This window comes from Chenopodium album, chromosome 5 (genome assembly GCF_948465745.1).
Source record: "Chenopodium album chromosome 5, dcCheAlbu1.1, whole genome shotgun sequence".
NCBI lineage: Eukaryota > Viridiplantae > Streptophyta > Magnoliopsida > Caryophyllales > Amaranthaceae > Chenopodium > Chenopodium album.
The window spans coordinates 72,304,016-72,376,104 of NC_137838.1; the positions used below are offsets into that span (position 1 = coordinate 72,304,016).

The window sequence follows — 72,089 nt, forward strand, 5'->3', positions numbered from 1 at the left end:
TAAGTTTTTGTTATGTTAATTTATTTCTTTAATTTTTTCATTTATGAAGTATTAATGTGTTTAGTACAATTTTACTTAATTTTTCATTTATAATTATTGACATGCTAATTTTTGTTTATAATTAGCTGTTACAAATCAATGAATATTTAGCTAATGCCTTGTAGTATTGAATAATTTTATAGTTAACTTATATATGTTGGTCATAATATATAGTTCTTTTCAAGTCCTTATTATTTCATTAATTCTTGTACTTCTATTATTTATGTTTTTAGATAATTTTTCTCTTGGGGATTTTGTTTCATTTGCTCATCTAGTTTTTAGATTATTATTTATGGGTGTTTCTAAATTTAAGTGTATTTTTTGGGTTTGTGGTTTTATTTAATTTTTTGACAATTAAATTTATTATATAGGCTTCTTGGTATCAACATATCATTGTATTATGACAAGTATGTATTATTACCTTCTCTAACAAATTTATATTAAACTAACTTTTTTTAATGTAGAGTGATGTGATTAAATGATTTTATTCTCTAATGTAATTAGTTATTTGTTTTATATATATAGGTACATGGTGATATGATGATGAACAACATGGTGTATATCGAGGAGGAAGAATAGTGCTGTGATTATTGTGACAATATTGTTGGACAATTAGATACATATAAAATTAGGTTTTATAATGTCTTTATATAGCTTTATATATTAGTAAATATTTAGTTAACTATTTAGATAAATATTTTGGGTATGGAATTGTTTGCAAAGTCAAATATCAATGTAAAATTACTTAATGTTTATATATATACATATTTCTAGAGGATAAATAAAATGGTTGTTATATAATTTTGTTTACATTATTTGTTCTTTGTAGTTTTATTAATTTTTTTATTTACTATGAGCATTTAATAATAATAATGCAACGGTTCTATAGAAAGTAATGGGTGTTGCACTAGAACTAAAAGACCATTGCATTAGATCTGTTGCAACGGTCCGTAGGATTGCTAATTAAAGAACCGTTGCATTAGGTTTTATTAATCGTTGCTTTAGGCCTTGATGCAACGGTCCATGGTTGATTGCATAGGACCATTGTATCAGGTAAAATGAACCGTTGCATTAGGCCTAATGCAATGGCCGCAAATGCTACGGTCCTTTAACCGTTGCAATAGTACTATAGCAACGGTTTTTTGCCCTATTGTAACAGTTTTTAGGGGTTGCATTTGCTCGTTTATGAAGTAGTGCTGCGATTATTTTTTTTTTGAAAATTACCACCTACTCATGTATAAAAGATAAAAAAATTACCACCTTAGTTGTCCCCAAATACCTTATGATGTCATGTGGGCCCCACTTTTTACCTCCCCTCTTATTTTCCCTCCCTTTTCTCATTTCTCACTCGATTTTTATCTCCTTTAAGATGGGAATTTTTGATGTTTTATAAAAGAATATGTGGTAATTTTCAAAAATAATAATAGCAGGTGGTAATTGCTAAAATGGAAAGAATAGTAGGTGGTAATTGTTAAAATTTCCTTTTTATTTTACAATTTTTTATTCTTCCACAAACCCCACTACTTCCATATTTATTACTTTCTCGAATTTATCCTAAATTGTCGTGAATGGAGAAATGGAGAAAGTATTTAAAAACGCAGGGAGTATCCTTTATTGGTTGAATGATATTTCTACTAGTTAGATGATATCCTCTATTGACTATATGATATCATGGTTGGATAATATCCTCTATTGGCTTTATATGATATCATTTATCATTGTGTTTATGATATCCTTAATTGGCTGGATGACATCCTCTATTAGCTATATGATATCATGGTTGGATGATATCCTTTATTGGCTATATGATATCATCCAACCATGATATATCATATAGCTGATAAAGGATATCATCCAGTTATTAGAGGATATCATCCGATTAGTAGAGGATATCATCCAGTTATTAGAGGATATCATCCAGTAATTAGAGGATATCATCCAGCCAATATACCATATCATCCAACTAATTGGGGATATCGAAATCCGCATTTTCGTCAATCCGGACTGACGAATTATTTCGTCATTCTAGACTGACGCAACACCTTCTCAAAATAAATTAAGAAGTCAAGGAGGGATTTATGTCGATGTGATTTATTTTTTTAACCTCAACTTATTATTTCAATTTAGCCAATTGAGTTGAAAGTATACATATTGTGCTAATTGATGTTGTTTAGGTTTAATTGCTTTTATTTAGCTGTATATTACTCATCACGATCAGGTTTGCTTATGGCATGACACAACCGGCCAATAGAAAAAAAACGTACAACATGGCAAGCATGGGCGGGTCTTTGCTTTTGGGTGGTGTAGACGCCCATTTGTGTCTCCCCAAAACCAAACCCGGTGATGAGTACTTTTCATGTCGAATCATAATCGAATGAAGTGAAAGTGTGGAAAGTCTAGTGTTGCGGATAGTTTTAATTTCTTTCTCTTCTCTCTGTTTTTGAAAACCTATTTTAAGAAAATAGCCAATCCAGTTTGTTTGGTCCATAATATGGGTCTAATAACAGTGTAGTTGGATGGGGTTGAAAAGAGCTTTCCAATGATATATTATAAGCTCAATTCCGATGAATATTGAGGAAGTTATGGCCAAATTACTAAACTGGGTCCGGTTTAAGCCTTATATGCGGCCCAATGAATTAGGGGAGGGCCTAATATAGATTTATCATTCCTAATGCAATTAGGAATGATTTTAGTCTTCTAGATTCTTCTAGAAGGTTCTTTTCATTCCTAATTCAATTAGCATTGATAATTTGACTTTTGTTGACTTTTTAGAGTTTTAATCTGAATAAAAGAGTGTTTTTAAGGAAAATACGATTTTATCCTCCTATATGGTTAAATTTTATCTGAATTTAGAAAACGCGTAAAAAGATTGATTAGCGCCTGTGGGGAATAAATTTTAAGTTTTAAATCCCACTAGCTTGAACCCCACTGTGATCATACACTAAAGTACGGTGGCGTCCAAAAGGGAAGAAGATAGAGCAAAAGAGTCGCCAACAAGTTTTTTTAGGAACTTGTAAACCGTTCACGGGGTGAAGGTTACACCCCTTAACAATCCAAGAGATCGTCAACTCCATAAGGTCTAGAACCAAATAAGGGTTCGAGGATGAAGGTACAAATCCAACCTAAAAGAGATTGAACCTGCCCTAATAATAGGCCTCTACTTTATTCTGATCGTATTCATGTGCGCTTTCTGATTAACATGCAATCAATAGGGTTCCCCTAAACCTGTTTAATCTATGTTGGTTGAATTTAATGCACAAATAAATCTATTATTGGCGATCACTTGAAATTATAATCAAATTAACCCTAAACAAGATTATTAATTATCTTATTAAGCGTGATTACAAGTATCAAAATTCCCTTTAAACATGCATAAAAGGTGTGATCAAGCAATAACAATAAATAATCAAGCAACATAATAATAATCAATATCATGAATAATAATTACAATAATCATAATAATAATAATAAAATAATCATCATCAAGATAATAATAATCATAAAAATAATAATCATAATAAATCATAACAATTATAATCATTATAATCGTAATCATGTTCATGTTAATATTAAAGCATAATAAAAATAGCAAGATCCTAGACATGATACTAACAAGATTGATAACAAACCCTAGCATGTCACTAAGCAATAAAAATCAAATCTTTAACCCTAACATGATACTAACAATCATAAATATTAGGAAGAACATAGGAAGCATCGTAACAATCATATTTAATATTAAAATTACCCTAGACATGATACTAGGAATATCATAATAACAATATAAACATGATTTCTACATCATAATAAATCAATAAATCAATTAAAGCACTTACTTTGATGCCTCGTACCTCTTTCTAACAACAAAATACACACGTTAATAACTTCAAGGAAAATAATCAAAACAATTAAATTAAATAATTGAAATAGAGATTTGGGACCAAACCCTCAGAAATTAAACCTTTCACGTCTAGGGCGAAGGCAACTTCGAATATGGCTAGGTGTTTTTAGATCTTGTGAATGAGGAATTTTGTATGAAAAAGCAAGGTTTAGAGAAAGAAAGAAAGAAAGAATTAAGAAGAATTAAAGATTGCGAATGAAAACTGATTGTTGATGAATATTCGTGAGAATTGGTGAATGAAAACGGAGTTTTTACGACGTTATTTATAGAGAAAATCAGCCAAAAAGATAAAAATATCAAAACAGAGTCTTGGCGCACAAAAAACAGAGTTGGCGCAAACCTTGGCTAACTGGCGCAAACCCTGGCTAACTGGCGCCAGGCGCCAAAGCCTAGGGTTAGGCGCCAAGCCTGGTTTTAACGCGTTTTCGAAAATCAGATAAGTTTGCCGTACTAGAGGATAAAATCATATAATTCCCTCGAAAATGCTATTTGATTTTGATTAAAACTCTGAAAAGTCAACAAAAGTCAATTTATCAATGCTAATTGAATTAGGAATGAAAAGAACTTTCTAGAAGATTCTAGAAGACTAAAACCATTCCTAATCGCATTAGGAATGATAAATCATATTAGGCCCTCCTCTAGATCATTGGGCCATATATAAGGCACAAACCGGGCCCAGTTTAGTAAATTGGCCATAACTTCCTCAATATTCATCGGAATTGGGCTTATAATATATCGTTGGAAAGCTCTTGTCGAGCCCCATCCAACTACACTACTATTGGACCCATATCATGGACCAACCAAACTGGGTTGGCTGTTTTCTAAAATAAGTTTTCAAAAAACAGAGAGAAGAGAGAAAAGAAATTAAAACTTATCCGCAACACTAGACTTTCCACACTTTCACTTCATTCGATTATGATTCGACGTGAAAGGTACTCATCACTAGGTTTGGTTTTGGGGAGACACAAATGGGTGTCTACAGCGCCTAACGCCAGCATTAGCGCCTGGCGCTAGCTTCGTTTTTTCGCGTCAGAACTCTGGTTTATTTTTCTATCTTTTTGGCTGATTTTCTCTATAAATAGCCTCCTAAAAACTCCGTTTTCAATCATCTACAATCTCTAATCATCAATTCCCATCAATTCTTTAATTCTCTTCTCTTTTTCTCTCTTTTCTAGCCCGCCCTTTATACAAAATTCCGCATTCACAAGACCTAAAAACACCTAGCATAATTCGAAGTTGCCTTCGCCCTAGACGTGAAAGGTTTTAATTTCTGAGGGTTTGGTCACAAATCTCTCTTTCAATTATTTAATTTAATTGTTTGATTATATTTTCCTTGAAGTTACTAACGCGTGAATTTTGTTATTAGAAAGAGATACGAGACATCCAAGTAAGTGCTTTAATTGTTTTATTGATATTATGATATAGAAATCATGTCTAGGATGTTTTGTTGCTTCCTATTATCATGTTTAGGGTAACAACTATAATTTCTAATATCAAATATGACAATTATGATTCCTGTGATGCTTCCTACTTTTCTTCCTAATACGCATGTTAGTATCATGTTAGGGATAAATATTTTATCTTTAATGTTTAGTGACATTCTAGGGTTTGTTATTAATTTTGTTAGTATCATGCCTAGGATATTGCTATTAATATTATGCTTTAACATGATTATTATAATTATGATTATTTTTATGATTCATGATTATGATTATAATTATTATTTTGATGATTATTATGCTGCTTGATATATTTATTGTTATTGCTTGATCACACCTTTTATGCATGTTTAAAGGGAATTGGTACTTGTAATCACGCTTAATAAGATAATTAATAATCTTGTTTAGGGTTAATATGATTATAATTCAAGTGATCGCCAATAATAGTTTTGTTTGTGCATTAATGTTCAACCAACATAGATTAAACAGGTTTAGGGTTAAATCTAATGTTTGCATGTTAGTCAGAAAGCGCACATGAATACGATCAGAATAAAGTAGAGGCCTATTATTAGGGCAGGTTCAATCTCTTTTAGGTTGGATTTGTACCTTCATCCCCGAATTACCAGTCATGGTTCCAGACCTATTGGAGTTGACGATCTCTTGGATCGTTAAGGGGTGTAACCTTCACCTCGTGAACGGTTTACAAGTTCCTAAAACTTGTTGGCGACTCTTTTGCTCTATCTTCTTTCCCTTTGGACGCCACCATACTTTAGTGTATGATCACAGTGGGGTTCAAGTTTGTGGTAATGCTTAAAATATTCCCTATAGTTTTTGGCGACTCCACTGGGGAAGATTTCTATTTTAATTCCTGAAATTTATTTCGGCAATGATTTAGAATGAGTGGATGAGACTCGAAAAGTTCTAAGTATTTCATGTGCATAATTTTGATTAACATTATTGGCATATCCTTAAAAAAGATCTCATTGGAAAGACCATCCGTAATGAGTTAAAACATAGGATTTTTACACGTAGGAAACTTGAGAAATATCTTTCACAACTAGAATCGAAATAATGCTGCGCGAAACTGGAAAATTTTATCGAGCAAAGAAAGCTGCTGAGGCATGTAGGAACTAGCGTCAACGAACAAAGACTAGCGCCAACAATTTGACGTTAGCGTCAGGCGACAACTTCTGTCGCCTGGCGCTAAATCCAAAAGGTGGCGCTGGACTCTGTTTGCTGGCGCCAAGTTCTTCCAATACCGAGCCAGAAATATGTGTTCTAATTTCGACCAGTTTTTAGCACTGTTTGCTCGATCCTACTTCCTGATTGAGTTTTTCAATTCTCACTTTTCTGAAACCCAAATGTGTTCTACATATGGACATAACCCTCTGTAAATTCATGCTCCATCTACCTGATTGAACGCTCTGAGCAACAAAGGGTACATCCGAGAATGTTGAATTCACCAAACCATGGAAGCGAGTTTTTCTTAACTCGCGGTGTCCCATCCACTCGCGCCAACCCTTCACGGTTAGGCTTCCACGCGGTGCATTCGGACAATTAACCATGGACCCTTTTCGACTAACCCATATCCTGATTTTTAGAGAACTAGAGCCATGGTTAGGTTGCAAACTCATAGCCAGAGTTCTAGGAAAAACTACGAGTCGTACAACCTATGGATCTGTAGCCTCGAGTTTTATCTTTAATTTGGCGTTAGTTTCATCCCAATCAGAGTCACAGATCAAAATTTATGACTAAAATACCACAGTCTGTCCAGTTTAATGCATATACACGAGGTCTTAACTTAGTCTTTGTTCGAGTCTAGTCACATGGCCATGACACGAGTCTTAACATGTCACATACACTCACTAGTCTTAGCACACACTTTGTACATACTCTTTTCACACCATGACTATGTCTTAGGTTCATGCATGAGTCGGTTATTTCCGTCATTTGAGTTGGGGGTACATTCTATTCCTAATTTTTTATATCTCTTCATCTACATCATCTTTCCATTCTCTACATGCTTTCCCCATATCACAACCTTCATTCTTCCTACCTTCTTCCATCCATGCATGTTGAATCGAATTTGAGTCATGTGATTGACAAAAAAAAAGGGTAATGATGAAACAAATGCACAAGGCAATCTTCTCACCAAGATTTCATGCATTCTTCTTCTTTTTTTTCAAATCTTTCCCCAATAAAGTCTAGCATAGGCACCTTTCACTTTCCTTAGATTTATTTTGTAGGATTTTTTCCTTTTAAATAAAATGAGCATTTATTTCCTTGCATATGATCATAGCATTGCCAAAAAAAAAAAAAAAAAAAAAAATAAATCATGTCAAACTAAGCACAAGGTATACCAATGATTTAAGGCACCATCATATTACCTTTCACCCTTCAAATATGCAATCCTTTTTTGATAAACCACTTTGAGCCTCGTCTAATGATAGACCTTTCATTTTTCAACTCATATCTACCTAATCTTGGGATGGGATGGTGTGCAACTTATGCAATTTTCAATTTCATAAAAAGCTTGAGTTACTTCAAAAGATTAAAATAGCAATAAATAAATAATAATAATAATGAAAGTGTACAAAAGGGTAAGTGTTCCAATGTCTTTGGTATGAAAATGTCTTCGATATGAACACGTCTCAGGTTGTGTCTCTTATCGAGTGCTCGGTACCGTGCCTGGGAAACATGAATGCCAAGTGAGTGATAGACCGCATGATCAGGATTTCCCACACTTATAAAAATGAAATAAATGCTGAACAAAATAAAGAGCTCAAAAGTGAGAAATCTCAAGCATAATAATACAAGGATCCAAATGCAAGGTTGCACACCTTGGGGGGTTATCTAGGGTCTTAAGCCTTTATCCTTTTCTTCTATAACCTTTAGCCTAACAACGTTACAACCCTTAAAAAGACCTTTTTGAGGTATACACATACTTGTGCGAGGTTCGTCTAGAGCTACGTTCGGCCTGATTCCTATCGGATACGTAGGCAACCTCACATCGAGGTGCGGCCGTAATAAACATGCATTCATATTCAAATTCACACACTTACACCATGATCATATCAAGGGATCTCCTATGATCATCCCTATTTACTTAGAGCCAGACTTAGGGGCTTGATCCCTACATCATTAGCTTACCTTAGCCTAAGAGTCATCATCATTTGACTCTTTTCAATATATTTTCCACACACTTAGCGCTTGTGGCCTAACTTTAGAATCACTTTCACACACATCAAAGATACATGACCAAATATACTTCCCTTAGGAACCCTTTGTCATGAAATCTTAACATAACGCTGAAGCATGCCTTGTCATATCAACATCACTCATCAATCATAATCATCATTGCATCACAAAGTATGAAGTACTTAGCCTCCGCGCCTAAGTTACCCAAATACTTTCATCATTGAGTCAATCATTGAGATAGCCTAAAATGGATTAATCGTTGCACCTTGAGAGATAGTATCAAACAACATTTGACTAAACTCATTCAACATGCATTCGAAAACTTCAATTCTTTTTTCGCGTCTTTCTTTTTCGGGAGAAAGCTCGGTACCCTCCACAAAAATGACGGAATTTTTTTTGTTAAAGGTTAAATTTTTTGCTTTTTTGGCATTTTCGAGTCGCACGATCACATTACAATGCACACACGAGTCATGTACACGTTGAGTCATGTCGCGTCATATCACCTTTATTTGAGTCTAACACATGTGTCAAACACTTTGAGTCAGTCAATCACAATAAGTCAAGTTTATACCTTGAGTCATGTCAAGTTATTGAGTCAACACTAATTCTTAGGTCAACCCTAAAGAAAGATAAGCAAAGTCCTATGGTCAAAGATATAAATGCAGGAGCGAGGACATTCCCGGATTTTTTTCGAAAAAATCGCAAATATGATACAGGAGATTCCTCCAAGATAAGAGGAGTTACATGGATCAGTAAATTAGAGATGAAGAGCTTTAATTTACAAAATATTTGAGCGGATTTAGTTGAAAGGAAACGACCAAGCTCAAAGTTCGGAGCAAAACCAAGCAACAAAGGCAGCAAGAGCAGAATAGGGAAGACCCTACTCTAGTGCCAGAAGACAACATCTAGAGTCTGGCAACAGATTTCGGCGCCTGGTGCTAGATCCCAGCGTCTGGCGACAGAGCCAAATCGCAACGCTAGAGGCATTGCAGCGGCGACAGAACGCTTAACCACTTAGAGCAGTTATTTCAACCTCATACAACAATTTTGGGTTCCTTAGTACGCCAGTTAGCCCCTATAAGCAATTTGGCATGATTAAGTAGTCAGCTTGATTACAATCGCAATAAGTGATCGACCTGACGAAAGATCGTCTCACTTAGCTTAAAGCGCCTAAACATTGGCTCATCGTAGAGACACCGACGTATTGGTTCATAAACAGCAGAGACACCGACGTACTGGTTCATAAACAGCAGAAGCACCGACATACTAGTTCACAAGCAGCAAAAGAGCCGACGTACTGGCATAGTGGAAGCAAAGCTCAAGCGAGCTTTAAAGATCGACAAGCATTGGTCTTCGAAATTTTTCTTCAAAATATTATCGCAACAAACGTTCAAGTATCTTTCAAGCTCTTTTGTTTAGACGCGTGGACATTTCTTTCAAGATCTTTTGCTCAGAGACGCGTGGGCATCCTACTTTCAAGCTCTTTTGCTCAGAGACGCGTGGATATTTCTTTCAAGCTCTTTTGTTCAGAAACGCGTGGACATTTCTTTCAAGCTCTTTTGTTCAGAGGCGCATGGACATTTCTTTCAAGCTCTTTTGTTCAGAGATGCGTGGACATTTCTTTCAAGCTCTTTTGTTCAGAGACGTGTGGGCATATTATTCAAAAGCTCTTTTGCTCAGAGACGCGTGGGCATATCATTCAAGCTCTATTGTTCAGAGACGCGTGGACATTTCTTTCAATTCAAGCTCTTTTGCTCAGAGACGCGTGGGCATATCATTCAGAATCTCCATTGTTTAGAGGCACGTGAACATATCTAAAAAAAGCTCTATTGTTCAGAGATGCATGGACATTTTTTTCAAGCTCTTTTGCTCAGAGACGCGTGGGCATATCATTCAGAAGCTCCATTGTTCAGAGGCGCGTGAACATAACCAAAAAATCTCTATTGTTCAAAGACGCGTGGACATTTCTTTCAAGCTCTTTTGCTCAGAGACGCGTGGGCATCCTACTTTCAAGCTCTTTTGTTCACAGACGCGTGGACATTTCTTTCAAAGCTCTTAGTTCAGAGACGCGTGGACATCTTAAAAAGAAGCTCCATTGTTCAGAGATGCGTGAACATATCCAAAGAAGCTCTATTGTTTAGAGACGAGTGAACATCAAAACAGCAAGATGGCGTTCCGTAGATTATGGAAAGTTGTCGCAACAACAAACACCAACGAGCCGGTTACTTTTAGAGACGTGTGCTCGACGGTGCAAGATACACGTTTCTTAACTCTCTCACCTGTTTAACTAACGCTAGTTTGCAGGTATCGGCGTTACAAGATCGACTGATTTAGAATCGCAGAACGTTGTGAATCATTCTCCGTCCCTATCGCTACTTTGACTTTTGTTTTCGAAACTTGCGTTTCTCCAAACTCAGTCAAAGTGGGGGCTTCTGTAGACACCCATCTGTGTCTCCCCAAAACCAAACCCGGTGATGAGTACTTTTCACGTCAAATCATAATCGAATGAAGTGAAAGTGTGGAAAGTCTAGTGTTGCGGATAGTTTTAATTTCTTTTCTCTTCTCTCTGTTTTTGAAAACCTATTTTAAGAAAACAGCCAATCCAGTTTGTTTGGTTTATAATATGGGTCCAATAATAGTGTAGTTGGATGAGGCTTGAAAAGAGCTTTCCAACGATATATTATAAGCTCAATTCCGATGAATATTGAGGAAGTTATGGCCAAATTACTAAAATGGGCCCGGTTTAAGCCTTATATGCGGCCCAATGATCTAGGGGAGGGCCTAATATGGATTTATCATTCCTAATGCAATTAGGAATGGTTTTAGTCTTCTAGATTCTTCTAGAAAGTTCTTTTCATTCCTAATTCAATTAGCATTGATAAATTGACTTTTGTTGACTTTTTAGAGTTTTAATCAGAATAAAAGAGTGTTTTTAAGGAAAATACGATTTTATCCTCCTGTACGGTTAAATTTTATTAGAATTTTGAAAACGCGTAAAAAGATTGATTAGCGCCTAACGCCAGCGTTAGCGCCTGGCGCTAACTTTGTTTTTTCGCGTCAGAACTCTAGTTTGTTTTTCTATCTTTTTGGCTGATTTTCTCGATAAATAGCCTCCTAAAAACTCTGTTTTCAATCATCTACAATCTCTAATCATCAATTCCCATCAATTCTTTAATTCCCTTCTCTTTTTCTTTCTTTTCTAGCCCGCCCTTTATACAAAATTCCGCATTCATAAGACCTAGAAACACCTAGCATAATTCGAAGTTGTCTTCGCCCTAGACGTGAAAGGTTTTAATTTATGAGGGTTTGGTCCTAAATCTCTATTTTAATTATTTAATTTAATTGTTTGATTATATTTTCCTTGAAGTTACTAACGCGTGAATTTTGTTATTAGAAAGAGATACGAGGATCCAAGTAAGTTCTTTAATTTTTTTATTGATATTATGATATAGAAATCATGTCTAGGATGTTTTATTGCTTCCTATTATCATGTTTAGGGTAACAACTATAATTTCTAATATCAAATATGACAATTGTGATTCCTGCGATGCTTCATACTTTTCTTCCTAATATGCATGTTAGTATCATGTTAGGGATAAATATTTGATCTTTAATGTTTAGTGACATGCTAGGATTTGTTATTAATCTTGTTAGTATCATGCCTAGGATCTTGCTATTAATATTATGCTTTAACATGATTATTATAATTATGATTATTTTTATGATTCATGATTATGATTATAATGATTATTTTGATGATTATTACGTTGCTTGATATATTTATTGTTATTGCTTGATCACACCTTTTATGCATGTTTAAAGGGAATTGGTACTTGTAATCACGCTTAATAAGATAATTAATAATCTTGTTTAGGGTTAATATGATTATAATTCAAGTGATCGCCAATAATAGTTTTGTTTGTGCATTAATGTTCAACCAACATAGATTAAACATGTTTAGGGTTAAATCTAATGTTTGCATGTTAGTCAGAAAGCGCACATGAATACAATCAGAATAAAGTAGATGCTTATTATTACGGCAGGTTCAACCTCTTTTAGGTTGGATTTGTACCTTCATCCCCGAATTACCAGTCATGGTTCCAGATCTATTGGAGTTGACGATCTCTTGGATCGTTAAGGGATGTAAACTTCACCTCGTGAACGGTTTACAAGTTCCTAAAACTTGTTGGCAACTCTTTTGCTCTATCTTCTTTCCCTTTGGACGCCACCGTACTTTAGTGTATGATCACAGTGGGGTTCAAGTTTGGGGTAATGCTTGAAATATTCCCTACAGGTGGGTAAGGGCTCGGCCCCCAAAAGTATTTTTGAGTTGTTGATTATAAGTAATGTGATGTCTAATAATTGCATATTAAAAGTTGTTGCATATTGTTTAAGTATTGTTATTTTTAATTAGAAAAAAAATTAGGGGATAAAACTCCCCCCCCCCCCTCCTCCAACTTTTTGGCTCAAGGTCTGTCACTGATGGCAAGGATGACACAAGTTAAATTAAATTAGGAACAACACAATACGCTATAGTGCTATGTCATAAGATTAACCCAAACTAACCACATTTGTTTAGTATGTTACAACTAGGCATGACATTACACAACAAAGAAAACTAAAATTTAGGGTTGTAATAAGCATGGCACGATACAATGTCAGATTGAACCTAGTTTTTCCTTTAGAAATTGTTAGGAAATAATTATGGGGATGAAGAATTAGGGACGTGTTTACACTGTCCTTAAAGCAATTTTAACCCATACTATAATCGCTATGGGTTACCGGTTAATATGCTTCCATGATTTTCCTAAGTTTGAGATCAATTAAAGCAATGTAATTGAACTCCCTAAGAACGCTTTAAGAACAATAAGAATGGATAAGGAAAAAGAAGATAAAGTAAAAAAAAAAAGATAAGTTATAATTTTGGAGCAATTAACTATATATAATGAACAACCTATTATTTAATCCAAGAGTCACTATTATCATAACCAATTTAACCGTAAGAAAGTTATAACTACTTACACTCACCCGATCGGGCCAAGCCCGTCCGGTCGAGCAAATAAACGAAGAAATCTTTTAACTAGCCCGACCGGGTAAACCCCGCCTGATCGAGCCATCTACACTTCATATATAAAATAAGTATGCTCTCGTGCCCCATCGGGCTAACTTAGCCCTATCGGGCAAGCAAATATTATTTTACTAAGTATATCCTCGCGCTCGATCGGGCATAGCCCGCCCGACTGGGCCCGTGGCCATAACCATGGCTCACATTATAATTTTTGTTATACTCCAAATATTAAACATATAAACTATATAGAATACAGTAACTTATAAACTAGTTTCAAGCTAAACTTTTCTATTTAACCAATGTGGGAGTTTCTTCCCAACTTCAAGTTAAATAGAATAAAGTAAGCCAATATCTTCTATTCAACCAATGTGGGACTTTTTTTTCCCCAATAACAGGTTAAATAGAATTGAACAAGCTAACGTTTTTTATTCTACCAATGCGGGACTTCCATCCCAACATTAAGCTATATAGATTAACCTATACAACCCAACTTCTATTCAACCAATGTGAGACTAATTTCCCATCATTCACAAAACACCTATTATGAAGACTACTCTAATAGAAATTTTCAACACACATGGCGAGTTAAGAAGATATAGAGGATGAAAAATTAGCTAGAGGGACATGTTATTTTTCGACATAACATAGCCACTTTCCTAACAGTATATTTTTTTTTTTTTTGAGAAATATGCCTTGAATTGGTGACCGAGTAGGTACATGATCATGTATGTAGTCCATTGTTCATGATCGTGTAGTCAGTCTTATTACGTACTCTTTAATATACACGGCCATGTGGTTCATGGTACATGGCTGTGTAGTTCTACTACTACAAGACTTGTCACACGGCCGTGTGATTCAGGGTTCACGACCGTGTAGATGAGCGCACTATTTGACAACGCGATATATATGACCGTGTGGGTCAAGGTACACAGCCGTGTGGTTATTAATTGGGCTTTGGCCCAAATCAATTTCTGTTTTGGAGAGTTTTATATATACTAATTCCTATTCACTACACCCCCCTTTAGCCATTAATACCTACTCCCCCCTAAAATTACTGTAAAACCCTTACCCCCACTAACCACACCCCACTAACTGCATCCCACTAACCGCACTAGTTAGAACTTGTAGTTAATTCTCCATTTCTCTTCAACACCATATTCTCTCTCTTCAAATACTCAAAATCGCTACAATTCAAGAAAAAAATCTTCAAAATTACTGCAAATTGCATCAAAACATCTAAAAATGTCTGACATTCGAGATGAAGTTCGTCAATCGCAACTAAATTCCGAAAAAGAAGAGTAAGAATTTATTCATGTAAGTAGAATTTTGAATGTAAACCCTAGATTTTATATATTTTTTTTTGCGTTTTGATATTCTAAAACAAACTCTACTATAATTACACTTATTTTTGTGCAAAATAGACTAAAATCTACTATATTTGGTGGTATTTTTATTTAGTAAAAACAAAACAGAGAAGAATACTTCGAAGGTTCCGTCGGAGAAGACGATTACTGAACAAATGTTCATTTTCAGTAAATGTTCATTTTCAATTTGATAGATGTTCATTATGATACTAGTACATGATCATTTATATTCTTACCTTACATCTACTAGGGTTCATTCTTGAATTCTTGAGAGAATATTACTCTAATTTTGTTCATGATCTTTACATATTAATAAATGTTTACTGGTATTTAAACATATGTTTATTTGAATGTAATTACGTACATTTTCATTCTCATATTTAAAATATCCACATAGATTATACTAATACATGTTTAACTTCATATTAAATTATATGCTCATGAGCATCATTTGAATGTTATACTACATACATTTTCGCTCAAATATTGATAGATGCTTATTCGAATTTGATACATAGATGTTCATTTGGATATGTGTATATTATTCACACATATGTTAATGCATGTTCATTCACATGTCTAAAAATGTTCAAAAATAAATTACATATTGCTCATTCATCATAAACCTTTGATGATTCTATTTTAAAATATGATTCTATTTTAAAATATGTTAAAAAATAAATCACCTATTGTCACTTACATTATTTGTGATATATATATGCTTATGTTATTTGTGATAATTTGTTCATTTATATAAAATAGAATGTACATTTTTGTTTTGCCAATTGAACATTTATTAAATTTGTAATATCAATATAATATTTATGCATATATATTGATTTACAAACACAATACATATTGTAGTTATGTTCTATATAGAGTGAAACACACGTTGCAATAATTTAGAGATGAAAACTATGAGCCTAAATTTATAAGGAGATAATGCCATCAATTATATTGAAAGATAAAAATGAACAACATAGTAATATGTAGGAATCATATTTTGATAAAAGCATGTTGAACCACAAGTAAGTTAATTTGACATATAGCATAATGTTCATTTTCATAACAATGAATACACACATTGACATTGTAATTTGTTTGACTTACAGATACACCAAATCAAGAAGCTGAGAATACAATACATTGCTCAACTGATGCTATTTGGATTAAACGGAAGCTAGAGGCAATAGAAAAGGAGCAAGAAGATTTATGGAAGCTTATATTACTAAAAATATTATTCTTTCGGTTATTTGATCATTTATGGATTTCTAAATGATCAAGTACATTAATATTCATATATTTTTTTAATTCATTAGTGCTTGTTATATACATATATATATATATATATATATATATATATATATATCAAGAAATTAACGAAATACAATAAAATGTTCATTATCAAGAAGTTATATGTTCAATTACGTAACATTTATAACGAAATACAATAAAATGTTCGTAACCAAAAAGGCAAATGTTCAGTGTCAAAACAAAACATGTTCAGTTACATATCACTTATCAGAAAAAGAAAAAAAATAAGCTGGAACAAATATATGTTGTTTCAAGCCAAATTCTTACTTATTATTATTTGCCAACCTATTCGCTACATTAGTGTAAAAAAGAAAAAGCTAACAACCTATCATACTTAGAATAAATATGTTGATTAGCTACCACGTTGAACACTTTGAACATCTCTTGGAACACTTGAAGGAACTTGAAAATTTCTTGAAACACTTGGACGTAATTGAACCTTTTCTCTTGGCACACTTAAATAAACTTGGACATCACTTGGAGCACTTGAATGAACTTGTCCTTTTCTTGGAGCACGCACTTGGACAATACTAAATTCTTTCTTAAAAACATATTCATTGTACCTGCCATAAATTTCTTGTTCAGAATTAAAATATGTAAAAAGTAACTTTGATTTAGTTGCTTCTTCATACAAAATTTCATCACTAGCACCCGCTGTATAAGTTTTAAAAATGAACATAATCAATGACAGATATGTACAAATACAAAACAGTACATATATAAATGATCATTTAGCATTATCAATTTGATCAAAATAATAAAATAAAATAAAGTACTAAATATTTAAAATATAATTAAAACATCTATAACAGAACATTAGTTTGAATCATAATGATCATTTAGAATTATGAAATTGATCAAAATTGTAAAACTACTAAAAAAACCCACGAAAACTTATATAAAAAAATCTAATCACTCACAGAAAACAAATCACAATCAACAATCATTAAACTAAAAACAGCAAACAAACTTGAATCATAAATCATACTAATCGAAATAAGAGATAAAATTTATTAAAATAAAAACTTCAATTCACTTGAATTATAACACCAAACCAAATTGAACTAAAACATAGGCTAAATTGATTTAAGAAAACTTGAAAAATCGAATAAAATCAGCAAATAATTTAAAACAAAACAACTAACAAAATTGAATCAAACAATTGACCAACAAGCATTAATCGAAATCAGAGGCAAAATTGATCAAATTGAACAACTCCAATCAGAGACAAAATAACTTCACAATCACGATCAAATTCGACAATCGGAGAATGTAGCACTTCATTATCACAATCAACAGCTCCAACCAATGATTCATCCATAAATAAGAGGAAAAAAAGTGATTGAAAGAGAAATAATGTTGAAGAAGAGAGAGAAAATGCCAAAAAAATAAAAAAGCAAAAAACAGAAAAATAGGTTTTGAATCATATATATAAATGACTTGAGAGATAAGATATATAAAAAAAAAAAACAAAAGAAAAAAAAAAAAACCAGAAAAGCATAAACAGGTAAAACGATGTAGTATAATTGGGGGGGGGGGGGGGGGAGTAGGCAGCATTGGCTAAATGGGGTTGTAGGTAAAAATTTTCATTATATATATCCCTTAGGGTTATTTCTTAGCCGCGACAATCATTAGTTGAGTGATTATTCATAAATCTGAGAGTCTTTTGTGTATTTCTCATCTGTGAGATTTGAGAGAGATAACATTAGAAAGAGACAATCAATTTGTTTCTGTGATTGGTCTCAAATATGTTCAATCTGTATTCCCCAAGATCAATAAAACTATTACTCTCGCCTGTTCGTGGAGGTAGCCAACATACTGTTGGTGAACCACGTAAATATGTTTGTTATTTATTTGTTTTGCATTCATTAATTTGGGCTTTCTCACATCCGTTATAACATTTTTTTTTGAATAACTTTCCTAACCGTATACTTATATTAATTAGTGTAGAATATGTTTCAAAAAAAAAAAAATAGTGTAGAATCTATTCGTATTAAATTAGTAAGCCATACTTTAATCATGATTATGAAGATGAAGTACAGTACTCCGCACTACGCAGTAAGTTCGTATTATGAATAAAAAAATCGTTTGCACCACCCATGAGGCCATGAGTAGTATGTATTGTATAACGGAATATAAAAAACAATTATTGTAAAATATTGACCAACTGTAATAATTGTATTAGATCAGTAAAGAACAAACAGATTAGTTATATTGTCGGCTGAGAAATAAGTCTAAGATGTCAAAAGAAAAAAGTCTAAGATGACACTGTGGGGCAGATGACACCCTAGTATATTCATAAAACAACGTGCATGTTCTACATTTTTTTTTTTTTTTTTTGATAAGAAAAATACAAATCTCAAGACTATACCCTAACTTATCTAAAGAAATAAAATAAGAAAAATTAGCATCTACATTAGGGTCAATGTTTACATAGCCTGAAATTTGATGACCTATAGTTGCAACATAATCTGCTGCACGATTAGCTTCTCGATACACATGGCAAGAAGAAACAACCTCAAAGTGAGCCAACAACTTCTTAATGTCATTCATTAGCAATTGAATTTTCCAAGGACAGCGTGCTTTATCCTGCAAAATATTTATAATTAAAAGGTTATCACCTTCAATAAAAAGTTTTCGTATATTATGTTCAATAGCTAAGAGAAGACTGTTACGCAGAGCTGTAGCTTCTGCAATAATAGGAGTCGAGGTACCAAGATTATAAGCACGACTAACAACATTATTTCCTGTATAATCTCTAATAACAACTCCGGCTGACCCAAAGTTATTACAAACAGAACCATCAAAATTAATTTTGAAAACACCAGGGGCAGGAGGGGACCAAGCTACTTGGATGGTTTTATGGTAAAGAGGAGAATGGGTCTTGGGAACAATGTCATTAAAAGAATCAAGATGAGAACGAATATTCCATTCTGTAAATATTTTGAAAGCTCTAGAATAAATACTCATAATAGTAGAGGGGATATGACTAAAAATAAGAGCATTACGACCTTTCCATATACTCCATAAAGAAACAATAATCTTTTTTACAGGAAGGTTAACTTTATGACGAATGTCCCGAGAAAGAGTAAGGAGATTCGGGGTATTAACTTGAGTTCCCATCCAATGACTAACGATATCTGCATCCCAATACTGTCTAATAAATGGACAATTTAGAAACAGATGATCCTGTGTTTCAGCATGTGAATTACAAAAGGGGCAAATATGAGGGACATTAATATTACGGTAAATCAAATTATTTCTAGTTGGAAGACCATTAAGTAGCAGTTGCCAAATTAATATCTTTAGTTTTGGAGCAATATCAAGTTTCCAAATCCAAGAAAATTCCCATTTTGCAGGAGAATTAAAGTTATGAGCTAACCAGGTTGCTGACTTTACCGTAAACTCTCCATTACCAGAAAAACCCCAACAGGGTTCATCAAAAGTATCATTAACTGGCAAAGGAATACCTTTAATGGTCTGAACTATGTGAGGAGGTACCACTAAAGATAGAGCTGCAATATCCCAAGAATGATCTTCAGTAATAAATTGATCAACTGTAAGGTCTAGATTTTGAATATCAGAAATATTTAAATCTAATAAAGTAATTAAATTCGTAGAAGAACACCAATTATCTAGCCAAAAAAGAATATTAGAGCCCGAACCAACTTTCCATCTCAGCCCCTTAAGAAGAAGAGGGCGAACTTGTAAAATTTTTCTCCAAATCCAGGAGTCCTTAGCGTGGGGTTTACATTCAAAAAAATAGCTATGTTTTAAATATTTAGCCCGAATACTACGAACCCATAAATTATTATGATCCAAGATTAATTTCCAACCTAATTTGGCAAGGAGAGCAGAGTTGATTGCTTCCGTTTTCCTTAAACCTAAACCACCTTGACTTTTGGGTTGACAAATTTTGTCCCAAGAAATCATGGGGAGGCCATTCTTATTTGGAGATTGTTTCCAAAAAAAATTACGGTTAATTTGATCCAAAGATTTAGTGATTGTTTTAGGAAGACGCGCAGTAGTCATAGCATAAGAAGGAAGAGCTTCCAAATGACTTTGAATTAAAACAGTTTTACCTGCCTTAGAAACTGAGTTGACAGACCAGTTATTCAATTTGTTTTCTGCTTTTGCTAAAAGGTGATGAAAATTCTGCTTAGTAAAAGACGAGGAATTAAAAAGGACCCCTAAATAACGGCCAAGGAATGATTTAGGAGTCATATTGAAATAACTTGCTAAATTAACTTTTCTAGAGTTATTTACTAGCTTTGAAAAGACGATAGAGGACTTATGGAAATTGATCAATTGGCCGGACATTAAAGAAAATTCATTAAGGATATCCCTAATATTAGCACATACTCTAGATTTGTCCTGACAAAATAATAAACTATCGTCTGCAAACAGTAAACAAGGGATGATCGGAGCAGATGGGGTAACTTTGAGACCAATGCCAGAAGATTTATCTAATGATTGATGAAGTAATTTTCGAGCAATAACTTCCATACAAATAACAAAGAGAACTGGGGACAAAGGATCCCCCTGACGTAGGCCTCGAGTAGGAGTGATTAATTCTGTAGAGTTGTTATTTACAGAAATTGAGTTAGAAACCGTAGTAACACAAGACTTAATCCATTTAATCAAAGTTTCATTAAAACCAAAAGCTTTTAAAGTAGCCCATAGGAAATCCCATTCAACCCGATCATAGGCTTTTTCCATATCTAATTTCAAGGCTAACCATCCTGACTTATTTTTGGACTTATTAAACATATTTAAGATTTCTTGGACTAACAAAACGTTATCTTGGATTGCTCTTTCCGGGGCAAAAGCATTTTGATATGGTCCTATAACTTTCTTTAAGAATGGTTTAATTCTATTTACTAGAAGTTTAGCTATTGCTTTATAAATTGTAGTACAAAGACTAATAGGGCGAAATTGATGTGCCTTATTTGGATTGTCGGTTTTTGGAATTAGTGTAATAATCGTATGATTAAGTTGTCTTAATAAAATACCATTATGAAAAAAACCTTTTATTGCTTTACAAATATCCATTCCAATGATAGGCCAATAATATTGGAAAATTTTAGGCCCAAAACCATCTGAACCTGGAGCTTTATACGGAGACATATCGAAGAAGACTTGTTTGATTTCTTCATCTAAAAAAGGTTGTGTCAAGGTTAGATTGTCTTCACTAGTAATACATGGTTGTATCCAAGGAATGGAAATATTACGAGAGCATGTATGATCTGAGTTGAATCTATTTGAAAATTCCTTAAAAAATAAACGAGTAATATCTGTTGGGTTCTCAACCCATTGATCAAGTTCATTACATAGCCTGAAAATTTGAGTTTTTCTTTTTCTTATTTTCATTGTTTCGTGAAAAAATCTTGTATTTCGATCACCTTGTGTTAACCAATTTTTTCTAGCATATTTACCCCAATATTTTTGGCCAAAAAGGAGTAGTTTTTCACGTTGTTTAATTAGACGATTTAGATGTTGTTCAATATGATGATTTCCGGGAAATTGTTGAAGTTGTAGTTCCACATTTTGTAATTTTTCTTGGTTAATAGTCAATTTATTTTGAATGTTCCCATACTTATGGAAATTCCAATGTTTTAAATCAATTTTTAGCCGTGATAATTTCTGCATGATACAGTAAAAACGAGATCCTGAATATTTTTGTTTCCAATTCTTAATAGTCAAATTCTTGGCCTCAGGGTCCAATGTCCAAGCATTTTGGAAACGAAAAGAAGATAGTTGATGTGTACTAGAATTGTCCACATATAGGCAAATAGGGCTATGATCTGAACAAGAGAAATATTCGTAAGATAAAGTTGCATACGGGTAATTTTGTAACCACGAAGTACTTACTAAACATCTATCTAAACGTTCATAGACAATATGATTATTTATTTGTTTTTTCCATGAGAAGGCTATTCCTCTAGGAGGAATATCTATTGCATTATGTAAGTGAGCAAAACGTTGTAATTTCAAACATCGATTTAAGGTAGGAAAAGTACCTCCTCTTTTATCAGCCATACATAATAATTCATTAAAATCTCCGATAATACACCAAGGAAAAGAACAATTATTACGAATTAGTGAGCTAAAATTGTTCCAAAATTCCAATTTTTCCCCTTCTTGAGCAGGGGCATAAAGACCAAAAAGAGAAAAGCATGTATTAGTCTTTTTATCTGTCACAAACAAATGTGCAATCCTGTGTTGAAGAGATACAATTTGAACATCAATGTGAGATTGATTCCAACAAATCCACATACCACCGCAATGGCCAATAGGATCTACAAATTTGACATTTTCATAGCCTAAAGTTTTAGACAATCGATTGCTAGTAGAAGGTGAGACCATTGTTTCAATTACAAATAAAATGTCAGGATTTATTTTTTTCCGCAAATAAATCAATTCCCTGGTGGCTTGGGATCTTTTAGCGCCCCTTATATTCCAACTTATAATCTTCATTCTATCAATTTTGTAAAATAAGGCCATACATACAAACCAAATATTCTGGAAAAAATAATTGTACAGAAGCTTGTATGCAAAATAATTCTCATCGGAATAATAATAGGACAATAATTGAGCATCAAATTTAGAAAGATTTTCGGGGACAATAATTGTCCGAGCAAGCATCGAACGATGCGGGCAAGGCATATTGCCATTCCCAATAGAGTAGGATTAGCGTAATACTCACTTTTTATGATGACATTAGTAGTATAAATATATATGTGACAAAGGTATACCATTAATACACAATTCATATGAAAGATAAATAATTTCTGATTAGAATGCAAGAATAGCACTATAAAGAGATTACTAGATACAACCATAAGATTTGACATCTTAAATAAACTGATCAAAGAGAACTTCATATGCAATAATGTGCAAGAAGCATGTAAAATTATCATAAAAACAGAGACTTAAAGAAAAACCACCACAAAGATATAAGCTAGTAAAAAGTAGAACAAAGAAATATGGAGTATAAAAATAGCCAAAAGGATAAAATCTAAAGAAATATGTCATATTTATAAACCAAAGCCAATATGTACAAGAAATACACAAAAAGCTACTTAGATCATAAGATAGCATCTTAGTACAATTTATGGAATTCCCTAAAAGAAACATGATTACATGTACTACAAAGGGACCATAAACTACAAAAACAATTCCCTGCAAGCAAAAGTTACAGCATAAGAAGATACCCAGATAAGCCCATAGCCTTATTAAAAGTACTATATACAAATGGACGTGCATGTTCTACATTAGTTATATGAATATACATATACATTATCCACCCTCCCAAATAGAGGTGTCAAAAGCAACCTAACCCGATTCGATCAAAAACGGACCCAAAAAATATCTGATTTAGATTTAAATTCACGTAGACAAAATAATTTATTATGACTCAAATTTAAAAATTGACCCAGCCTGACTTCATCAGACCCGATCCGATCATCCGAATTGGCACTATCCCAAACACATATACATGACAAGTCATCAAGCCAGCTAACATTGCAATCTCCAATCTTCGATATGACCTCATCCAATCATACTGGCCTGGTGGACAAATAACTTGACCTAGAAATTTTTTAGTTCACAAGGTTATTATTTATTTATTTTTAGTCACGAATATCAACACAATAAACTTTGTATGAATCATATGAAAAGCCGTTGCGTGAGACCAGACTCACCGTAAGTTCAATATGTCTGACACTAATTTTCTAATATATGACATTAATATTCTAATATTTGACAATAATAATATATGACATTAATATCTACAAATATTAGATTATTAATGTCAGATATTAGAATATTATTGTCATATATTAGATTATTATTGTCAGATATTAGACTATTATTGTCAGATATATTGAACTCACCGTGAGTCTTACTAACTCAAGTATTTTATATTTGAATTTTGATATAATTCATGTTAAGAGCTCGATTGAATGATGTTAATATGATCTTGATTGAGTTGTTGCCGTAGCTTATGGCCATTTACATGAAGGAATTATTTGACATCTACAACATAGAAAGGATCCAAATTGAATATATGAAAAGTTGAAATTATTTAGTAGAAGAAAAATTACACAATCAACACAATGTTTTCACACGCAGAAACAAAACATTTTTTTTTTTTTAAAAAAAAAAAAAAAAAAAAAAAAAACATTAAAATGTTTCAAATTCTCCAAATTTATAAATCTATAAATTAGGAGTAATTTGAAAGTCGTACAAGTATTTCTCAAAGAGAGGTATGTGATCATTGTAAAGCTTAATAGTCAATAAAATGACACCTTCTTCGTTTGGGCTTGGTATAAAGAATGCTTGCCCCTCATGTCTAATTCCACCTTGGGCCACAGTCTTGGGCTTGCCCCAACCAAAATCTCCTAAATTAAAAGGGAGTTTGGCCCAAGAATTTATCACAAGGTTTGGACATGTAACATGTTGCACCCCACGTACGAGTGTATCTATATTAGGTTGTGATTCTATGTAATCAATTGCCGATCTCAAATATTCCGTGCTTTCAACTTTCTTTAGCGCTTCGTGAACCATACTCGCGGCATACGATACCGGCTTGCACGTGAGATCACGCGCCTTAGCAATACAAGCTGCAAAGAAAACTACATTTCCAAAGTACCCTCGTGGTAGAGTTGGATCCCTCAATCTTGACCGCCCATCAGTGGGTATATAGAGTTTCACGTATTGATCACCTGTTAAACCGCGTGCTTTGCACGTGCTTCGCCATATGTGCCCAGCTAGCACCTCGTATGTACTTAGCTTGTAGGTTTGAACCTCCTGTGGTTGTGATGTGGCTCGTAATTTTAAGGTGTTTATGTTACGTTTAGAGAATTTGAACATACATTCCCTTGCGCTTGCCATTTCACCTAATTACAATCATAGCCACCTCAAGAATTTAGAATCTTTTACTAAAACGGCTATTTTGATAAAAGTATTTATCAAAACGACTAATTATAAAATTTAATTCCCAAACTAGCTAATTTATTAATTTGAAAGTAATTTAATCTATTTCTTATTTTTCTTTGAAATTGTTTGGTTCACTTTATTATTATTATTATTTTTTTTTGGTTTTTCTTAATTTTCAAAAAGATTTTTTTAAGTTGGAAAATTTAAGCAATTTAAAATTACGGAGTATGCAAACAGTGCCAGAACTCTAATTTCGATAAAAAAAAAAAGGCTTATTTTTTTAACAATAATGTATTATATTGTTCATCTTTTCTGGAGCAAATAAAGCGACTCTATGGCCAACAATTTTATAACTCTAGTAATTTATAGTCAAGACTTGATTGTTCGTACTTGCTTTCTAAATTTTAGGCTTTTATCTTATTCTAATACACCATTTTCTCCTTGTAAATGCATTCGAAACTTTGGGCCTTTAGATCTTAATATATTTCTATCTTTACGTGTTTTTTTTTTTTAATTTGTCGATTGGAAGTTTGGATCAATTTTTTTGAGTGATTGTTTATTTTGTGTAAATTTTTTTAAAATTGAGAATTGTTGCAAACATATTATGTTGAATGTTATTGTTCAAATTAATGGGATATAAAGCTTATTTTTAATTTGTACATTTTAAAAATAAATTGCTATTACACATGAATATAAATAATAATTACGTATATTTGTAATTTTAAATTTTTTATTTTAATCAAAATTATGATATTGTTCAATGTTGTTTAATTCATAGTTCAATGTAAGATGTCATTTATTAATGTGCTATTGAAAATTGTTTCAATTTCCTATGGTAAATTGATAGGTTTTAGTTGTAATGTAGAAGTTTCCAATATTTAAATTTCATAAATGTTAAATGTGTAGCCCTAAAAAACATTAAAAAAAAAAAAAAAAAAAACAATGACATTATCATTGCATTTAGGCGGGAATTTTTTAATTGAGAAAGCGACACGTGGGCAATAGTGACGTCAGTAACTTCTGTTTGAGTAATAATTAATACATTTGCTATATAATTTTTTTTCCTCAAAGCACGCGAATTAAAATAGACAAATTCCAGTAGGCAATTTAAATGAATTCGTAATTTAAATTGGTTAATAGGCAATTTTTGTTTCATTAATTCTAGTAGACTAGTAGTATTTCAAATTTTTCGTTTCAGATAGATTTTGTACTATTCACATGTCTTGTTTTAACCATAGAAATGAGTCAACCATAAAAAATTGCGCATAAAAGAAATCAAAGTTTGTGTTAGAATGTGACTCGAACCTGTAAGACCCTTAGGTAGTACGGGTGGCAAAGGTGGCTCATACTCCAAATGTCGAAACTTGATCTGAGGCGGATCACGAGGAGCAACATAGACGGCCCGATCGTGGTAGGGCATAACGGGGAGGTCAAGTCCCCTAGCCAATCTAGCCCATGATACAAGGAAGTAACCAGATCCAACTCCATCAATTACATGGTGATGTGTTGCACACCCCATGCCTACACTACCACACTTGAATCGTGTGACTTGTACCATTAGCAAGGGAAACGACGAAAGGCCACCCGAGAAATCGCACGTAGGGATCACTACCTTGCGAAAATCGGTACCTAAATCCGCAACAGTATGCGTTGTTTCTACCTCTTTAAATAAAGCACCGGCCGCATTGCAATCGATCTCGTATCGACCATTCTCTTCATTCTTTTTTAATCTTCCCGCCATCGGATAGAATGGTACTAAAATTTTACTTAGGGACTCCTTTAAAATTTTTGTGTCAAAAAATTTTGGACCGTTATTATCTTTTAAAGGACTATAAACGGCTATAATGTTGGTGTGGGAATATGGCATGCGTATGATCATGTCTAGCCTCGAGAGCCAAAGATTTTTCTTAGGAGTCTCCTCGGCCGGGCGAACCATGGTAGACTCTCTTACGATCACGCTCATTTTGGTTATCTTTTTTGGTTTCTCAATCTTATGTTTAAAGCTTATAAAGTGCTTAGCAATGGAGGACTTATGAATTAGTGCTTGGGATGCAATTAGCGTAGACTTTTAAGTGATCAAAAGTTATCTAGGCTAACTACTATGTGATAGGATAAACAAAAAGGAAGAATTATTATAATATTATGGATTGAGTGAGTCATGCTTTGCCTTTGAATTATTAGTGATGATTAATAAATTTTATCACCTTAATGAAAGTGATACTAGGAGTACTACTAATAAAAAAAAAATACATAGAGAATTGTCAAAATAAACTTAATAGATAGAACACCTTAAAATTGTTTTTTGTGGTCTTGTTTGGTGTAGTTGGGAAATAAGATTGAGATAAGCAATAAATTTACATTATTTTCTTATATTCATTATAGGGGAAATAAGTGAAAATAAGTGATTTTTCTTTAATCTTTAATCTTTAGACATATAAAAGAAAACAAAGGGAGTAATATGTTGTGTTAAAATTTCTTGAGAGACTTATCAAAACATTAGCCAACAACATATGAGCAAACAAATGAATACCTACATAACGTTGTACTTAGAATAATTGGGAATATAGTAAGAGGATTTTCATGTTCTTTTTAATGAATGATTGAGAATATACTTCACAAATATGGATTATCTTGTTATGATTTGGAATCATTAGAATTTAGAAATGATTAGTGGAGGTATATTCCTTTTTAATTTTGAAGATGAAGTCATTGATTGCAACATGTTGCACCAGATACAATTGATTGTTTGAAGTGCTCCTACCAAACTTTTGGTGATCAACAGTTGGAAAACAGCAGTTGATCGAAACTTATTGTTTTTAGTTTTGATATATCTGTCAAATTTCGACTTTTGCATTATTTGTTTATAACTATAGTTTTTTTTTTATATATATATTTTTTAATCAATACTAAAACTTACAAATGTTAATTTAATTTAATTTTATTTTATTTTTTTTTACAAGAGCAAAGACCAAACAGAACTAGAAATTAGACATAAAATTAGTTAAAGTAATTCGACATTGTCTTGCAATGTCGTGAGCCCTTTGAACCTGATCTCTTTGGACTTTTAAAATTGCGCACCTTTGGAATGACCCTCCCACTTCCTTGATCTCTTTAATCGTCCATGCTATCGAGACATCTTTGCCAAGTGCTCCTTGCAGATTGATGATGAGAGCTACTGAATCAGTTAAGATCAGAATCCCCTGCTCTCCATTTGCTTTTGCCCATTTCAAAGCTTCCAAGCATGCCCACGCCTCGCATTGCAGTGCAAAGGAAGCCGCCCCATGCTTCCCTCCTCCTTGTGTACCTGAATTGTCGTTCCCACTGTTAGAGACAGCCCATCCAATCCCTGCCCGTGTAGAGTGTTTGTCCCAGGAACCATCAACCTCCACCATGAACTTATCATATCTGGATTTGTCAATTCCCAAACTAACCTGAAAGAACCCTGGAGGGTGGCTATGATCATTCATAGTATTCCCTACTATGCTATTCTCCCCCTCTTTTTCTTGAACAAAAATCTCATGATCTTGCAAGGCCCTGTTGATAAATTCAGCTGCCAGACTTGTACTCCCCCTAGCCCCTTTGAAAACCGTCTCATTTCTAGCTTTCCACAGGCCCCACAGGGTTGCTATAAAGGACATGATGCGCACACTATGATTACCATCCTCGCTATAAAAGAGCAGGATATAATGCTGAATCCATTTCCTTAAAGAACTGAACTTAGGATACTCAGAGCAAATAGCCAGGGACCCACTCTCCCAGACTTCCTTTGCTAGATCAAAATATTGGAAGAGATGAAGACTTTCCTCTCTTTTCGTTTTACAATAATCACAGGCTTCCTCCACCTGTATACCCCTCTTAGCTAAGTTTGTCTTAACTGCAATACCATCGTGGAAGAGCCTCCACAAGAAGAGCTTCCATTTCGGTTGAATATTTAATCTCCAAATGAGCTTCACAAAGTCTTGATTTGTGGGAGAGAAAATGTTCCTTTCCAACCCTTTCCCTTTGGAGAGAAAATAGTATCCTGTTTTAACCGTGTAATTCCCCGATGGATGATGTTTCCAGTACATATAGTCCTCCCCCTGAATTGGGGGTAACTCCATAGCTAAGATGGCCTTAGCACTCTTCCACTCAAAGCATTCTCTCACTTTCCCTGCCTTCAAGGCCATTGTATTAGTATCAATAAAATACTCACCTTCCATTGCATTGCTGCTCTCAAGATTTGGGTCGAATGAACAATCGAAATTTCTCCTTGAACCCACGCCGAGCTCATAGCTTTACTATATATTCATCCCATTCCCAACCTTCCAGGCGAATCCTTCCTTGAAGCCATCTACGGATCTCTGCAAACTAAATCTTCCTAGGGAAGGATTACCAGAGCCCTTATATGGCCTTGACATGTTGCAAATGCCACATTTATGACACCCTCCATACACCTTTGAAAGAAGCAGTTGTGGATTAAGATGCATTCTCGTTGCTTGCTTGAAAAGTAAGGCATTATTTAAGATTGTCGTTCCTCTAATACCTAAACCTCCCATGCTCTTTGGGAGCTGAGTGACTCCCCTACTGACCCAATGCATTCCTTTATTTCCATTGTTCGACCACCAAAATCTCGTGATTAGCGAATCAATCTTGTTAGCTACACTCTGAGGCAACTTAAGACATTTCATAACATGAGCTGAAATGCTTACCAAAACTTTATTGACGAGAATTAGTTTTGCTGAGAGAGATTAAGAGAGGCCCAAGATAGAATTTTCTCAGACACTTTATCCACCATATACTGAAAGGAGTCTCTTTTCCTTCCTTGTATGTCAATTGGAACCCCTAGATGAGTTCCCATATTATTCGTTTCTGTCATCGAAAGGATACCTTTCAAGACCCCTTTCATCCTCTCATCCACCCCCGGCGAAAAATTCACAAATGATTTTTGTAAATTTAATTGTTGACCAAAAGCCTTACCAAATCTCTAGAGGATGTCGTTAATGCATCTACATGAGTCCTCAGTTTCTTTGAAGAACAACATGGCATCATCCGCAAAAAAGAGATGTGAAATAGTAGGTGAACGCCTTGACACCCTTAGCCCTTTGATTTATTTTATGTTTTCTGCCAGAGATAACATTTTTGAAAGAATATCCATACAAAGGATGAACGGGTAAGGCGATAATGAATCCCCTTGTCTTAACCCACAATGCGGTTTAAAGGCCGTAGTAGCTTTCCTGTTAATAATAGTTTTAAAACTAACCGTCAAAATACACTGCGAGATCATCTTGATCCAGTGTTCCGAGAAGCCATAAGCCTGTAATACCTTTAGCAGGAACAGCCAGTCCACTCTGTCATAAGCTTTTGACATATCAATCTTCACCCCAGTGAAATTAGAGCCCTTCTTTGAATTTATGAGATGCATAAGCTCATGACTCAATAGAATATTGTCTTCCATATACCTTCCTGTGATAAAAGCATGCTGGTTCTCCGAGATGATGCTTGGTAAAACAGTCTTGATCCTATTAACCAGGCATTTGGAGATACACTTGTACACCGTGTTGCACAAACTGATGGGCCGAAACTGATTTGCAAGTTCTGGCACCTTAGTCTTCGGGATTAAAACTAGCAGAGATTGATTCCACTCTTTTAACATAACCCTCGTTCTCAAAAATTGCTGAACACTATCCTCGACCAGTTGCCCTACCTCTTTCCAGTAAATGTGGAAGAAATCTGCTGTAAAACCATCTGGCCCTGGAGATTTTGATTTATGCATCCCGAACATAGCCTTCCTAATTTCCTCACCTGTAAACGCCTTGTCAAGACATTCCCTATCTTCCGAAGAAATCATTGGGATCTCCAATTGTCGAAGTAGTAAATCAATATCTTCCTCATGATTATTGAGGATGTTAGGATTATAGACCTCCTTAATTGATTTTAGGATTACCTCTTCTACCTCGTGTTGTCCTTCAACCCAGTTATCCTCTTCGTTTTTCAGGGTGATGATTTCTTTGTGGAGTTGTCTTTGCTTCACCCGTCTATACATCATTGAAGTGGGACAATCTCCCATCTTAATCCATTTCGACTTCATTCTCTGTCTCCAATATTCAAAATTTAACTGACATTCTGGAATGCGCGTATTTATATGATGAATATAGTTCTCTCCCCCTTCAACCGAGGTCACACCCATCCCTGAACTGTTGAGATCTTTTGATAGCCTTCTCCAGTTAATGCCCTAGCTCTTCCTGTTATCCAGACACCAATATTGAATTTTGGTTTGTAAGTGCTTTAACCTTTTAGAGAGTCGAAACATACACGATCCCCAGGGTTCTATCTTCCATGCATCAACCACCAAGCCCCTTACTTCCGGAAAATTAAGGCACCAACTATCAATTTGGTAAGGCCTATTGGATTTTGTCACATTAGGATGAGAAATGTAGGAAATGGCTGCATGATCCGAGCAAATGATAGGCTCATGAAAAATTCGTCCCTCCGGTGAATGGTAGAACCATTCTTCCAAAATATAGGCTAAGTCAAGCCTTTCCAGAATCAAACCATTTTGTTCTCGCTTGTTACTCCAAGTAAACCTCGGGCCCGAGAATGGAACTTCAGTTACATTGCTACTAAATCTCCAATCGAGGAATGCATCTATCCCTCTAATTGAAGTACTACCCCCTACCTTATCACTTCCACTTTCAACTTGGTTAAAATCCCCTATAACCAAAACATTCTTGTATTCCTCTAAGAACCAATGAAGTTGTTCCTAAACAATTGCCCTATTTTCAACTTGAGGCTCACCGTAAAAGAACATCACATACTTAGTATTTCCATCACTTTCCGAGATTTTCCATCACATACTAATTTTTTTTGAATTAGTATAAAAACTATGTTTTTTTAGTTGACATGCTTTTATTTTCTTCATTATTCACATATATTACTTTGTCTTATATACTTCGTGTGTAATTTATTGTTAAGAAATAACATAGTCATGTAAGTTTTAATGTTTTTTTTAAATATCAACTTTATATGATTGTGTCAACTCAAATGAAGTTAGCATAGTTTATTTTCAAAATATCAATTTTTATATTTAATTAAAAATATTCAGGTCAAACTTATGCGTTGAAAAATGTGGTAATCCTTCCGTGTTTTAATAAGTGATATAATTTGACTAAACACGCATGCCGAGACACGACTTTGACCATTAATTTATCTAATCATATGTTAATATAGTTATAGGAAATTCATATTATGAAAGTATACATTATAACAAATCCAACAATGTATTATACTATATCATTTGTTTTTTTATATATTAGTTAATTGATCAAGTCAAAACCATTATGTGAATAGTGGAAAAAGTCAAACTACAACACTTTTTAAAACGCGAAGGGAGTAATTATTGATCAAACTATATTAACGGTTCATAAACGAGGGGAGTACAAGTAAAATCAAAAGTGTTAGATGAAGAAATAATAGGAAAATCATGCTCGAAAGTCGAAATTAAGTAGTAAAGAATAAGTACAACATTACGATCAGTTTCACAGGTTAGAAATTAAGAATTATCATGTCCATATAAAGAAGAGAATGACTACACATAAATTAAAGTTCCAACATGTCAATGTTGTTTTGAGAGCTAGATGGCCTGATCTCATAAGGGCCTGTCAAGCTTAGCTTAAAGCTCAAAACATTTTATTTGGGAGTCTAAGGGCCTGTTCACTTTAGCTTATTTTCAGTTCAGTTCAACTCCTAATTTCCTTCTCACATAAAATATTTATTTCAACTCTATTCAATTCAGTTCATTTCAGTTCCAATCAGTCCAGTTCAGTTCCGCTCCAATCAGTTCAGTTCAGTTCGGCAAATGTGGGCATGTTCACATTTACTGAATTGAGCTCAACTAAACTGAACTGAACTGAATGGAGCTGAAATGAACTGAATATTTTATGAGAAAAGGAAATTAGGAGCTGAGTGAACTGATTGAAGCTGAACTGAATTGAACTAAATTAAACTAAACTGAAATCAAACCGAAGTGAACATACCCTAAGTCTAGCACTCGTTTTAAACCCAAACTGATGAGGCCTAATTTGAGTGAAATCTCTCACAAATTAACGTAGTTTGAATTAGTAGACAAAGCCTTAGGGAGTAAGGAAAAAGAGAAGGCTAAAGGAAATCGTCACTAAGGTCCCTGCCTTCAAATTGTCGTCAGTGAGGATTCAATTCTATAATTCTAAGATATAATTCTTATCATTAGACCAAATACTACTTGATAACTAAATATACAATTTTCCATATGTGAATTATATACAGTAGACAATTAGTCATATATGTACTACGCGCTTGAAAATCGTGCAACTTACAAATGAATAACACTTAAAAGAATGAAGAGAGAGAGAGAGAGAGAGAGAGAGAGATAAATGACAATATATAAATAAAAGAGTTTTAATTAATGCATTTCCTCTTTTAGACATTTTGTTAGTTAAGACGAACACTACAAGAGAGGGGGTGAATTGTATGTGATAATGTGAGTTCCTAATGACCATTTTTGCGGAATATAAAACAGAATGTAAATGGAACTTGCAATGCGCATAGGATTTTACGAGAAAACCTTCCAAAGCCTTATTGGAAGTAAAACCTCGACCCTCTAAGGGATTTCCAACACAAAACCAATACACTATAAATGGGCAACACACAAGAGTTACAACCTATTATACTCAGACCTTTGATCACAAGTTTCAGACTGAACTTGCTACACATTAGAACCCTATTCTACCCAACCTAAGTCCCTGACTTAGATTCACTCGTACTCCTAGAGTACTATACACTTGGCCTCTCACTAGAAGCTCACTCGGTTTCACCCTTGAAGCTTACAAATCTGTATGCAAAGATATAATTCACTCACCCAAGAACCGAACCAATATAATTAAATGACCTCTAGTATATGAAAGGAATTGAATCTACACATGAAATCCGATACTAATATGACAAAGTATGGACTAAGCAAACTTACACAATTAAGCACTCTTCGAATTCTTTACGCATAAACTCACCCATAAATGTGAAATATGAATTTTACAATTTATACAAGATTGACTCGTATAGAAAATAAGGTTTTCAAAAGATAACTTAGTTAAATTTTCAAAATCACAAAACATGTTTTTCGAGTAAATATTTTGTAAAGGAAATATTCATCATAGAAAAACTTATCAAAGATAAAATATTGAAAAAATAATATCTTTTGACATAATCTGTTATTATGAAATACAATCTTAGCTTTTTAGAAATCTTTTCATAAAAACTTATCTTTTTAAACTTTCTTTATTTAAGCTTGCCAAGCTTTTTGTCACGCTTCTAATAAGATTTCATATATAAACTTACCAATCACATTTACAAAAATTTAAAAGATATAATCTTAACAAAACTAATTGCCTCGTCAATTATTGCATTCCAAGATACTTGGGCTTCACGCAGTCCAGAACTAAGTTCCTGATGTCACTTGTACTCCAGCTCTTAGCTGGAACCTCGCAAGCCAAGTTCTTGTGGAACTTAGCTTGCTATCTTCAACGCAGACAAAGTTAAGATTCTCAACTTGCTGTCTTAAAGTTCCTGTTAGGGAACTCAATTAGTTCTTGTAAGAGAAGTCTTCTTCTATCTTCTTTAACTTTCCTTGCAATCTCCTCGAGTCTTCATAGTTAGGTTACTCTTCCACTTCCAAAGTCTAATTCACCTGTTCTAATTACAGCACTTAGAGAATTCTTATTAGTTGAAATTCGCTATTTATATCCATCATCATCAAAACTCTTAAGCTTCAACACATTTCAGAATAATCAATACAATTTCTTTTTGGACTTGGTCTACCATTATGTAAATGTTTTAACCTAAGCTCTCATAGACCATATACTCTTTACTCTCATTGTTGGAAATAGGTAATGCAAACGGATTCTCACTCCCGATCGGGCAGTGGTTCGGCCGACCGGGCGGAGGTGGCTAAGGAAAATAGGAGAACTCTCGCGCCCGATCGGGCGGCCCTCGCCCGACCGGGCGACGGACTCGAGTTTTTGACGAGCCCGATCGGGCGGCTTTCGCCCGATGGCTCGCCCGGGGTGGGTTTTCTAGATCGCCCGACCGGGCGCGACACCAGGTCTGGAAAAACTTCATCTCGCGCCCGATCGGGCGGCTGCTTGCCCGATCGGGCCCGCCTTTTTCCTAGGTCGGTTTGCTTTACGTGTCTCCTTTTTTCGGGACTTATAAAAATACAAGCCTTGCCTCTTCATAAGAAATTCATTCACTTTTCAAGCCAAAAAACGCAAAACCTACTCTTTGAGATCTGAACAGTTCTTGAGCAATTCCACTCTTCGGGTTCGGGTGCATGGATTACAGAGAGAGTTGCGTTAAACTTGGGGGGTGTGCGTCACTAGGAAACTTGTACCGGTGGTGGCGTATTTTGCTTCTAAGGCAGTGGATTATTGTTCCACGGCGCGACTGTGAGTTTAGGTTCTTCAATCCAGGAAAGTTCTAATCTTTTGTTTGTTATTGGTTTCAATAGTTACTTTACCAACAATTTAGAAGCGAAATAATTTATTTATTCTGTTGATATCATGACTAGCAATTCTCAAACTCGTCTATACCTACATCTGTATAAGGTTGAGTCTCTTGATGGAATTAATTATAAGAGATGGTCACAAAGGATGTTGATTGCTTTTGAACAAATAGAAATTGATTATGTCTTGTTTAAGGATGCCCCAAAACCTATTGAGCAAACCAATGCCATGATTGAAATTCCTAGTACTCCTATTCCTGGGAATAAAGAATCTAGCACTAGTCAAAGGACCAATACTGTCATTATTGTTGAATCTGAAATCAAGAAATTTGATCGTGATAATAAGTTTGTTAGAGGTCATCTTTTGAACAACATGAAAAACAACATATTTGATTTATATGTTAATATGCAATCTGCTAAGGAGATGTGGGAGTCTTTAGAGAAGAAATATGGTGCTGATGATGCTGGGAAAAAGAAGTATGTGACTGGAAATTGGTTGAATTTTAAATTGGTTGATACAAAGCCTATTATGGACCAAGTCCATGTGTATGAAAATTATGTTGCTGAAATTCTTGCTCAAGGTATGAAGATGTGTGAAATCCCTCGGGCCAATGTTTTGAATGAAAAATTACCTGATTCCTGGTCTGATTATCGAAATCACCTCAAGCATAAAAAGAGGGATTTAACCCTAGAAGAACTTGTGAACCACATGAAGATTGAGGAAGCCAACAGGCTCAAGGATGTTTCCTCTAAGCCAAAGAATGTGTTAGCAATCAAAGCTAACCTTGTTGAATCCGGTGCTGACTCTGACAAGAAAGCAGGTGACAATCGTGCCAAGAAGGGGAACTCTGAGAAGAAGGGAAATCTCCAAGCTAAGGGCAAGATTGGGAAGAAAATCACTGTCAAGTGTTGGTCATGTGGTGAAGTGGGGCACTTTTCTTCACAATGCAAAAACAAGAAGAAGAAAAATCTGAAATCGAGTGGAGGAAACAAGGGTTAGGCTCATCTGGTTGAGAATGAGGATGAAGATGTCATCGCTGCAGTTGTCTCTGAAGTCAACCTGGTTGAGAACAACAGTGAATGGATCGTGGACACTGGTGCATCTAAACACTTCTGTGCTAACAAGGACCTGTTTGTCAGTATGGAAGAGGCAAAGGAAGGTGAACAAGTCTACATGGGAAATTCAAGCAGCTCTAAGGTACTTGGAAAGGGCAAAGTGGTTATGAAGCTGACTTTAGGGAAGACCTTGGCCCTTCACAATGTGCTGTATGTTCCTTCTCTTCGTAGAAATTTAATTTCTGGTGCTTTGTTAAACAAAGTAGGAGTTAAGTTAGTCTTTGATGCTAATAAACTTGTGTTAACCCGTAATGGGGAGTATGCTGGAAAGGGTTACCTTAGTGGGGGCCTATTTGTTCTTGAGATCGATTGTAACTGTTTCTTCAATGAATAAGATTTCTACTTCTGCTTATATTTTTTAGTCCTTTGAATTATGGCATAGTAGATTGGGTCATGTTGGTGCAACGAAATTGAAACAAATGAAAAGTTTAAATTTTCTCCCAAACATGTCATTAGATGGATTTGAAAATGTGAAGTGTGTGCGGAGTCTAAATTTGTGAAGAAACCCTACAAATCTGTCACGAAGAGAGAGACCACACCACTTGAGCTAATTCATTCAGATTTAGCAGACTTTAAGAACTTGGAAAGTAGAGGCGGGAAACGCTACTACATCACCTTCGTTGATGATTGTTCGAGATATAGCAAGGTGTATCTTTTGAGGACAAAGGATGAAGCTGATTCCAAGTTTCTTGTGTATAAGGTAGAAGTAGAAAATCATTTGGAGCGGAAAATCAAGAGAGTTCGCTCAGATAGGGGTGGAGAGTATGGCTTCGATTTCCTCAAGGATTTATGTGAAAGTGAGGGAATTATTCATGAAGTATCTGCCCCGTATACTCCGCAGCAAAATGGTGTGGCAGAAAGGAAAAATAGGACCTTGAAGGAAATGATGAATGCAATGCTCCTGAGTTCCGGGTTGCTAGACAATTTGTGGGGTGAAGCGGTTCTATCAGCTAATTATGTACAAAACAGAGTAACTCACAAGAAGTTAGACAAGACTCCATATGAAATATGGAAAGGTTATGCTCCAAACTCGAATCACATGAAAGTGTGGGGGTGTCTAGCTAAGGTGGGTTATCCATCGTTCAAGCGCTCAACTATAGGTTTTAGGACCTATGATACAGTATTCATTGGCTATGCTGAGAATAGTGCCGCATACAGGTTTATGAGTCTGGAAGATCGCTCTATATCTGAATTTCGTGATGCAGAGTTCTTTGAACAGGTATTTCCATTGAAGAAAAACTTAGTTACTAACGATGTTTCTTCAGTTTCTTCATCTGCAGAGCCAGAAGATGCTTCCCCTAGGATTGAAAGTGAGATTCAACCTAGGAGAAGTAAAAGGCAAAGAGTGGAGACAAGATTTGGACCGGATTTCCTAACATCCTTTATAGTAGAGTGTGGAAATCTGGGTGAATTCGAAGATGATCTAGATGAGATCATGCCGTGTCTACAGGTTGTGGATGAAGATCCGAAATCGTTTGAAGAAGCTATGAGTTCAGTAGATGCAACCTTCTGGAAGGAAGTTGTGAACAGTGAGCTTGACTCAATCATGTCTAATGGGACCTGGGAGCTTGTGGACCTGCCAAAAGGGAGCAGAGCTATTGGGTGCAAGTGGATTTTTAAGAGAAAAATGAGAACCGACGGCACCGTGGAAAGGTTCAAAGCTAGATTGGTGATAAGAGGATTCACTCAAAAATTTGGCCTTGATTATTTTTATACTTATTCTCCTGTGACTAAGATTGCCACTATTCGTGTTTTGTTTGCCTTAACTTCATCTTACAAATTGATTGTGCATCAGATGGATGTTAAGACAGCCTTTCTGAATGGCGATTTGGAGGAGGAGATCTACATGGAACAACCTCTGGGTTTTGTAGTTCCTGGCATGGAGAATAAGGTGTGCAGACTAAAGAAATCCTTGTATGGTTTGAAACAAGCTCTGAAGCAATGGTATGAAAAATTTAATAAAACTGTTCTTAGTTTTGGTTTTTTCGTCAATGGTAGTGATGCATGTGTGTACTCTAAGATGTTTGGTGCGCAATGTGTGATATTATGCCTATACGTTGACGACATGCTCCTGTTTGACACAAATATGTATGTCATAAATGAAACTAAGAAGTATTTAAATTCAAAGTTCGAGATGAAGGATTTGGGAGAGGTAGATGTGATCCTTGGTGTTAAAGTTACTAAAACCAAGAAAGGGTATTTTCTGTCTCAGTCTCATTATGTGGAGAAAATTCTGAAGAACTTTAATTGTTTTGATTTGCCTCCATTGTGAACGCCCTTTGACCCTTCTGGAACTTTCGTGAAAAATGTGGGAGACAGTGTGTCTCAAACTGAATATGCTAAGGTGCTTGGTAGTTTGATTTTTTAATGAACTGCACTCGCCCTGATATTGCTTTCGCAGTTAGTAGACTTAGTCGCTATACTCATTGTCCTAGTGAGCAACATTGGGTTGCTTTGAGGTGTGTGCTGAGATATCTGTGTGGAACCATGTCTTGGGGAATGAATTTTGTTAGTCATCCTTTGGTTCTTGAAGGGTATTGTGATGCAAATTGGGTAACAGACAGCGATGAAACAAGTTCTACAAGTGGCTATGTGTTTACCCTTAGTGGGGGTGCAGTTTCATGGAAGTCTGGAAAGCAGACGTGTATAGCTCGATCGACAATGGAAGCTGAGTTCATCGCATTGGATCTTGCTACACAAGAGGTAGATTGGTTAAGAAATTTGCTTATTGATATTCCTTTGTGGGGGAAGCCGTCACCGTCTGTGTCTATGCATTGTGATTCACAAGCTGCTATATGTGTTGCTAAAAACGGCGTTTACAATAGTAAGAAAAGATAAGAGTCAGACATGAGTCCGTGAGGCAGTTTATTGTGAATGGGGTTATTTTGTTGGACTATGTTCGAACAGAGAAAAACCTGGAAGATCCTTTTACTAAAGTATTAAGTCGTAGACTAGTGGTGGAGTCATCAACTGGTATGGGTTTAGGACCTATGTTGTAATGACCTGAAGTGGTAGCTATTCAAGCTATGTGACATGATACTTTGGTTTTAATAAATCTGGAACCTGTTTTGGTTTATTTGCTTCATTGGCATGAGTCATGTGGATTTGTTATTTATGTATCATGTGTTTGAATCTATTACTCTATAAGAGTGGTAAGTTTTACCAGTTAGATTCTGCTAGGATGAGTTTCTCTTAATGTCATTAGTCCAGTTGTTTTCTGAGCAGGGATAAATGGAGGTTCTTAAGAGAGTTAAGACCTTTATCCCAGTGGCTCTTGAAACAGGATAGATAATGACACCGGAAGTTGAAGGGTTGAACTTATGTTCTTAATGTTCTAGTTGCATTGCATGTAATTCTCTGTTTTGCAAGGTGCTTAACCGTGTTTAAGCCTGCAGGGAAAGACCTTTGAATTTGCTGGGAACGTGTGTGAATAACACATAGGTTGAACACCTACGTGAGTACGAGAGGTGGCCTCTCTCAAGGGAAGACTGGAGTATTGGTTTCCTGAAGTACTCATGAGAGCCCAAGTGTTGGCCAAGATTGGCGGAGTTGCTTAAGCTCTAAAGTCAAGGTATGTGTATTCAAGGTCCCTTCCTCGCTCCTAGGAGTTCAAATCTTAGGATACTCACTAGGGAAGTGTTGAAAACCTTGTGCACTAATGTGTTAGTTCAAACCTTTGGATACTAGCATTTAAGTACTAAGACTTTCATTTACTGTTCAGATTTCATGTTGAAGATCCGCTCGCATTAGTGGGGGATTGTTGGAAATAGGTAATGCAAACGGATTCTCGCGCCCGATCGGGCGATGGTTCGCCCGATCGGGCGGTGGTTCGCTCGACCGGGCGGAGGTGGCTAAGGAAAATAGGAGAACTCTCGCGCCCGATCGGGCGGCCCTCGCCCGACCGGGCGACGGACTCGAGTTTTTGACGAGCCCGATCGGGCGGCTTTCGCCCGATGGCTCGCCTGGGGTGGGTTTTCTAGATCGCCCGACCGGGCGCGACACCAGGTGTGGAAAAACTTCATCTCGCGCCCGATCGGGCGGCTGCTTGCCCGATCGGGCCCGCCTTTTTCCTAGGTCAGTTTGCTTTACGTGTCTCCTTTTTCCAGGACTCATATAAATACGATCCTTGCCTCTTCATAAGAAATTCATTCACTTTTCAAGCCGAAAAACACAAAACCTACTCTTTGAGATCTGAACAGTTCTTGAGCAATTCCACTCTTTGAGTTCGGGTGCACGGATTACGGAGAGAGTTGCGTTAAACTTGGGGGGCGTGCGTCACTAGGAAACTTGTACCGGTGGTGGCGTATTTCGCTTCTAAGGCAATGGATTATTGGTCCACGGCGCGACTGTGAGTTTGGGATCTTCAATCCAGGAAAGTTCTAATCTTTTGTTTGTTATTGATTTCAATAGTTACTTTACCAACACTCATATGTTTACTTTTCTTACAATATAAAGTAATTTCTCTTACTTTACTAAAAATAACTTAATTTATCGTCTCTTTTCAACATATTTTTTAACTACGGGCTCAAAAGAACCTGTCAATTATTCAAGAACAGAAAGTGTTACTGTTTCTTCAAATTATAACCTAGTAACAAGGGGAGTAGAGAAATCATACAAATACTTCTCAAATTGAATCATATGGATAGTATAAAGCTTAATATCCAATGAAATACTACCATCTCCATTTTGGTTAGCAATCAAATATGATTGGCCTTCATATTGGATCCCACCATGTCGGAAAAATTTGGGCCTACCCCAGCCAAAATCAGCCTCGTTAAACGGGATATTGACCCATGAATTAATGGTAAAATTTGGACAAGTAAAAGTGTGAGCCCCACGAACAAAAGCATCCATATTTGGTTGTGATTCAAGGTAATCAATTGCCGACCTTAAGTACTCAATGTTGTTCGTTTTATTCACTGCCTTGTGAATCATGCTAGCAGTGTACCATAACGGCTTATTCCTTATGTTACAAACTTTAGTAACACAAGCTGTGAAGAAGATTGAGTTTCCGTAGTAGCCGGGTGGCATTACGTCCTTTAGTCTTGTTCGTCCATCAACTGGTATGTAGAGTTTCACGTCTTGTTCGTCCTTGAGGCCTCGTGCATTACATGATGCGCGCCACACATGTGCAGCTACCACGGTAAACGTACTTAGCTTGTAAGGCTGTGTTCCTCCTTGAGATGTTGCTAGTAGTTTTAAGGTGTTGATTTGTTCCTTGGAAAATTTAAAGTGGTGCTCTGTTACCGTGGGCAGTGCACCTAATGCATAAGTAATGGATGTTACAATTAAGTACTAAAGAATGATTTCACATATATAGGCTAGCTATTTGTGAAAGAAGAATGTTAGACTAACTGTAGGGAATAGATTCAAGCCTTTAAAATCCCACTAGCTTGAACCCCACTGTGATCATACACTAAAGTACGGTGGCGTCCAAAAGGGAAGAAGATAGAGAAAAAGAGTCGCCAACAAGTTTTTAAGGAACTTGTAAACCGTTCACGAGGTGAAGGTTACACCCCTTAACGATCCAAGAGATCGTCAACTCCATAAGGTCATGAACCAAAAAAGGGTTCGGGGATGAAGGTACAAATCCAACCTAAAAGAGATTGAACATGCCCTAATAATAGGCCTCTACTTTATTCTGCTCGTATTCATGTGCGCTTTCTGATTAACATACAATCAATAGACTTAACCCTAAACCTGTTTAATCTATGTTGGTTGAATTTAATGCACAAATAAATTAAATCTATTATTGGCGATCACTTGAAATTATAATCACAATTAACCTAACAAGATTATTAATTATCTTATCAAGCGTGATTGCAAGTACCAAATTCCCTTTAACATGCAATAAAAGGTGATCAAGCAATAAATAAATAATGTATCAAGCAACATAATAAATAAATAATAAATATCATGAATAATAATATTAATCATCATAATATCAATCATAATCATGATAATCATAATCATGTTAAAGCATAGCATGATCCTAGGCATGATACTAACAAGATTAATAACAAACCCTAGCATGTCACTAAACAATAAAAATCAAATCTTTAACCCTAACATGATACTAACAATGAATTAAATATTAGGAAGAGAATAAGAAGCATCGTACTTTTAATCATACTTAATATTAGAATTACCCTAGACATGATACTAGGAATCAAAATAACAATCTAAGCATGATATCTACATCATAATATCAATTAATCAATTAAAGCACTTACTTGGATGCCTCGTACCTCTTTCTAATTACAAAATACACACGTTAGTAACTTCAAGGAAAATAATAATCAAAACAATCAAATTAAATAATTGAAATAGAAATTTGGGACCAAACCCTCAGAAATTAAAACCTTTCACGTCTAGGGCGAAGGCAACTTCGAATATGGCTAGGTGTTTCTAGATCTTGTGAATGCGGAATTTTGTATTAAAAAGCAAAGAAGAAAGAATGCATGAATGAATGAATGTTATTGAAAAGAATTGAAGAGAGTTGATGATCGATGATGAAGATAGTTGATCAAAACTTAAGAATAAAGAGAATTGGTGACCCTTGATGATTGAAAACGGAGTTTTCGATACGATATTTATAGAGAAAATCATCCAAAAAAAGATAATTTATCAAAACAGAGTCTGAAGACCACAAAACTAACTTGGCGCCAGCCCTGGCTCATTGACGCCAGGACCAGTGGCTAGCGCCAGGCGCCAATGCTGGCGTCTGGCGCCAATCCTGATTCCAGGCGCCAAGGCCTGGGGTTGGACGCCAAACCGGCTTTCAACGCGTTTTCGAAAATCTGATAAATTACCCGTACTGGAAGATAAAATAATATAATTTCAGTCGAAAATGCTATTTGATCTAATTAAAACTCTGAAGAATCCTAATTGAATTAAGAATGATAAGACCTTCTAGAATGTTCTAGAAGACCAAAACCATTCCTAATTACATTAGGAATGATAAATCATATTAGGCCCTCCCCTAGATCATTGGGCCGTACTTAAAACTCAAACCAGGCCCAGTTTAGTAAATTGGCCATAAATTCCTCAATATTCATCGGAATTGGGCTTATAATATATCGTTAGAAAAGTCTTTGCAAACCCCATCCAACTACACCACTATTGGACCCATATCATGGACCAACCAAACTGGATTGACTGTTTTCTTAAAATAAAGTTTTCAAAAACAGGGAGAAGAGAAAAGAAAAGAAATAAAACTTTCCGCAACACTAGACCTTTCCACACTTTCGTTTCATTCGATTATGATTCGACGTGAAAGGCACTCATCACTGGGTTTGGTTTTGGGGAGACAAATTTGGGTGTCTACAGAAGCCCCCACTTTGACTGAGTTTGGAGAAACGCATGTTTCGAAAACAAAAGTCAAAGTATTGATAGGGACGGAGAATGATTCAGAACGTTCTGCGATCCTAAATCAATCTTGTAACGCCGATACCTGCAAAACTAGCATTATTTAAACAGATTAGAGAGTTAAGAAACGCGTATCTTGCACCGTCGAGTACACGCCTCTGAAAGTAACCGATTTGTTGTTGTTGCTGTTGTTTTGATGACCTCCTGCAAGCTAGAGAATGCCATCCCGCTTGAAAACTGCTACGCCTTGTAACTGCTTCCAAATTAGAAGATTGCTTCGCCTGAAACTAACTTCTCCGCTATGATAATATTCCACGTCCAAGGGAATACCATCAAAGATTATTTCTCTTGAAACAATCCTTAGTTTTTTGTGACAACCCTCCACAATCTAGGGAACGCCATCTTGCTGTTTGTTTTGACAATCTTCCGCAATCTAGGGAACGCCGTCGATCAATGTTGCTACATCTTGAGCCTTTTCTTGAATCATAGTGACAACCTTTCCAATCATAGCAAAAGTCGTCGAAGACTGCCCATCTCGTGCTATCTTCTCAAATCTTGGGTGACAACCTCCACAATCTTAGCGAATGCCGTCGAAGACCGCCCATCTCGTGCTATCTTCTCAAATCTTTGGGTGACAACCTCCACAATCTTAGCGAATGCCGTCGAAGACCGCCCATCTCGTGCTATCTTCTCAAATCTTTGGTGACAACCTCCATAATCTTAGCGAACGCTGTCGAAAATAACTTTACTTGAAGTCATCCTCATTTGATGCGATAATTTTCCCAAAGGAAAATACCGAAGATCCACGCCTGTCGATCTTTAAAAGTTCGCCTGAACTTTGCTTTTGCTATGCCTGTACGTCGACGCTCTTTTGCTTTGAACCTGTATGTCGGTGCCTTTTCTGCTTTTGAGCCAATGCCTAGGCGCTTTAAGCTAAGTGAGACGATCTTTCATCAGGTCGATCACTTATTGCAATTGTAATCAAACTGACTACTTAATCATGTCAAATTGCTTATAGGGGCTAACTGCCGTACCAAGGAACCCGAAATTATATTGCAGAAGGCTAGCACAACCCCAACAGGTGGCTGGCTGCTTTGGCGTCGCTGAAAATCAATCAGCGCCAAACATATGGCGTTAGCGCCAGGCGCTGGAATTGGCGTCTGGCGCCAAGCACAGAATGTGACGCTAATGCCTAGGGACTGGCGCCAGCACGAATTCTTTAAATTCAGTTTTCCGTTTTATTTCTTGCTATGTTCGTCACGAACGCTGCGATAGGGTCTTCCCTGTTCTGCTGCACCTGTATTTATTTTGACTATAGAACTTTGCTAATCTCTTTAATCATCTTAGGGTTGACCTAAGGTTTAACGTTGCTTGACTCATTGACTTGACACGACTCAAGGTATAAACTTGACTCGCTGTTTGACTGACTCGAGGTTGACTCGACTCAAAGCGAAATGACATGTGTTAGACTCAAATCAAAGTTATATGACACGACATGACTCAATGTGTACATGACTCGTGTGTGCATTGTAATGTGATCGTGCGACTCGAAAATGCAAAAAAGCAAAAACAGAGAAGTTTAGGTTTGAAGATGCATGTTGAATAAAGTCTTTGCTAATCCCGAAAAAGAAAGACGTGAAAAAGAAAATCAAAAGTTTGAAGATGCATGTTGAATGAGCTTAGTCAAACGTTGTTTGATACTATCTCTCAAGGTTCAAGGATTAATCCATCCTAGGCTATCTCAATGGTTGACTCAATGATGAAAGCATTTGGGTAACTTAGGCACGGAGGCTAAGCACTTCATACTTCATGATGCAATGATGATTACGATTGATGAGCGATTTTGATATGACAAGGCATGCTTCAGCGTTGTATTAAGATTTCATGACAAAGGGTTCCTAAGGGAAGTATATTTGGTCATGTATATGTGCAGTGTGTGATAGTGACACTAAAGTTAGGCCGCAAGAGCTAAGTGTGTGAAAAATATATTGAAAAGAGTCAAATGGTGGTGACTCTTAGGCTAGGTAAGCTAATAATATAGGGATCAAGCCCCCAAGTCTAGCTCTAAATGAAAAGGGATGAGCATAGGGAATTCCTTGATATGATCATGGTGTAAGTGTGTGAATGTGAATATGAATGCATGTTTATTACGGCCGCACCTCGATGTGAGGTTGCCTACGTATCCGTTAGGAATCAGGCCGAACGTAGCTCTAGCTAAACCTCGCACAAATGTGTATACCTCAAAAAGGTCTTTTTAAGGATTGTAGCGTGGTTAGGCTAAAGGTTTAAAGAAGAAGAAGGGGATAAAGGCTCAAGACCCTAGATAAGCCCCCAAGGTGTGCAACCTCGCTTTTGAATCTTCGTATTTTTATGCTTGAGGTTTTCTACTCTTTTTTTAGCTCTTTTTGCTTTAGCATTTATTTTATTTTTATAAGTGTGGGCAATCCCGATCATGCGGTCTATCACTCACTTGACATTCATGTTTTTCAGGCACGGTACCGAGCACTCGGTAAGAGACGCAATCTGAGACGTGTTCTTATCGAAGATATTTTCATATCAAAGACATTGGAACACTTACCCTTTTGTACACTTTTATTCGTTTTTTATTATTGCTTATTTTTGCTATTTTGATTTTCTGAAATCACTTAAGCTTTGTTTTTTGAAAAATTGCATAAGTTGCACACCATCCCATCCCAAGGTTAGGTAGATGTAGGTTGAAAAATGAAGGGTCTATCGTTAGACGAGGCTCAAAGTGGTTTATTAAGAAAGGATTTTTAAATTAGAAAGGCAAAAGGAGATATGATGTGGCTGCAAGGGGTGCTTTAAATCATTGGTATACCTTGTGCTTAATTCGACATGGATTTTTTTTTATTTTTTTTTATTTTTTTTTTATGCAATGTAATGAAATGATCATATGCAAGAACATAGATGCTCATTTTATTAAAGGAAAATAAAGAATCTACAAAGTTAATCTAAAGGAAAGGAAAAAGGTGCCTATGCTAGACTTATTGGGGAAGGGGTGAATGAAAAAAAGAAAAAGAAAAAGAGGTCATAAAATCTTATCGTTGAAGCTCGCCTCTTTCCTTGTGTTGTTTCCTTTATCATTACTCGCTCTTCTTGTTAACTGGAGGCATGGGAAGCTCGTTATTATCAATCAAATGTTGGATGGCCTCCTTTAGCTTCCAACAGCTCTCAGTAGTATGACCCCTACCTTGATGGTACTTGCAGTGTTCGTCTGGATTCCAACTAGGCAATCTCTTTTCAGGTGCGGGATCTTGAATAGGTCCAATGGGAGTAATGAGTCCTTTGGTATGGAGTCGATCGAAGGCAGTATCGTAGCTCATCCCAATGGGGGTGAAGTCTTTCCTTAGTTGCTTCTTAGATCCTTGGTTATCCATGGCTAAAACTTCACTGAGATCAAAGGTACTAATATTGTTACTAGAGTGGGCGTTTTCGGAAGAAGAAGGATTGTCGTTCTTCTTTCCTTTCCAGCCACCGTGGTTGCTATTATTAGTAGCTTTTTGCTTTGCGAGGTCATCTTCGATTTCAATTCCGATGTCATAAACGGCCTTGAAAGTATTCAAATTGTGTTGATATTTTAGGTGCTTCGAATACTTTTCTTGGAGATTCTTGATAAACATCCTCACGGATTTCTTTTCGGTGGGGACTTCAATCATCTTGGCGGAAGTTTCCCTCCATTTATTAAAGAAAGAAGTAAAGCCTTCATTCTCTTTTTGTCTTAGCATCTCAAGTTGTCTATGATCGGTTTCAACTTGAATATTGCACTTGTACCTATCAACGAAAGCGTTTACTATCGATTCCCAGGTAGAGGTTTTCTCCTTGTCAAGGGAGAAGAACCATTGTTGGCAAACGGTTTCAAGAGATAGTGGGAACAGAGAGGGGAACACCTTCTTATCGATACCCTTAATGGTCATTACAGTTTCGAAAGCTTTTAGATGGAAGTAAGGATTATCTGTTGCCTTGAATTTTGGGATGTCGTTGGCATTGAACTTATGCGGAAGAAGTTCTTTGTCCAACGAGACCCCTTGCGAACTCATGCCCTGAAATTTGTAGTCACTAGACAAACTTGCTTAGGCTCTCTTGCATGAGGTCTATTTGTTGTTGCTTCACGGGATCATCAACCTTGAGGGTGAGTAGCTTCAGTGTTTCATTCATGGTAACCAATTGGTTCCTAAGCTCATTGACTTCTTCTTGAGTTGCCATTATCTTCTTAGCCTTCCTCTTTTGACGAATCGGTTTATCAAAAAGCGAGACTTGAATAAAGAAGTTGTCCTTGATTAATCGCCCTTCTCTCCTCGACCAAGTACTGTTAATTATTTGACTCAAACTTTATTCAACATGCAATGCATGGAGGAGGTGAAGAAAGATGGGAATAGAATATGAAGAAAAAAGATGGTGGTGGAGGAATATGAAGAACTAGGAATAAAGTGTACCCCCTAACTCAAATGACGGAAAAGACTGACTCATGCATGAATTTAAGACATGGCCATGGTGATGTATACTCAGAGTGTGTGCTAAGACTAGTGAGTGTAGGTGATATGTTAAGACTCGTGTCATGACCATATGGCTAGACTATGTGACCCAGACTCGATTTATGACTTGACGAGGTGTTATTGACAGCGAAAATTAACCGAATTAATTAGCAAACTGGTTAATTAGACCCTAGGCGATGACTCGACAAATAATCCGAACTGTCGGCCAAGCGACAGGACTGGCGTCACAATATGGTGATTGGCGCCAGACTTTTTAGTAAATGTCTGGCGCTACACACCATACAGTGGCGCTACAGCTCAGATTTTGGCACCAATGTTGGAGCCTCGGTCTGGGACTGTTTTCGGTATTATTAGTCAACTGGGGTATGCCTAAAGTCGTACTAGGTCGATTCCGATTAAAAGAAGAAAAAAAAATTATTGACTCAAATTAACTAATTAATTAATTAGGCAAAGTTCTTTAAGTCATTAATTATAATTTTAACACAAATCAACAAACGGTTAGGAGGAGCATAGAATATATATGCACAACAAATAATGCACAATTAGGCAAGTAGGCACAATATGATGCAATGAGTTCGCAACCTAACCATGGCTCTAGTTCTCTAAAGTTCGGGATATGGTTTAGTCAAATAGGGTCCATGGTTAATTGTCCAGATGCACCGCGTAGAAGCCTAACCGTGAAGGGTTAACGCGTGTGGATAGAACACCGCGAGTTTTTAGAAAAAACTCACTTCCATGGTTTGGTGAATTCAACATCTCAGATGTACCCTTTGTTGCCAGGAGCGTTCAATCAGGTAGACAGAGCATGAATTCCCAGAGGGTTATTTCCATATGTAGAACACATATGGGTTTCAGAAAAATGAGAAAAAATTCAATCAGGAAGTAGGATCGAGCAAACAATACGAAAAACCGGTCGAAATTAGAACGCATATTTCTGGCTCGGTATTGGGGGAAATTGGCGCCAGCAAACAGAGACTGGCGCCAACTTTTAACTGTAGCGTCTGGCGCCAATACTGGCGTCTGGCGCTACGGCTAAAAGTTTGGCGCCAAGCTCTGGCCCCTGACGCTACTTCCCACATGCCTCAGCAGCTTTCTGTGCTCAATAAAATCATCCAGTTTCGCGCGGTGTTATTTCAGTCCTAGTTGTGAAAGACATTTCTCAAATTTCCTACGTGTAAAAATCCTATGTTTTTGACTCATTACGGATGGTCTTTCCAATGACAACCTTTTTATGCATATGACACAATGTTAATCAAAATTACGCACATGAAATACTTAGAACTTTTCGAGTCTCATCCACTCATTCTAAATCATTGCCGAAACAAATTCAGGAATTAAAATAGAAATCCTCCCCAGTGGAGTCGCCAAAAACTGTAGGGAATAGTTTCAAGCCTTTAAAATCCCACTAGCTTGAACCCCACTGTGATCATACACTAAAGTACGGTGGCGTCCAAAAGGGAAGAAGATAGAGCAAAAGAGTCGCCAACAAGTTTTTAAGGAACTTGTAAACCGTTCACGAGGTGAAGGTTACACCCCTTAACGATCCAAGAGATCGTCAACTCCATAAGGTCATGAACCAAAAAAGGGTTCGGGGATGAAGGTACAAATCCAACCTAAAAGAGATTGAACATGCCCTAATAATAGGCCTCTACTTTATTCTGCTCGTATTCATGTGCGCTTTCTGATTAACATACAATCAATAGACTTAACCCTAAACCTGTTTAATCTATGTTGGTTGAATTTAATGCACAAATAAATTAAATCTATTATTGGCGATCACTTGAAATTATAATCACAATTAACCTAACAAGATTATTAATTATCTTATCAAGCGTGATTGCAAGTACCAAATTCCCTTTAACATGCAATAAAAGGTGATCAAGCAATAAATAAATAATGTATCAAGCAACATAATAAATAAATAATCAATATCATGAATAATAATATTAATCATCATAATATCAATCATAATCATGATAATCATAATCATGTTAAAGCATAGCAAGATCCTAGGCATGATACTAACAAGATTAATAACAAACCCTAGCATGTCACTAAACAATAAAAATCAAATCTTTAACCCTAACATGATACTAACAATGAATTAAATATTAGGAAGAGAATAAGAAGCATCGTACTTTTAATCATACTTAATATTAGAATTACCCTAGACATGATACTAGGAATCAAAATAACAATCTAAGCATGATATCTACATCATAATATCAATTAATCAATTAAAGCACTTACTTGGATGCCTCGTACCTCTTTCTAATTACAAAATACACACGTTAGTAACTTCAAGGAAAATAATAATCAAAACAATCAAATTAAATAATTGAAATAGAAATTTGGGACCAAACCCTCAGAAACTAAAACCTTTCACGTCTAGGGCGAAGGCAACTTCGAATATGGCTAGGTGTTTCTAGATCTTGTGAATGCGGAATTTTGTATTAAAAATCAAAGAAGAAAGAATGCATGAATGAATGAATGTTATTGAAAAGAATTGAAGAGAGTTGATGATCGATGATGAAGATAGTTGATCAAAACTTAAGAATAAAGAGAATTGGTGACCCTTGATGATTGAAAACGGAGTTTTCGATACGATATTTATAGAGAAAATCATCCAAAAAAAGATAATTTATCAAAACAGAGTCTGAAGACCACAAAACTAACTTGGCGCCAGCCCTGGCTCATTGGCGCCAGGACCAGTGGCTAGCGCCAGGCGCCAAGGCCTGGGGTTGGACGCCAAACCGGCTTTCAACGCGTTTTCGAAAATCTGATAAATTTCTCGTACTGGAAGATAAAATAATATAATTTCAGTCGAAAATGCTATTTGATCTAATTAAAACTCTGAAGAATCCTAATTGAATTAAGAATGATAAGACCTTCTAGAATGTTCTAGAAGACCAAAACCATTCCTAATTACATTAGGAATGATAAATCATATTAGGCCCTCCCCTAGATCATTGGGCCGTACTTAAAACTCAAACCAGGCCCAGTTTAGTAAATTGGCCATAAATTCCTCAATATTCATCGGAATTGGGCTTATAATATATCGTTAGAAAGGTCTTTGCAAACCCCATCCAACTACACCACTATTGGACCCATATCATGGACCAACCAAACTGGATTGGCTGTTTTCTTAAAATAAAGTTTTCAAAAACAGGGAGAAGAGATAAGAAAAGAAATAAAACTTTCCGCAACACTAGACCTTTCCACACTTTCGTTTCATTCGATTATGATTCGACGTGAAAGGCACTCATCACTGGGTTTGGTTTTGGGGAGACACATTTGGGTGTCTACACTAACCATGCATGTTTATATTATACGAGTTACAATTAAATAATAACAAAGTTTAAAATTCATAAAAGCATGAGTGGTGCATTTGAATGTGGAGTTAACAATAAACCATTAATATGCAAACATGTGACCTTTTCTTATACTGTTATACATGTATAACATGATAGCTTTAATTTTGTTTTGTTTTGAAAATAATCTACATATATGTCTTTTCAAAATCAAGCAAAAAACCACAAACTTAAACGTAAAATTGTTGGTCTTAATAGCATTAAAAAAGATTCAAAATATACTAGTATAATGTAATAAATTGAAAAATATAACATATGACGAAAAGAATGAATCAGAACAAATTGTAGTCAAAATACACAATGAATAATGTAATACTTCCTTTATTATTACGTTGTTTTTTTAGTTGCATTGAAAATGTCACAATAATTTTAGCACACAATACAAAGTAGGTTTTATAGTGAAAATTGTACTATTACCATTATTTAAAGCTAATGGCTCATTTAATTATACTCTTAATAACATCTTAACCCCATCTTAAGTGTATTTCTACCTCTGTTTTTAAATACTTACTCCACTTTCATTTTCGACCATTTTTAAATACTTACTCAATTTCCTTATTTGAAAAGCATTTACAATATTTAATTTAATTCTCTCAATTAGTAAACCTAACATAAAATCATATTTTTTTTAATTGCATATTCTCTCTACTCCAATTCTCTCAAATACTTTTGCTTTTTATAAATTTTTTATTCTTTCACCTACCCATTATCTCCATATTCTATTACTCCCTCCGTTTTTAAATACTTGCTCCATTTCTATTTTTTGCACTATTTATTTGTCCTACTTTGACTAAAGTTTGTGATTTATACATAAGAAAAAAAATAGTCTTGTGAGTACTTGTAGGAATCATCTCAATGAATAGATTATTAATTTTCAATTGTTAGAATTTATATTTATTGATAATTAAAGATATTAGTGATCAAAGATTAACATCGGCATATATGTCTAAGAGAAATGGAGCAAGTATTTAAAAACAGAGGGAGTATGAAGTATTTTTTTTTAATTTCTTATGGGCGGAGTATATCATATAACTAGCATGTAAGGTCTACTTTTCTTAATAGTGTGATAAAGTGTGGTGTTGTATGATTATACCTTTGAAGTGTAAGATAAACATATACAAGTACTTTGTACTTTTGTGTGTTGTAAGATTATACTTTTGCAGGTGATGTGGGATGTCCATCTTTGATTTTGGTGATCACCAGATTCACGACTCACGACCGACAAGTCCCATGTGCGATGTCCATTGTAACTTTGTACTTGCGGTCATTAGATCTTGTCAGATCTATCAATGAATTGCTCTCTCCATTCTATAATACAGTTTTTGTTTTCTCAATTTGAAGAATCAAAATATTGTTTTTTTAAATTTTTAAATACTTCTCGATTTTTAAATACTTGCTCCATTTCTATTTTTTACACAAATTTATTTGTCTTATTTTGACTAATGTTTGTGCTTTATATATAAGAAAAAATATAGTCTTGTGGGTACTTGTTAGAATCATCTCAATGGATAGATTATTAATTTTCAATTGTTAGAATTTATACTTATTGATAATTCAGGATATTAATGATCAAAGTTTAGCATCGGCATGCGTGTCCAAGAGAAATGGAGCAAGTATTTAAAAATGAAGGGAGTAGTATGTAAAGACCACCATAGTCATCCGTAGTCATCCGTAGTCGTTAGAATCATCAAGATAATATAGAGACGGCAACGGATCGGAGGTGGGTCCGGTGATGCTTCATCCGCCTCCATCCACCAACGATCCATCCATCACCCGACCTATCCATCACCTAATTTTTTTTCATCCACATCCGACCCATCCGTCATCCATGGATGAATCGGGTGGATCGGGTTATAATTCGGGTGAAATAAATATATAAATAAAACTTTTCATTTTCATCATTAAAATCAAGATTTGAAAAAAAAAAGTGATCAATTTTATTAAAACTTTGATACATCTTTCTAATACTTGTTCTTTTTTTACTAAATTAAAACAAATGTCAATTCCTAACACTACAATAGACATTAAATTATTAAAAAAAGGTATTTATTTTTATTTTTTTATATATAAATTTAACGGGTGGATGGATGAGTCTGGTGATGGATCGGGTGATGGGTTGGATGTATCATCATCCGTATCTGACCCGATCCGTCACTCAATCCATCCATCATCCATCCGTCATCCGCTTAAGTTCGGATTTTCATCCATACATTTGGATCGGGTGGATGGTTATCCATCGGGTTTGGATGATATTGCCACCCCTAACCATTATACTCTTAGTTTTTTAACTTTATTCATTTTACTACTTAATTTACTCTTGAATTTTGCACATGTATTGTACTTTTTCCCACTTCTTCTCTCTAACTTTTTTCTATGATTGTACTTTTCACTTTTATGTATGTCATTTATCCACTTTCTCCTCCTATTTCTTAAATACCGTGAAAAAACACAAACAAGAATTATCTTCCCTCCGTCCTTTTACCACATGCTTATTTCTCATTTTGCACGAAAATTAAGAAAGTTAAAAATTTCTTAAAATTAATAAATTGAGAGTATAAATATGTATGTGGGGTTTAGAGAGAGATAGAGAGAAAGAAAAGTGGTTGGAAATTAGAAGGAGAAAATATTGAAAATTGATGTTGAAGTACAAAAAAGAAAAAAGACGATAAATCAACAAAAAGAAAATAATATTGTTAAAAAGTACAACCTATAAATGGAAACAGACACGTACTCCCTCCGTCCCAAATTACTCGCAACCGTTTGACTCTTTGCACTATTCACACATCTCTCTTTGACCATATTTTTTAACTTTAATACGAAAGTCAATGTAATCGTCTAAGATGTTGTTGAGTCTATTTTAATATGTAGTTTCTTAATATAAACTTTGTATAACTTATATAAATATATAATAAAAGATATCAACAGTCAAACATGTGTATCGGCAAGCGTGTCCAGTCAAAATATTACAAGTAAACTGGGATCGAGGGAGTAATTTTGATGACCCAAAAAAGCAATACAGATATGTAATAAAAGGACGGAGGGAGTATTTATTTATCTTACGTCTTTAGCACGATTTATATACGAGTAAATAGCTATCTTAATGTCTTGTTTCTATAAAACAACATTTTGTATTGGTGTATCTTCAATGTTGAAGTTATTATAATCAAATCGTGAACACATTATTAGAGATATGATATATCGCATATTTTCCGGTATATCATACCGGAACACACATTTTCATATTGGTATAATTAATATTACATTTTGTTTTTATACTGTCACTTTTTTTTTTTAAACCAAACAAACTCGAGCTTGCATAGATGATAACTACTTATCACTTATCAGTCAACACATAAGGAGCAATCTCATGCGAAAAACATTAAATTATTACACTTAAAATATACTCTGTATATGTCAAATTCTTGTAATAGCCTTAAGAGCTATAAAAAACATTACGGAATATAAAATAAATACGTAGTACAAAATTCTATATGTGGCTATAGTATGCATGACTAATTCACATACATATAACTTCTAAAAAAATTCACATACATATAACGTAATTAAATGAAAAATAGGTTTTAGTCCAAACAAGTTATCTTAAAGGATGTGGGATTACTCCATTGGAAAAATGGGTTTATAAACTTTCATAAATAAGTGAAATAAAGTCAAAATAAAACAACAAAGATTACTCAAGTAATAATAAAAACGTGGCAATTAATCACAAAATAATAAATTCATAGATTTGACGATAGATGTCATGAAACTAACCTGACAAGTCTTTAATTGGTACGGGTGGTAAGGGTGGCTCATACTCCAAATGCCGAAACATAGTTTTCCCTTGTGAAGGGTCACTAGGAGAAAGACATGAAGCCCTATTATGAAAGGGTTGAACCGCGAGGTCAAGCCCTCTTACTAGTCTCGCCCACGAGTTGATCAAGTACGCACACGAAGCACCATCGGCTACATGGTGATGGTGCACAATGCCAAGGCTTACGCCGCCACATTTGAACCGTGTGAGCTGCACCATTAGCAAGGGGAACGACGAAAGTCCCCCTAAATAGTCATACGTGGGAAAAACCACCTTTCGGAGCTCACTACTAGGCCTAAAGTCCCCAAAATCGTCTAGCTCGTGTGTTGTCTCAACTTCGATAAATAAGGCCCCTTTTGCATTGCAATCGATTTCTATTCGACCTTTACCATTTTTCCACCCGGTTTTTAGTCTTCCTGCCATAGGGTAGAATTGCACAAGGACTTTACTAAGTCCCTCCTTTAAAAGGGTGGTATCGAAAAATGAGGATGAGGATGATTGATCAAAGACGAACAAAAGTTGAGTATGTGTGTAAGGCGAGCGAGTGATCAAGTCTAAGCTTGAAAGCCAAAGACTCCCCTTTGGAGTATCTTCATCTGCCGGGCAAACAGTTGTTATTTCTTTCACCTTGATGTTCTTCATCTTACAAGGTTTTTTTTTTTTTTTTTTTTTTTTTTTGGTAAGAGGAACTAATTAAAGTATGGAAACAAGAAATACTTGAAAAGGATTGAAGAAGAAGTTTTAGTTAGCTAAGTCATTGGTGATTCGGTGGGGATATATACTACGGAGTACAACAAACTAATACAAAGTACAAGTTTTTGACAACTTAGTTGGCAGGCGGTTGTTTTGTTTTACATTAGATATTTTCTCCATTTACATACTTATTTGGAAAAATGGAAATAAATAATCCCACCTTTGCTCGAACTGAAAATAATTTAACAAACCCACCTTTTGATATTTACAAGGCAAACCCACCTTTGTATGCCATCTTCTGTTAATGAACCTTGATTTGTTGGTGACCGATTTTAATGAGTTATATGCCACATGTCAAATCATAATTGATGCATTTCATTTAAAAAAAATTACAAAAAAACAAAAAAAAAAAAAAAACTCCAACCACCGTAAAACCCTAGCCTTTACCCCGCCCACCACCAAAACCGGTCGGCCTCCCTCCTTAACCTCTGAAAATGGCCAGCCGTCACCTGTCCACCAAGGAAACCGAGAACCTTCGCGGTTTTGGTGTTTTTTAGGGTGTTAATAGAGAGATTTCGGGGTGGTTAGGGAGGTAAGGTGGCGTCTTTCGAGGTTGTTAGGGAGGCTGGGTGGTGTTTTTCGGTGATGGGATAGAGGTTTTGGGTTTTCGGCGGTTTGACAGGGGTTTTTGGCGACTGTGATGGTTTTAAAGGCGGTGATTGTGGTGGATTTAGGGTGGTTTCGGTGGTAGAATGTAAGTAAGGGGTGAATTCAGGGGTGGCTTTAGTATAAGGGGGTTCCGACCAGCCGTTTTCGGGGATTTAGGGTGGCGGCTGTCCGGTTTCTGCTGGGGGGTGGCGGCCGGTTTCGGGGCTAGGGCAAGGTTAGGGTTTTGCGGTGGCTGGGGGGTGGCTGGTGGGTGGTGGGTTTTTTTTTTTTTTTACATATTTCTTTTTTTTCTTTAACTTTTTTTATTTGGACCAATTATTGAGCAATATGTGTCTTTTTAAAAAAAAACATTTTAACTTGTTTAACAAGTGGTAGGTAATAAGGTTCATTAAAAGAAGATCACATACAAAGGTAGGTTTGCCTCGTAAATATCAAAAGGTGGGTTTGTTATTTTCAGTTCGGGCAAAGGTGGGATTATTTATTTTCATTTTTCCTACTTATTTCACATTGATTTCTCCACAAGATCACAATGAAATACATAACACATGAAGTCATATATAGTCATAGTATTTACAATTCTTTTTTACATATAGAAAGATATATAGAATTTAGGGCAAGTCCGTCCTCTCTCAAGATCACTCACACACACTCACCAAAAAGAAAAAAAACAAAGACTATCAACGTACAAAAGGATTGTCAATATATTGGTGAGTTTATCTTGCGAGAAAGATAAGCGAAATCAACAAACAAACACACATATTACGTGTTTCACTAATAATGCATTGGCTATATTCACAAACATTAAAACTGTAAAAGGAAAAGGTTTATTATTGCTCTTGAGGAATACAAATTATAGAACATATTCAGAATGATAGCAAATGATAATCTCAATGGAAATTTCACCAAGTGCCCCTAAGTTATTTTTTTTATTCACCAAATACCCATAAACATTTTCAAATTCACCGTATATCCTTGTATTTAACAAAAATGTCATCAAATGCCCAAATGACTAACGGACGTTAACTCCGTTAGTCATCAGAGCTAAGTATACCACGTGGCAACATCTTATTGGTTGTCTTTTTAATTAATTAAATTTGATTTTTTTTGAAAAAACACTAACCCACCACGGTCCACAACCTATCACAGCCACCGCCACCACCAGCCTACCCCCACGTCGCCACCACCAACCTAAAGCCCAGCGCCGGCGACCCTAGCCAGCCGCCCTACACCGGCGACACATCAAGCCACCTTTCTCCCTCGAAAATTTGTTCCCTTCTCCCTCAAAATTCCACCATCTTCTCCCTCAAAAATCCACCACCTTTGCCCTCGAAAATCCCTCCCCTCCCCACCACCGGCGTCCAAACCTCCCTCCTTGTACATGCAAACCCAAACCGCATCTTCCCCTGGCATCTCCATCCCCTAAACCACCTCACCGAAGCCCCAAAATAAATAACCCCCAAAATCGAAACCCTATATTAGATTTTTAGGGTTTCGATCTTGGGGTTTTAGGGTTTTGGGGTGGTGGTTTTTGGCTAAAGTGAGTGGCGGTGACGTGAGGGATGGAACCTGGCTGCCAAAGAAGGGGTTCCGAGGAGGTTGGTTGCGAAGTTGGGAGTTTGGACGAATTGGGGGTTGCGAATTTGGGAGTTTGGAATCGGGGGTTTCGGGTTGGTCGGTTGCTGGAGAAAGGGTTTCGCCGGGGATGTGCAGTGCTGGAGTGGTGGGGAGGCTGGTAAGCCGACGGTTTAGGGGAGGTGGTTGACGGAAGGTGGCTAGGCTGGTGTTAGAGGTGGTTTTTTTTTTAAAAAAATAATTAATTAAATAATTGAAAAAGATAACCTATCAAATGTCGCCACGTGGAAAATTTAGCCTTAATGACTAACGACAGTTAACTCTGTTAGTCATTAAGGGCGTTTCGTGACATTTGAGTTAAACTTAAGTGTATATGGTGAATTTGGAAATGTTTATGGGTATTTGGTGAATACAAAAATAAATCAGGGGCATTTGGTGAAATTTACGTAATCTTAATAAATTATCTTAAATTTAATTTCAAATTGTTAGACCTTCTATATAAGATAAAACTCAAATTGTTAAGTGACTAAAAAACTGAGACACACAGCTAGGAATAACCCTAAAAAGAGTTTATATATTACTCCCTAAAACAAAAACAAAATTGCGTAAATTATAACATGCACCCTTGTGCTTGTAGTTCTGTGTGAACCATTAATTAAACGATGCGTTTAGTTGGGTAATTCACAAAACTTCAATGTTCTTCTTTTCCTTTTGTATTTTGCACGTCTTCTTAGCTCGTCTATTTCCTTAATTAAATTTGTCCAATTTTTTGATTCCCTGTCTTCTCTTCTTCTTAAACTTTCCTCCACTTTCTCTCTACTCTATTTTTCTCTCTCTGCTTTGATTGAATTCCTTCATCACTTTGTAATTCAATAAGTTGATCATTCTACTTGTATGAATTCGTTCATCGCCATTAAAATACTGAGCACCTACCATGGATGGCATTCTTATTCATACCTGACATCCTGACGAGATCGACAATGCATGTCAGATTTTTTTTATTACAATTGATATTAATTTCTAATTAGGTCATATGTTCTTTATGCATTTTAATGATTTTGCAATTGAAATGGATTTGATTGAGGTTTTGATGATTTGGCAATTTGAACTACGTACTCTTTCAATTACTAGTTGTAATTTGGTCTACTTTCTTATAATTCATTTTTACAATCAATTAAGCTTTGATCTAATTAGGATTGATGAGTTTTGTTTGTTTTTAGTATGATTATGAATGTTCTGTTCATAATTTGGTATTTTGAACATTTTTGTTAAAATTATGAACATTTTATTTGAAGAAGAAATCTATTCTAACTCTATGAAGAAACAAGTCAAAAATCAGAATTGATAAAGAAGACTTTTGACCTATAATGGTTATTCTTTTTTATTTTAATTGCTTAATTTTTTATGATTTTAAGTTTCATTTATAATTTAATTGTTGAATAGATGCTTTAATTTGTATTTTATGAATATAATTTGTTTATATTATGTTTTTGAACATTTTGTTCATATAATTTGTACTTTCCATTGTATTCATTATCAAAATTGTTATTAGCAATATCGTATTATGAACACTCTTTCTATTTTTATGAACATTTAGGTTACTTTTATGAACCTTTGCGTTTTACATAAGTCTCTGAGTATGTATATATGCTTTTAAAAAATAATTGTACACGTAATTATGAACATTTTTTTCCTTTATTTGAAATTTGTTTTTTCTATTTTTGAACTCCAGTAATGGTAATTATGAACTGTGTTTGTTTATTGCAGTTAGAACGTATGAAGTTGTTTATAAGGAAAGTCTTAAGGCTGAGCAGCATTCTGAGTAGTGTCTTCAGGTGCAAAAGTTTTTGAAGGGTGTTCAATGATTTGTAGTTGGGGTTCAGAAGTATTTGTAGGGTTCAGAGGTTTTTGTAGGGTGTTCAGTGGTTTGTGGTTGGGGTTCAGAAGTTTTTGTAGGGGGTTCCGAGGTTTTTGTAGGGTGTCCAGTGGTTTAAGGTTGGGGTTCAGATTTTTTGTAGGGTGTTCAATGGTTTGTGGTTGGTTCAGAAGTTTTGTAAGGGGTTCAGAAGTTTTTGTAGGGGCTTCAGAGGTTTTGGTAGGGTGTTCAGTGGTTTGTGCTTGGGGTTAAGAGGTTTTTGAAGGTGATTAAAATGTTTTTGAAGGGTGTTAAGTGGTTTGTAATTGGGGTTCAGAAGTTTTTGTAGGTGCTTTAGAGGTTTTTAAGGTTGGTTTAGTGTTTTTTGGTGGCTTGTCAGAAAATTCTTGGGACTTATCAGAAGTTTATGGGGGCTTTTATATTGCTTCTAGTGTTTTATCAGAAGTTTCTGGGGAATGTTCAGAAGTTTCTTAAAGGTGTTCAGTAGTTGGTCTATAATTAAATATTAAACAACAAAAGAAGGAAATACACAACATCTGAATAAATTATTATTTCATATCAAAATAATTGATAAATTTATACACAAATTATTGCTTTATACAACACATATATATGGGCATAAAAGACAACGTATATGAACATCAAACATGAGTATATGAACAAAAATATGAAGGTAATGATTATGGAACGATTAACATTAGATTTGCTAATTTTATTGCACAATCCACCAAAATTGGTCAAAAAACTCAAAAAAAAAAAAAAACAAAAGAAAAAAAAAACAAATATCCATTTTTTAATTTACAAAACACAAGAAACTTTACATTAAAGTGGATAGAGAAAGTAGAGTTCAATTGTTGAAAATTTTAGAGCTTCCAGTTATTTAGAGGTAAAAAAAAAATGGAAGAATCAAAATTATCAATGAGGGAAACAAAATATAATTTCCAAAAAAAAAAAAAAAGAGAGATTAAAATCGAAAAAGGTTGTTGAAAGTTTTAATTTAGATTCTCAAAGAAAAAAGATAATATCAAAATTCAATGGTGAAAACAAATAAAATGGTTGGGCTTCTTACTATTGGGCGTGGGCTTCTTTATGTTGGGCGCGGATTCTTCTAGGCTGGGCGCGTATTGGGCCTAGGGATGACAGTGGATCCGGACCCAACCTGGATCCGTGGATCCAGATCCGTTTTTCACGGATTTGGGTCTTCAAATTTTAGACCTGACAGATTCGGTCAGATCTGGGTCCTGCTGAAAAAAACCGGATCTGTGCTAGACCCGGATCCAGATCCGTTTACTCGTTTTTTTTTTATTTTTCCTATAAAAAAACTAATATTGTGTGTTTTCTTTGTTAAAAATGTTGATAATGTTAGTAGTGATAAAAATTAACCCTTTTAAGAGATGAATTTTGGATGCTCATATCGGATACATCATCGTTGTTTTTTCAATAGCTCATTTGTAACATCGTACTTCAATGTTTATAATTTTATTTCAAAATAAAAGTTTATAAGTTTGTTACTTTGTGTTTTTAGATTAGTTGTATAACTTTAAAATAGGTTGAACTAACTTAATAACCCCGACAGAAGTTTGTAATGCATTTTTTGACCCAAACATTACATTTATTGCAAAAATTAGGCAAAATGTATTGGACCTGGATCCGTTGTACCCGTCGGATCTGGATTCGGATCTTCATTTTCCAGACCCGACGGATCCGGGTCGGATCTGGATCCTAAATACAAAAACGAATCTAGATTCGGGTCCATCCAGACCCGGTCCAGATCCGACCCGTTGCCATCCCTAATTGGGCCTGGTGCACCTATTTCTAGGTGCACTATGGTGTATGTAATACCAATTGCCTAAATAGAGAACTTTGGCCCAAGCTAATAGGGTCTAGCGCCTAGCTATATAGTAGTGTATAGTACTATGAACCACCCGACAATGTGTATCATGGAGTAATAGTACGGTACACGCACCGTGTACCATGAAGCACCCGTCGTGTACCTAATGGATCAACGTTTCAAGGCATTTTCTAAAACTTGACCCGTAAGGTGCAACATAATATTGTACTCTCTTCGTCTCAGAATATTTGACACGGTCAACATTTCACACATGTCAATGCACTAGTTTGACTTTATTTTAATATGATTAATTATTAATGAAAATTATTTTTAAAATTATATTGTGAAAATTTTTATTAATACCTACTCCCTCCGTCCCCGAATGATAGTCACTATTTCCATTTTTGGACACCCAAAATGTTAGTCACATTTTACAATTTTAGGTCTCATACAATAACACAAAATGACCTATATACCCTCATTTTTTTTGGTTGTATTACATGTGCTTCCCAAAATACCCTCATATTTGCCTTTGTACTTGTGCCTCAATTGAATGAGTTGTCTCCCTTTTTAATGACAATCAGTTTCCTTCTCTTCTTTTTGTTTTGCACATGATTGGATTTTAGTTTCCATGTACTTTATTTATTTCTCCTGAATTCCCGTGATTTTCACCCAAAAGTGACTATCATTCGGGGACGGAGAGAGTATCTAACAACATATTTTATGATAAAATATCTTAAACTTTTATTAAACCTATCTAACAACATATTTTATGATTTTATGATGTTAATAAATATATGTTTTAATTAGGATTTTTTTACTTTTACCACCAAAAAAAACAAGAAATCATTTTTTTACCACCAAAACTTTTAAAAGTTTTATTTTACCACCAAATAAAATTCTAAATTTTTTTTTACCACCTATCGTTAAGAAAACCGTTAAATTTAACGATTTAAAAAAAATTATTCGATTATCGTGCGCAAAACATGTTCTTCATAGATTTATGGGGCATTTTAAGGTCGGAATTGACAAAAAATAATCGAAAATGTTTCGTTTTGCGTGTTAAATTGTGGTTTTTGTAAAAACAACGAAGAGTGTATAAGGGAGGAGAAAGATGAACCATAACATCATGTAACATCGCGCAATGTATCTTTTTGACAAAACTAATAAGTAACGTGTAACTCGTGCATGAACTTGAAAGTTATTATTATCAAATACAATATAAGTACACTATAATATATTGTACCCCGTCAAAAAAATAAAAATAAAATAATATAGAGTAAAATTTGTCACAGCTGAACTTAGATCAATTTGGAGATATTTTATTAGGGGAATATTAGGGCTATTCATAATTACTGAGCTGAACTGAACTGAATTGATTGGAGCTGAATTGAACTGAACTAAATTGGTTGGAGCTAAACTGAACTGAATTAAGCTGAAATGAATATTTTATGAGAGAGGGAAATTAGGAGCTCAACTGAACTGAATTGATTGGAGCTGAACTGAACTGAACTAATTGGAGCTGAACTGAATTGAACTGAAATTAAGTAAATGTGAACATGCCCTTAATATACGTAATAGTACACAATTAAATAAACACAAAGTTTAACAACATCATAATAGCGTTAACTGACAATTATTTTAAGTTTTATGGTGCGTTCTATTCACCTGATTTTTACTTATCTGAACTTATCTTAACTTATCTGAGCTTATATGAACTTATTAGCCCTTATTTTAGTTATAAATTAAACTTGGGTAGCCCTGATTAATCCTTATCACAACTTATCTGAACTTATTTTTCCTGAAATTATCTTATCTGAACTTATTAACCCTTATTTGAATTTATTAGCCCTGAAATAAATGGAAATAAGGTGAACAAAACAAGGCCGATTATGACAATATTAGTGACAAGATTGATTAGTGATATACTGATATGCAATCTATAATCAGATCAAGAAATGCATTATCTTGTACGGACTAGTATTTAATAATTTAAACACTTAGGCTTTGTTTAGTACACCTTATTTTTACTTTATTTTAGAAAAAATAAGTTCAGATCCGAAAAAATAAGTTCAGATCAGATCATCGTTTTATGTGCAGTTTTTATTGCTAAATATCTTTAATTTCGTAATAAATTTTTTTATGAAAATCACATATTAATAAAATACACATTATTACGAAGCTAGTAAGACCTCATTTGATATATTTTTCCGTATAGATTATCGTATATTAAAGGTCAAAAAGTTTGGTCAAATCTGACATTCAGATCAGATCATACCAGATCAGATCAGATAAGCAAAAATAAGGTGAACCAAACAAGCACTTAGTATGCGTAATTAAAATCAGATCTTTATAGAGTAAATATTACATTAATTATTCTAAGCCAGTATCGGATTCCCTTTGTTAGGTGTTGGCATTGTTATTATAAAATTTAGGAAAAATTGTCAGGAACTACATGCTTAATAGGGGTATTTGGAAACAACTACCCACTAAAATTTTTTATCAAAAAACTACCCCCTAAATTTAAAAAGTTAGAGTAGCACTATCCATTTGCATTTTCCGGCGAGAAAGTCCGGCGTGTAGGGCCCACTTTTTCTATTTTTCTTCTGAAAATTTCTAATTGAGAAGTGAGAACAAGTAGGGTGTGCAATTCATAGGTAATTCTTCTCTTTTAATCCATTAATTATGAATTTTGATGTTAGGGTGTAACAATTAGAAAAATTAGGGTTCTTAGAAATTGGGGATAATTTGAAATTGGTTGAATTTGTTGCTTTTAATTCAAATTGGTTATCTTAGGGTTATGAATTAAGGTCCAATTTGTCATTGCATCGTGTCTTTTCAGAGAAAAATTGAAAAAGTGGGCCCATGTGCCGAACATTCTCGTCGGAAAATGCAAATGGGTAGTGCTACTCAAACTTTTTAAATTTAGGGGTAGTTTTTTTGATAAAATTTTTTAGTGGGTAGTTGTTTCCAAATACCCCTATTAAGCGTGTAGTTCCTGACAAATTTTCCTAAAATTTATGATTATTGTTGGGAAATTGGCTAGTAACGATCTTTCTTCGCATTGAAATTACATTAGGCCTATATGCATGTAATGTAATAGATTAAAATAATGTTCACCTACATTATTTACTCCATTCGGGTCACTTGTTTTAGATCTTAGATCCAACTAACACAGCTTGGCTAATGATCTGCAATACCTAACTTTTGGTAAAGAGCATCATTAATTCTCCTTGCCTTATCAAGGTGATATAGTCGATATATTGTAAGATCCGGTTTGGATGGTCTGATATGAATATTTCTAATCTAATCTGCTAGACATATATCATATTAAATGATGAAAGGCTAAAGTGAATTGAGCCTCATCTAGTCATATTAGGAAATTGATAATATTGTGAAATATTGTGTCTTGTAAAAAAAAAAAAAAAAATAAAAAAAAAAATATTGTGAAACATTGTGAATATTGTGAAATATTGTGAATACTGTGAAAAGATATCTTAGAATATCTTGTGATTATCTTTAGGTATATTTGGTCTTGTCCTCCAAGTTTCCTAGCATATATTTGTATATGGTTGTTTATGTTGAATGAGAATTACAGTTATAATCGAGTTGTTAGATATTTGAAGAAGCAGAGCTTTTTTGGTGCAGCAGGCTACACCGTGTGGCCTGCTGCCAAGTCAGTAAAAATAACGGATTCTGATGCACGCTTAACGGGGTTACTATTCACGCGCATAACGGGGTTACTGGTTTTGTCAGGGTTACTTGTATTTTTTTTCTTCAGGGGTTACCTTTTTTTTTATTTTTTTTAGGAGTTACTTGTATTTTTTTTTTCTAGGGGTTGCTTGTATCGATTACTTATTCAAGGGTTACTTGTATTTTTCAGGGGTTACTTGTATTTTTTTTTTCAGGAGTTACTTGTATTTTTTTTTTAAGAGTTAACTTTTTTGTTTTTTTTTTTCTTGTATGGGTTAATTCAAGGGTTACTTGTATGAGTTACTTATTCAAAGGTTACTTATATGAGTTACTTCAAAGGTTAATTGTATGAATTACTTATTCAATGGTTACTTGTTACTTATTCAAGGGTTGCTTGTAGCCCAGTGGCGGACCTAGAAATTTGACAATGGGGGGACAATTTCAATAATTCAACTAACATCAACCTATTTAAAAAAAAAAAAAAAAAACGGGTACACAATACAAGTAATTTGGGTTTGGTTGGGAAATAGGAATAAGGGAGTAGTCGAGTGGTATGGTTGAAATAAAACACCCAAAAAAAAAAAAGGAATTATGTTACAAGGGGGATTCGAATGCCATATTATCTTGTGATGTTAATTTCTTAGCAAACATTTGCCGAAAATGCTCGCTGCAGTCCGTGACTCGTGGCCGCGTGGGTGGTGGTTCGTGCCTCGTGGTTGGGAAATAGGAATAAGGAGTAGTCGAGTGGTTCGGTTAAAATAAAGGAATTTTTTATTTTAACCACCTCCAAAAAACAACTTAATTGTTGTTACCACCTCCACATAAAAAAAAGTTTTATTTTATCACCACATAAAAAAATGATGACTTTTACCACCAATTACCGCCAACTAACGGATTCTGTCCATAAATTCGTTAGTGCGGTCTATCATGTCCACGTGTCATCATATTATTGGGTAAAAAAAATAAATAAATTAACAAATAAAAAAACAAAACCCAATAATATAGTGACACGTGGACATGATACGCCCCAAGCGGATTTATGGACGGAATCCGTTAGTCGGAGGTGATTGGTGGTAAAAGCCAAATCAAAACCCAATAATATAGTGACACGTGGACATGATACGCCCCAAGCGGATTTATTGACGGAATCCGTTAGTCGGAGGTGATTGGTGGTAAAAGCCAAATTTTTTTTTATATGGTCATAAAATAAAACTTTTTTTTATGGAGGTGGTAATACCAAATTTTTCGTTTTTTTTTCAGGTGGTAAAAGTCAAAATAACCTAAAATAAAACTCCCACAAAAAAAAAATGGATGTTACAAGGCCAAGGGGGATTCGAACCCTGATCTAGGTAAACCTAAAATTGGGCCCCTTGACATATTGTTTCTAGCCCACTACCAACTTAGCTAAGGCAAACTTCTTGTTTATTTTTACACTCAATTATATATAACTATTTCCCCCAGTTTTATTTTTTTTCTTAAATTTTTTTTTTCCTCTGTTTTTTTTTTTCCGAAAGTGGGGGGACAATGGCCCCCCCTTGTTCCTTCATGGGTCCGCCCATGTACCAAGCCAGTAACACCCTACAAGTAACCCTTGACCAAAACCAGTAACACCCTACAAGTAACCCCTGACCAAAACCAGTAACACCCTACAAGTAACCCCTGACCAAACCAGTAACACCCTACAAGTAACCCTTGACCAAAACAAGTAACACCCTACAAGTAACCCCTGACCAAACCAGTAACACCCTACAAGCAACCTAACCCCTGACCAAAACCAATAACACCCTACAAGTAACCCCTGACCAAAACTAGTAACACCTGACCAAAACCAGTAACACCCTACAAGAAACCCCTGACCAAACCAGTAACACCCTATATGTAACCTCTAACCAAACTAGTAACACCCTACAAGTAACCCCTGACCAAACTAGTAACACCCTACAATTTTTTTATGTAGAATGTTCGATCTAAGATTCCACGAAGAAAACAAGCTCAAATTTCTTTGGTTCCATCGATTTCACTACTTTAAATGTTGTTGATAATCTTAAGGATAATTAATCACAATTTTTCACAACAACTTGACACCCAATTTCTACAATTTTGGGCTTTAATTGCAACGATTTAGCAAAGAGGAGAGAGAAATTGGGTAGAGTAGAGATATGGTTGTTGGTGATGTGTGGTTTTTTGCTTGATGGAGAAACTAAGAAAAGAGGAGAGAGAAAATGGGTGGAGTAAAGATATGATTGTTGGTGATGTGTGGTTTGGCTTAGAGAAGAAGTTAAGAAAAAAGGAGAGATAAGAGTTGTGGTATTTAAAAAAAAATAAAAAAATAAAAATTGTGGCTGGCCACACCGTGTGGCCAGCCACATACAAAAATTTGTGTTGAAGAAGAGACCGGGATAGGGAATTTTATTGAGATCCGATAGTGCTTTATAGTTGGAAGGCTGGTGTGATTTAGACTGGGTAGGTTGTCCTCTTTCCAGGCGATATTTGAGTGGTTGGTTTGTGCTTCTTAGTTTGTCCCTAGTGTCATGGAAAACCAAAAAGCAACCTACTATTTCTCTTTCCTCCGCAAAAGCAGAATATAGTTCAATGATTGCAGCGACTTGTGAATTAAAGTGGTTGAAATTAAACGACTACTTGGTGACTTAGGTGTTAAACATGAGAATGTGATGCATCTTTATTGTGATAGTCAGTCAGCGTTATACATTGCGTAGAATTCAGTGTTTCATGAACGAACAAAACATATTAAATCAGATTGTCATTTTGTTCCGGATGCGATTACAGATGGGACGATTATACCTTCGTATGTTCCTACGACGCTTCAGTTGGCTGACATTTTTATAAAGGCTTTGGGAAAAACTAAGTTCGAGTTTTTTCTTCGCAAGTTGGGTGTCCGAGATCCGTACTCTCCAACTTGAGGGGTAATAGGAAAGATAATATTGTGACATATTGTGATTTGTGAATATTGTGAAAAGATATCTTAGAATATCTTTAGGTATATTTAGTTTTGCCCTTCAAATTTCCTAGCATATATATTTGTATACGGCCGTTTATGTTGAATGAGAATTACAGTGATAGTTACTTGATTATATTTTATCAAGTGAGACCAAGCCTATTGGATTCATGGCTATAGTCCAAGGATTTCAAAACCCAACTAAAAGACATTTTTTACTATTATCATCTATATAGCTGATTTAATCAATAATAAAGTGACAAAAGCAGTGATAAGGACATTATGAGATGTTTTAATTATATTCATGTCTACTACATACTCAAGGGTATGAAACTTGTTTGTAAATGAATTGCTTGCATTTGCCATTTGGAATATAAATGACATCGAATTTGTTTTTGGGTAGCATTTTATGCATGTATACTAAATTGAGTCTCTTGCATAAGAATGAAAATTCTAAGGTGATGAAATACTTAAGCCATCTTACATGACACTCTATAGGCCACAAATAATCAAAGTGGTCCATTTATTTATTTATTATTATTATTTTTTTTTTTGCCAAAATTCATTTAATTGATTTTCTAAATTGCTAAAAATCATTTATGGAAAATTGAAAATTGGAAAATAATTTTAGAAATTAAAAAAAAAAAAAAAAATTCCAGCCACCTTCTCCACCAGCCTCCACCCTGTCGGCTGTCGCTACCACCGACGATCACCTTTGACTGCCTGCCACCACTAATCCAGCACCCTAACACACCGGCGACCACTAATACAGAACTCTAACACACCGGTGACCACTAATCCATCACCCTAACACACCGACGACGACTAATCCAGCACCCTAACGCACCGATGGTTCTCTCCTTTCCCCTTACCGCAAAACCGCTAGCGACGCCCAACCCAAATGCTATCTCGAACCCGAAATCAGCCCCCATCACTTTCCTCCACCTCAAAAAGACTCCCCTCACTATTTCGGGGGTGGGGATGTTGGATTGATTCAAAGTAGTTAGTAATTAGTGCTCCAAAACTAGTGGAACGTTAGTTGCATATAATTTTCCTAAATATCAGTTTATTAGAACGTTATTCCAAGTACTTGAGTTAATGGTGTAGTGTTTGTTACCCACTTGTTTATTAGTTCCTACTTTATAGCTTTATTAGTTTTTAGAGTTGTAAGTCTATTTATATGGGCCTAGAGTATCTCCATTTTTAGTGTGTTAATGTAAACAGATTATTCAAATATTTATCTCTTATCTCTCTCTTTATAGTTTCTACAGGGGAAAGGGAGGGAGGCTGGTTTCATGGCCGGAGAAGGAGGTTGGTGGGGTTTCGGGCTACTGATGCGGTCGCCGATGTGGTGAGTGCATCGCACTGTCAAGGTTAGGGGGAGGAGAGGTTGAAGCAGGTGCGTGGTGAGGTCACCGACGATTGGGGAGGGTTAGCTGGGTGGTGGTGGTTTTTGCTTTTTTTAAAAAATATTACTATTATTTTTTTTTTTTTTTTTTTTTTGTGTGTGTGTTTATTATTGTTGTTATTGTTATTTAATTTACTAATTTTTTTAAGAAAGTAACTATTATAGAGTGTTTTTTTTTACATGAGCTTAATTAGTTATTTATTATTAGAATTGTTATAAGTCTTATTATTATTATTATTAGTAATTTGAGTCAATGCTTGGTCAATACACGACTCGAGTTGTCTTGACTCGAACTCGTAACCTTAATGATATGAATTTTGATGGATATAACCTTCAATCGCAGTTGAAAGGTTTGGAATCTTGAGTCTCGGTCAAGAAACGCTAAGCAACACGAGCTTAAAACCTAAACTAGGCCAAAAATACACAAGCACAAGCACAAGCTTACGTAAAACTTTATAAATTTCAAATCAATCAATCATACTTTTCGTTAAACACCATCACGTATTTATAAGCTAAATAATTAGCCTAAAAATCGGTAAAACAAATTCTAATCTAACTTGGAAACTAACTCTAATTTGTAAAGATAATAATTTGCAAATATGATCTTTAAAGTTAAGCTTATCTTATACTAACCGAATTAAACTAACAAAAATATCCTAATAAATTCGGTCATCTAATAATAAACTAAAAATAACAATAAAAATAATTATAATAACAATATTGATGCCTTGGAACCGCATCATACTCCCCCTATTGAAAAAAACTTGTCCCAAGTTTTAGCAAATCATGGAACCAAGATATCATCCAAATTAATCGAACATGAGCTAAAAGAATATGTCTCCATCCAACCACGTCATGCTTATATTTTACACTAATGAATGCACCACAAACTTCAATTGAATGCTCCAAAATTTTAATTGATGACACACCTTTGTCAATGCAATCAATATAATGGAAATAATACGTGAAAATATTTGTATCCCAATTATCACCATAAAAGGAAGTTGTAGAAATTTGTCTTTTTGCTACCAAATTAGATAGTTCAAATGTAACCTTCTCGTCAACAAAACTAGACAAAAATACACTTTTGTGCTCCATAATTTCTTTTTCTTCTACTAGTTGTTCATGAGATTGCTCTAAAATTGAATTTGTAAGATTATCACTCGGTAAAGATACAATCTTTTCCTCGTATATAGCCTCAACAATTGGTTGCTCTAGTGTCTCTTTCTCATAAGACATATCTTGTACACCACATCTCACGTCATGAATTTGAAAACGAGCATCAATTCTATCCAAAAATTCATTCATTTTCTTGATTTCCATCATAAATGCTTCAAACCAACTTTTATTTTCCATGTTTATGTGGATGAGAAAACACACAAAACCAGTCCAGAAATTGATCGAAAGTACGAGGACCAAAACCCAATGAAAACACCTC

General features: G+C 35.1%; 3 protein-coding genes and 1 pseudogene across 3 annotated transcripts; 1 reads left to right on the forward strand and 3 right to left on the reverse strand.

Annotated features, from left to right (window-relative positions):
• Positions 1-24,519: 24,519 nt before the first annotated feature.
• LOC145630993 (anthranilate N-benzoyltransferase protein 3-like) lies at positions 24,520-27,226 on the reverse strand. The gene is made up of 2 exons (XM_081683105.1): positions 26,569-27,226; positions 24,520-25,223 (listed from the first exon to the last, which is right to left on the reverse strand). The coding sequence occupies exons 1-2, from the start codon at positions 27,224-27,226 to the stop codon at positions 24,541-24,543; spliced, it is 1,341 nt and encodes a 446-aa protein (XP_081539231.1). The 3' UTR covers positions 24,520-24,540.
• Positions 27,227-28,241: 1,015 nt separating this feature from the next.
• On the reverse strand, positions 28,242-29,429 carry LOC145633110 (uncharacterized). The gene has a single exon (XM_081685401.1). It carries the CDS (start codon positions 29,427-29,429, stop codon positions 28,242-28,244), a length of 1,188 nt encoding a protein of 395 aa, XP_081541527.1.
• Positions 29,430-39,256: 9,827 nt separating this feature from the next.
• LOC145633112 (secreted RxLR effector protein 161 pseudogene) lies at positions 39,257-39,888 on the forward strand (annotated as a pseudogene).
• A 1,474-nt stretch (positions 39,889-41,362) lies between these two features.
• On the reverse strand, positions 41,363-56,446 carry LOC145630994 (shikimate O-hydroxycinnamoyltransferase-like). Its single transcript, XM_081683106.1, has 2 exons — positions 55,914-56,446; positions 41,363-42,150 (listed from the first exon to the last, which is right to left on the reverse strand). The coding sequence occupies exons 1-2, from the start codon at positions 56,374-56,376 to the stop codon at positions 41,468-41,470; spliced, it is 1,146 nt and encodes a 381-aa protein (XP_081539232.1). The 5' UTR covers positions 56,377-56,446; the 3' UTR covers positions 41,363-41,467.
• Positions 56,447-72,089: the final 15,643 nt, after the last annotated feature.

Bases quoted from the DNA above. Each gene is read 5' to 3' on its own strand.
- LOC145630993 (XM_081683105.1), bottom strand. From the start codon at position 27,226: ATGAGCGTGATCGTAAGAGAGTCTACCATGGTTCGCCCGGCCGAGGAG. The intron at 25,224-26,568 runs GTTCGAGTCACA...GATTGTAATTAG, and splicing joins ACTACCTAAGGGTCTTACAG to GTGAAATGGCAAGCGCAAGG.
- LOC145633110 (XM_081685401.1), bottom strand. From the start codon at position 29,429: ATGGCCTTGAAGGCAGGGAAAGTGAGAGAATGCTTTGAGTGGAAGAGT.
- LOC145630994 (XM_081683106.1), bottom strand. From the start codon at position 56,376: ATGGCAGGAAGACTAAAAACCGGGTGGAAAAATGGTAAAGGTCGAATA. The intron at 42,151-55,913 runs GTTAGTTTCATG...CTTATGCATTAG, and splicing joins ACCAATTAAAGACTTGTCAG to GTGCACTGCCCACGGTAACA.